This window comes from Ambystoma mexicanum, chromosome 12 (genome assembly GCF_040938575.1).
Source record: "Ambystoma mexicanum isolate Mex_15411 chromosome 12, UKY_AmexF1_1, whole genome shotgun sequence".
Taxonomy (NCBI): domain Eukaryota; kingdom Metazoa; phylum Chordata; class Amphibia; order Caudata; family Ambystomatidae; genus Ambystoma; species Ambystoma mexicanum.
In genome coordinates, this window is record NC_090936.1 from 1,212,686,136 (window position 1) to 1,212,758,224 (window position 72,089).

The window sequence follows — 72,089 nt, forward strand, 5'->3', positions numbered from 1 at the left end:
GGAAGTGGAGGAGGAGACGTCATCTAAGGTGAGCATCCATACCCACAGTCAGTCCCTCACCCTGGGCCCTTGCGGTCAGCCAGCTGGTAACCCTGTATCAGCTCAACAGGGAGACCATAGGTGAGCTGCTCATCATAATCAGGGGAACATTGAGAGCAAGATTAACATCGGGACAGCTGCGGCCCCCACTGCTAAAGCTAGTGCCCATCCCACAATTCCTGGGAACTGGCAGCTTTCAGTAATCCATGGCCATGCTGCACAGCATGGCACAGCCAACATTTTCTCTAATGCTTGGCCAGGGGCTGGAAGCCCTCCTGCCCATGTTTCACGGTATATCACTCTGCCCACCACCCCGGCACAGGTGCATGTCAGCAAGGCACGGTTCCGTGCTGTGGCACACATGACAAATGCCATTGCAGCCCTGGACTGCACCCATGTGGAATGGGTGGTCCCCCAGACACATGAAGCGATGTACCTCAACAGGAAGTACTGTCATGACTGTTGTGGTGTAAAGGAATGTGGAATACAGCTCGTGGAACTGGGGAGCCTCGGGGAGTTCAGTTGGAGTTGGAGATTAAATGAAGAGAGAGCTACCTGGTGTCTTGGAGTGGTTATTAATGTAATAACTAATATGTGCGTGTGAACTGAAACACAACATTTGGCGACGAGGAGAATGACCCACAGCACCAGCTGAATGAAGGAGGTCCATAGATACTAGCAGCCTGAGGAGAGGGCTTGAGAAGGGGCAGCCTGTGGAGGTGGCTGACGCGGCAGCAAGCAATCAGAGATCAGATTAAGGGCAAACAAGTGACCTGAGGAGGAGTGTGTGGTCTGAAATCAGGTGAGAAGCTCAAGAAATAAGAAAGGAAGAGGCAACGTGCAAAAGCTGCAAAGAGGGGAAAGCAGAAATCGTGGAGACGGTAAGACAAGCAGCGCAGCTGTCTCATATGAATATTAAAAATCCTAAAACGCTGTGTAGTATTCTTAATGAACACAATTTTTGTTGCCGTACATGCAACCATAAACAGAGTCAACAAGCTGCCGTGCAAGGAAAGCATGTTTCAAAAGATTCAAAGCTGCGCTACTTAAAGCGCGAGGTCTGAGATTCCAAAGCCGGCCATAAAGCCACTGCGCAGCCTCGGAATTTAGAGGAAAGGACCTAGAAGCGTAAGAAAACGTGTGGCCATATTTGTTTTGAGTAACAGAAACCACGAAGGTTGCCATAACAACGCGACAAGTGCAAGTGAAACAATGTCTAATCCCCCACACTAGCGTGAGATGGGGGTTTAGATTCTATAAAAGACAAGGAGGCGAGTATTATGCATTTCAATCTTTACTCTGAACCACAGCAGCAAAGAATAAAAAACTTTGTAAAACGAAATTTTTTCAATAAACATAACGTTATAACAATGCAATGGGAAACATCCCAGTCCAACATGGTGGGCAGGTCATGCCCTGGGGGTAGCCAATAGGGAGCGAGCCAGTCCCAATATAGGTCCATTCCTTTAATAACTCCCCCTCTTTCTGACGCTGATCTGTCTCACACGACCACCGAACACCTTCTCCACGTAGAACGAAGAACAAACTCCCATGGAGACGCCGGGGCTGAAACCTTCTGCAACCTGGAGCTCAATCTCCCACTTCCTCCTGCATCGAAGTCATCAACTGCCCTCTGAAACAACAACCGACACCAGTAAGGGTGGGTGGGTGGGTTAATACTCGCCTCCTTGTCTTTTATAGAATCTAAACCCCCATCTCACGCTAGTGTGGGGGATTAGACATTCTATGGCAAGACAGGAGGCTCCTATTATGCAAGTTCAAAGCCCTTGCATTACATTCACCGCTACATGGGCAATACGCTTATGGTAAAATGTCTTAAAAGTTGATTCCCTTGACCAGTCAGCTGCTTTTAGGATCTGTTCCAAACTACCCCCCAGAAAGGCTGCTTTAGAGGCCATAGCGCCTCGGACTGAGTGGGGACCGAAAGAGGATGTGTCAACCCCCGCCTCCCGCATAACCCATTTGATCCATCTGGCCAAAGTAGAAGGGGAGACCGGCTTATGGGGTTTCCTGTAGGAAATCAGCAGCTGAGAGGTATTGGGAGGTCTAAAACCGTCAGTTATAATCTCAAAACATTTCAAACAGTTGACCACACATAGTTTACAATCTTCAGGAAAAGCTGGATAGGATATCGATGAAGTCATGCATTTAGTCCTTCGTGAGATAAAGAAAGTAACCCCCTGAGGGGTGAACATCTTATTATCCACATCAAGAGCTCTGATATCAGAGACCCTTTTAATAGACACCAGACATAGTAACATAGCAAGTTTGGCAAATAACTGCTGCAGGGACAGTTCTTCATTAAGAGGCCAGGACCTGAAGAGCTGCAGCACCACATTAACATCCCAAAGAACCGAATACTTCGGCTGTGGCGGAATCTTAATACGGATAGATTTGAGGGCCCTTCGCACTAAAAAGTGCCTACCCACTGGTTCCCCTTTAACCAAAAGGTGACCGGCTGAAATAGCTGAACGAAAACCATTAACAGTCCTGTAGGCTTTCCCTTCCTTAAACAATTCTACAAGAAAATTAACCACCTCTACAGGAGGGGCAGAAACGGGATTGAGGTGCCTAGCCACACACCAGCTAACCCATCTGTTCCATGCTGTGGAATACCCTGCCTTAGTAGAGGGCGCCCAGGAGTCCCTGATGACCGCCATAGAGTCTTGCGAAAGTCCTCTGAAGCACCAGGAAGAGCTGAAATCTTCCAGGCCATAAGTGCAAGGTGTCCCTGCAAGACCAACTCGTGTGGGAGACCCTCCGGATCCACTAGCAACAGGGGATCGCGAGGGAGAAGACGGGGAATATCTATTGCCAATTCTAGAAGGGCCGGGAACCAAACTTGAGAAGGCCAAAAGGGGGTAACCAGAACCAGAGACACCGCCTGAGTGCGAACCTGGACCAGAACCCTGGCTATCATTGCAAAGGGAGGAAAGGCATACCCCAACTGACCCGACCAATCCTGGAGGAAAGCGTCGGTGGCTAGAGCTAACGGATCTGGTCTCCAACTGTAAAACCTGGGAACTTGACAATTCAGTCTGGAGGCAAACAAGTCTATCATCAGAGGACCCCAGAGGGACTCTATGCGGGCGAAAAGAGACCTGTTCAGCATCCAATCGCTCCTGTCCTGCAGGTGCCTGGAGTTCCAATCTGCAACCTCGTTGCTGACCCCTGGGAGGTATTCCGCTTTCAAGAGAATATCCCTGTCGAGGCAAAAATGCCAAAACTCTCTCGCCAAATCCGCCAAGACTTTGGACCTGGTACCCCCCAGGTGATTGATGTACCTCACCGCAGATATGTTGTCCATGCGGAGGAGAACACAACAATTCCCCTGATCCTTGAGGAGACTCCGAACAGCAAAAGACCCCGCTAACAACTCTAGGCAATTGATATGGAGTAGTTTCTCTGACTCCGACCATTTCCCTCCTGTGGAGACCTGACCCAATCTGGCTCCCCAACCCGATCTGCTCGCATCTGACTCCAGAACGACATCCGGCAATGGGCCAAATATTGCCTTGCCATTCCAGGCTTCCATGTGCCTGAGCCACCACAGAAGTTCCAACCTGGCCTCTGGCGGCAATTCCACCATTTGGGAGTAAGAGAGACACTTGCGCAAATGCTTGGCTTTTAAGCGTTGCAGTGCTCTGTAATGTAGGGGAGCAGGGAAGATAGCCTGAATGGATGCCGACAACATCCCTACATCTCTGGCCAACTGCCTGAGGGAGATCCTCCCTCTCCTGAGGAGTAGACGAATTTCCTTCTTTATCTTGGACGGTCTGCTGTCTGGGAGAAGAAGGATGCAAAGCTTTGAATCTATATTGAAGCCCAGAAATTGGATACATTGCGTAGGCTTCAATATGGATTTTTTTACATTTATCACAAAACCTAGATCCTGTAAGAGGGTCACAGTAAATTTCAGATGAGAACACAGAGTTTGATAATTCTGGGCTAGGAGCAACATGTCGTCCAGATAAACTATGATCCGAATCCCCCTGGATCTGAGAAGAGCCATCACAGGGCGCATGAGCTTGGTGAAACACCATGGGGCCGAGGACAGGCCAAACGGAAGGGATGCAAACTGCCACACCCGACCCCCCCACTGAAACTGAAGATACTCCTGATGTGGGGGAAGGACGGGAACCACTAGGTAAGCGTCTTTGAGGTCCAATTTGACCATCCAGTCTGCAGGGAGAAGAGTATCCCTGAGTAAATGAATTCCCTCCATCTTGAAGTGGTGATAAACCACAAAAGAGTTGAGAGCTTTCAGGTTGATTAGTGGGCGAAACCCCTGGTCCGGTTTCGGAACTAGAAAAATGGTACTCAGGAACTGAGAGGCCCTGTAAGAGGCCGGGACTACCGCCCCTTTGGAGATGAGATCCCGTACCTCCCCATCTATAAGGGATTGTTTGACTTCGTCGAACACCAAAGGAAGGGGAAAGGACAACTGGCAAGGAGGGGCATAGAACTCTATCTGATAACCCTGAATCGTTTGTAGCACCCAAGGATCCGAAGTGAGAGCCTCCCACTGTGGAAGGAACCTGGCTAGTCTGCCACCTAAACTTTTGAGGGAAAAAACTTTTAGCACCTCGGAAATTACCTGATGGCCCTCTTGATCTTCCGGATCCCCTGCCGGCACGTCCTCTCCAACTGGAGTTTTGTTGCGGGTAGAACTGATTATGTGCTCCTCGAGCAGAGGAGGTATGGTATGCGCCACGGGGCGCAAACTGACAGGGGCGGGAGGAGCCCTGGGAAAAACGGCCGGAGGAGCGGGCCCTACCTCGTCCAGCCTTGTTAAAAACCTTTGGGGCAAAAACCTTTTATATATTAACCTGCGCTTTGTCCAGCGCTGTAAATGTGTGAACATAAGCTGACAAATCTTTCAGGAAAGAATCCCCAAACAAATTACCCTGAGCTGCAGGGCCACCTTCCCTCTCTGACATGTCTGCCAGTTTGGAATCCAACCTCATTAATAATGATTTTCTCCTCTCCCTACATATAGAGGCATTAGCATTGCCGAGCAGGCATACCGTACGTTGGATCCAACCCCTTAATGCGTCAACATCTATCGGGGTATTAGAGGACGCCGCCTCTTCTGCCATTTCAAAAATCTGCGTGACTGGACCCAGGATGTCCAACAGTCTGTCTTGACAACTACGCCACGCTTTATCGACCCCCTTCTTGGGGTCCTTCCCTTTCTGGGAAAGAAAATCCGCCATAGACTGGTCTATTTCTGGCGCTAAAGCTACCTTGTCGGCGAGCAACGGTCTAGGACATTCCGCCCGTAATTTATTACGATCCTCCTTGGCCATAGGGCGCCTGATCCAGAACTTGAGGAAAGAGGAAACCTCTTCAGAGGGTTGCCACTCAGCAGACCTGGGGTGTTGTATCAGGGCAGGATCAAAGAAAGGTACACCACTACCATCCAGCAGGGGACCCCCTTGAGGGGCTACTGAGGTCACCTTCCTTTTTTGCCTCTTAGGGGGCGAATCAGAATCATCTGCACTGTCAGAGGATGAGACATCAATAGGGGGCTCTACCGACGCTAAAGGCGCGGGGGCCGGCCAGGGGGTGGAAGAGATAGGCCGAGATTCTTCCCACCCACGCTTTAAATTACCCTTAGGGGAAGCAATAGGAGATATGGCCACTAGGGGACTGAGTTGTCCCTGGGTATGTTTAGTTTTAACCTTACATTTTCTGGGTGCCTGGGACGCCACAGATGCGACAGCATCCTGGGAGGGATGAAAATCCGCAATGCGGGTAATTAATCTGTCAAAGGCTGACGCCAAAGTGTTATTCAAATCAGTTAAAGCGGAGTCCAAAGAGGACTGAATAGCTTGTGCCACTAAAGGCTGGGAATGACAGGCTTGATCCCTAATGTTTTCAACAACCTTCTCACTTTTTTTGGCAGTGCGCACTTGAGTGCTGGCATCTGCAGAGGAGGGAAGCACTCCTTTGTCCATGACAGCACCAATTTCTTTGGTAAAATATATATATATATATATATACCGTTATTTAAACACAGCCGGGTCAAAGCTTCACTCACACAAGCCGAGCAGGCCGTAAGGTCTCAAGTCAATAGTGTGCCACAAACCTTAGGTAAGGGCCACCAAGGCAGAACATGGGCAGTGTCTGAATTCCCACAGACAAACACGCGAGCAGCGTGTGAGGGCAAAGAAGCAAAATTTTTAACATACAAAACACTGTAACACTATTACCAAATTATAAGAGGAAATGGAACATATTACGAAAAAAATATAAATTTTTGTGGTGGAGAGCAGGCACGAACTGCTAAACCTGCCCTTCACTAGCAGCACGCTTACCGCGTGTGCCACAGAGCTCCCTAGCCTACGTGCGTCGTCCGTCAGAATGTAACTGTTCTGAGCCGGTCGACGGGCGCAACAAACAAAGCAAATGCTCGCGGCCTTGCCACAGGCGCGCGAGTAAATAGAACGCTGCAGCGCTCCCCAAGGAAAGGTCACGAAGAGTGCAACAACAATGCGAGCGAACGCCACGCTCGAATAAATCACCTCAGGCGAACGCGGGCGAGATAAACAAACGCTCCGTTGCCTGCTTGAGGAAAGTCACAACATATACACAATGTAACAAGAAAAAAGAAACGCGTTCTCCCAAACGCTGCTTCCTGAAACCAAGTGATACAAGTAACACCTTGAACACACAGTCTAAGAGAAAACCAGAGGTGTGACTTAGCTGTGGGTCAGCAGCAAAGAAAGAGGGGGAGTTATTAAAGGAATGGACCTATATTGGGACTGGCTCGCTCCCTATTGGCTACCCCCAGGGCATGACCTGCCCACCATGTTGGACTGGGATGTTTCCCATTGCATTGTTATAACGTTATGTTTATTGAAAAAATTTCGTTTTACAAAGTTTTTTATTCTTTGCTGCTGTGGTTCAGAGTAAAGATTGAAATGCATAATAGGAGCCTCCTGTCTTGCCATAGAATTTCTATTGCTGCTTCACGAACGTTACGAAATAAACAAAATGGGAAATTGAACATATGACATTTTGTGATATGAATAAAACAAACACAGATCAATCAGCCAAGCGCTATGAACAGGGAAATCTTTGAGTGCATGTTAACATTAAACCAGGAAACAACAATGCAGTGCAATGGTACACATGATCATACCTCTCAACCTTTTTTGATACCAAGGCGGGTGAAAACCCAGAAAGGCCATAAACATAAAAGTAGGACTGCCGTAAAAACATGAAACGACAGTCCTACTTCTATGTCGCTGACCTTTTACGGGAGGGGGGTGGGGAGGAATGCTCCCAGGCACAATCCTCTCATTGGAGGAGAGCGCCAGGGAGGGGAAGGGGGAGGAAATGGGGGCGTGAAAAGCATGACACTTGCTTTTCACGCCTCCATTCGCGCAGGAAGAGTCGCGACGGGACCCGATTTCGGGATCTCGAAATCGGGTCCCGGCAAAAATATGAATTGTAGCTCCCACCTTTGCCAAGGCGGGTGAAACAGATGAGCTGGCGGATGGGCAGGTGTGTAGATGCTTTGGCGGGTGACACCCGCCAAAAGCGGGTGAGTTGAGAGCTATGCATGATTAACAGAAACTACAGTACGTTGATACTCCCTTAACAGAGCATTTCTTTGGTTAACACTGTGGGCAATAAACCGTGCCACCACATAACAGAGTAGTTAAAGCCTACAAAGCCAATAAATTCTGCATAAGCTGAAGATATAATTAAAGACAGAAACAAAATACAACAACATAACAAATAAAGACGTAAAGATTATACATAAAAAGTAGCTGAACTGCTGCATCTGCACAATAAAATCAATAAGACATCACAACAGAATAACCAATTCTGAAACAATATTCGAGCAAACAGTGATATTCAACATACCACATTCAAAACAGTGAAACATTCATGTCCCAGGAACAAGCAAAGATGTCCTTTGACAATGCAAGTGGAGATATAAATCCAACTCGGAACATTTCTGGGATGTCTACATCCGCGAAACCCAGTCTGTTACCGACGCTGTCCAAACCCATTCAGCCTTCAGCCACAAGATAAACAGGGACAGCGTTGGCAAACATGGGTCGACGAATCTGAGGAGTTTCTATGGGCAGTGGCATAGCTCTCAACCATTTGTGTCGCATAGGCGGGTGAAAACACCCAATTTTTTTTTGGCGGGTGAGACGCCCATTGAAATGAATGGGCGTGCAGGAGGTTTGGCGGGTGAGTCAGCGCTTTACAAGGCGGGTGACACCCGCCAAAAGCGTGTGAGTTGAGAGCTATGGCAGTGGGAAATCAAGATGCCCCAAATAAATTGGATATTTTTCTAAATCTGGTGGGAAAGGAGATGAAAAGTGTCATCAAGACCATATCAACTGAAGAGAAAACAGCATACCAACTTCCGGTCAATGCCATTAATGGACGATTAATAATTCCTCCAAATAGACATTATGAACACTAAACATTTAATCAATGCATGCAAGTCCTACATGAAACAATTGCACTGTTTGTGCTACGACTGCAAAGAAAAGCAACATATTGTGAATTTGCAAACTTTAGTGACAATGAGGCAATAAGATTGAGAGTTATTGAAGGATGCATATCATCACAATTTCAGAAGCATCTACTAAAGAAGCCTCTCCCTCTAAAAGATGTACTGGAACTAGCAAGAGTATACGAGAGATTTGATACTCAGGCGGCAAATATTGAAAATCCAAGTAGATGCCATTGGTGCCCTAGGACCAAACATGCAAGGACAAACACGATATTCAGGCATATCACCTTGACAGTAATGGTGGAATAACAACAGCCATAGAAACCCACCAGAGAGACAATGCTATCAGTGTGGATTTGAGTTCCCACATAAAGGCCAATGCCCAGCCTTTGGTCAGATGTGAATGCGGTGTGGCCAAGAGAATCACTTTCCGGTAATGTGCAGGGAGAGAAAGACATTATATGGCCTAACACTACTAGAACAACATATCAAACACAGCCGGGATTCATCAGGGCAATAAAGAACATGATCGAAACTTACAGTCATACCAAAGTCAAGATGAAGAGAGGGAAACACAATTGGGGGACCCTTATGAAAATCCGCCAATTGAGGAAGAACATTTGAATGCAGACCAGTATCAAGAGTATGACAGATACAGCAGGCATTATGTTAGACTGATATATGACACATCCGATGACAGGGTTGTCATAAAAGTAACAGTACATATAGGTGAACACTGCATACCATTTCTGATTGACACAGGAGCCACTGTGAACGTGGTGAATGAAAAAGCAAATGAAGGCATAGCGCGCATGAATCCTTAACAACCAGCAGCAGGAGCTCACATTTTTCAATGGGGTGCAGCACAACACTTAACCTCCAAGGGTCAATTTCAATGTGACTTAATTCACAAAGGCCACTGTGTGTCTGTCCACATGCATGTCATAAGCAGCCCGGCAGTGGGACGGTGCCGCCTCAGCTGTAAGACATGTTTCAGATGATAACAGCCTTTTTCAAATTAGGGCATAGTCGTAATCGTGGTTCTTATATTTCAAATGATTGTTAGATACTTGTTGTATCAAGGGATAGATCACATTTGTTTCCGTGATTGTAAATCAAAGTCTCAGTGTTAAGAACCGACGCGTATGAGACTTTGAATTACAATCACGGAAACAAAGGGGATCTATACCTTCATACAAGTATCTAACAATCCTTTGAAATATAAGAACCACGATTACGACTATGCCATAATTCGAAAAAGGCTGTTTTCAGCCGAAACACGTGTCAGCGCAAGGGCACTATACAGTGAATAAAATTGTTTTATTTAAATTAATGAAGACCTTGTGGTACAATATTTTTGGCGCAGTCTAGAAGAGCCTTCTTTTTCCCGTTACTTTTAGCGGTTTCTGGCTACATCCGCTTCCTCTATCGAGATGCGACAAATTATCAGCTTTTATTAGAGACTAAATAAGAATTCGGTAGCTACTCAGTGCAAAAGGTTTACCAAGGAGTCACCGCTTGCCCAGCTTCCACCAAAGCCAGCCTCTACTTTATTCCCCTTGTCAAAGAAAGACTTAGACATTGAAGAGCTAAAGGACACATTTCCGAAGCTATTCCAAGGAGTCGGTAAGCTGAAAGACAATGTCATACATCTACGTATTGATCATTCCATTCGTCCTGTACCACAACATCCCCAACAGATAGGATTTCACCTTCAAGCAAAAGTATACTAGAAATTGCAGCAGTTACTTAATAATAATATCATCGAGAGAGTTGACGGTCCCACACCATGGGTGTCTCCTTTGGTGGTGGTGCCCAAGGCAGATGGTCATCTCCGTCTTTGTGTGGACATGTGAATTCCTAACACTGCTATACAAAGAAAAAGGCATTCTGGGGCCAATATTGAGGATACGATAATTTGACTGAACCAAGCTACCAGATTTTCAAAACTTGACCTAAATCAAGGTTAACATCAATTAGAAATCGATCCTGTGTCCAGGCCTATCACTACCTTTACCACTCATGAAGGTCTTTTCCGGTACAAGTGCCACAATTTTGGCATTTCTTCAGTGGCAGAAATATTCCAGGAAACGATAAGGCGACTCATTGCACCTGTCAGAAATGCCTTTAATTATAGTGATGACATTCTAATATTGGGTGTTACTCAAGATCAACATGATGAGGCACTGAGACAGGTTTGTAACATTCTACAGGACAATGGTCTAACTCTAAATGGGCCAAAGTGTGACATCAATAGACACAGCCTATGGTTTTTTGATGACATATTTTCTGAAAAAGGGATCAAAGCGGACCCAGATAAAGTTAATGTGGTCTTCAATCTAAAGGCCCCGCAAAATGTAACAGAATTATGGTCTTTCTTAGGTAGAGATGACAGGTTACTGTGCCCGCTATCTCCCTAATTATGCGATGTTAACTGATCAGCTCAGGCAATTGCTTAAAAAGGAAGTTGCATTTACTTGGGATGAGAACTGTCAATACTGCTTTTGAAATGGTCTGGGGTGAACTAACTAGTGATCGGCAACTTGCATACTTTAACCCTATGTGGGATACTGGAATTACGGTGGATGCTAGTCCAGTTGGCCTGGGTGCCATTTTGGCTTAGACAGACCCAAGAGGGGGTCTGGAAGACACATCGTAGCATACGCCAGTAGAGCTTTGAACGCCATTGAACAGGCATATTTGCAAGCTGAGTGAGAAAGCCTTGCCGCAGTCTGGGAATGTGAGAAGTTTAACTACTTTGTCATCGGTAAGCCCTTTGTTCTCATCACGGATCATCAAGCTCTTCTATCACTATTTGGAAATCCTAAAGTCAAAATGCCTCCACGCGTAGAGAGATGGGGTATACGTTTGCAAGAATATGACTATACTATTCTCCATAAGCCGGCGAAGGAGGCCAACCCTGCATATTATTTGTCTCGACATCCTGAGTGGACACCTGAGAATGAGATGCAAAATGAGGCTGAAGTATACTTAGCATACTTGTCCCTCAATGCCCTTCTCCCTGCCATCACAAATGGGATGTTTATAGAAAAAAGCAAAGCTGATTCCACAATTCAGGCAGCCATCCAGCTCACCAAAGCTAACAGGTGGAGGTGTCTGGACACAGAACGATTTGGAGAGGAAGAGGTGGATAGAAGAGACTTGCAGAGGTTAGCAAGAGTACACAGTTAGGTGACCGCAACTGATCAAGGGATGTTGCTCAGGGGAAATCGATTGGTGGCTCCAAAAAGCTTGAGAAAAGCTCTTGTGATTATAGCACATGAGGGGCATTGGGGAATTGCAAACACGAAGAAGATATTAAGAAATCAGGTGTGGTTTCCGCACATGGATATGATTGTGGAAGATGCTTTGCAACATTTTTAGCTTGTGAAGTGACTGCATCCAGCAAGACTCCGTACCCACTTCAAATAGTTCCAATGCCTGATGGACCCTGGTAGCGAGTTGCAATTGACTTTTATGGCCCACTGGAAGAAGGAGGACTATTGTTGGTAGCCATTGATGAATACTCATGGTTCCCATTATGAAAACACCTAGCATCCACAGCCTTTCATTATGTAGTGATAGTATTGGATGAGTTGTTTAGTGAATGGGGTGTTCCCAACATAATCAAGACTGTTAACAGCCCGCCTTTCCAGGGAGAAGAGTTCAGAAGGTTTGCAGTACACTTGGGTTTCACACATCAGAAGATTACTCCTTCAAGGCCCCAAGCTAATGGCCTGGTGGAAAGGTTCATGGCCACAATCAAGCGAACCCAACAGAAAGCTGTCACAGATTTTATGTCCATGCCACAAGCAATATCACAGATGCTGAGAAGTTATCGCAACACGCCACACGAAGCAACGGACCGTTCTCCTGTGGAACCGATCATACAGTAAAAGCCAATAACTAGTCCTCCACAACTTGAGGACTGTACCCCTGTTGAAGACGAAGAGATCAGAGAAAGAGAAAATGAGAAGAGGAATAGAGTCAAGGAATGGACGGATCGCAAGAGAAGGGCCAAGAAAACCAGATGTCAATGGGTGAGACCGTACTAGTCCAACAGAGACAACGAAGGAAGGTGGATCCGAGATACAGGCCAGTGCCCCTGGTAGTCAAAGCGGTCAAAGCACCTATGATTATAGCTGTAGGGGATGACGGTGCGATAACCAGGAATGCCTCGTTTTTGAAAAGGATGTTTCAGGGTGACTCAGAGGAAGAATCACATGCTGAGGATAAAGAGGAAGAGCCTCATTTTAGCATTCCTGGAAACTCTGGATCTTCCTCATCGTTATGTTTACAGGGTCCAGAATCTCAGGGAACATCTGTGCATGATCGGCCCCAAAGAGCTATTCGCAAGCCTTCACACCTGATTGAGCAAATTTAGATGTGGACTTAATGGGCATGTGGATTATGAACTTAAATGATAAGTAAGGGAGGTTGTTGTGGTGTAAAGGAATGTGGAATGCAGCTGGTGGAACTGGAACTTGGAGGATGGGGAGGCTCGGGGAGGTCAGTTGGAGTTGGATATTAAATGAAGGGAGAGCTACCTGGTGTCTTGGAGCGGTTATTAATGTAATAATTAATAAGTGTGTGTGAACTGAAACACAACAATGACCACTACAGGAGGCTCACACCCAAGCATGAATGCCACGCTCACTCACATTCCTCATGGGGCTAGTAGAGCACAAGGAAAGGAAGACTGCACCACTTTGTGGCATGCTTGGTGCTCATTGGGCCATAAACCTGGCATACAAAGATGGCTGCCCCTATAACCCACTCAGATCCCACCAATATGGCCAACAGTTAGGCCATTGCAACCCATTGAAGGAAGCAGGCTAGTGTGCATGGGTGGGTGAGTATTTATCTGTGCTTCACGTTATTCTGCCTCAGAAGCGTAACGCTTGTCGGAGGTCTCCCGAACCTGCAAAAGAAATGAACATTGTTAAACACGGATTACCGCACGGATTAAAAGCAAGAGCAAAGACTTACCTCTTGGGTCAATTCAGCCTGCAGTACCGGAGATGCCCAACCATACTGGCCCTCTGAATCTTCTGCTCCGCTCTCCTTCGATCGGCTCCATTGATCCTGGCATACCTGCAAAGGAAGAAGTAATCAGTGAGGTTGCGCATTCATCAGTGCCTTGGTGTAAGGCGCTCTATAAATAAACAAATCAATCAATCAATCAATCATTACACGCAGCGCTACCAGCATATCGTCCTCATTCGCTCATTGCGCACAGTGCAAACAGCTGATTTCTCAACAGCTGACTTGTAACACGCTCTGCTCAACGCGCAGCATTTCAACCCTAACTAAATGCAAGCACACGGAAGAATGCTACCAACCCACGAGAAAGTTACTAGAACAGCAGAAAAAGCATGTGCAGCAAGAGAGCGAGAGAAGTTTGAAACAAGAGATGGAGTACTAGGCTTTCAGAATCAAAACAAGAGCTAGACAAGAGCTTGGACAGTGAAACAGACACGCAACAGAGAAGCAAGAAGGGAGGGGAAACAACACAAAAGGATACTTGTGCTACGCGCAAGCCACAGCAGGTCTAGGCACAATCCAGTGAAGTAACTGGAGCAAAGTTGCTAAGTGTCATGCCGCCGTCCTTTGGTGGCCGCTGGCGGTTATGGAAGGCTTGGCGTTGGCGGCGCCATTAGTTGTTCCGTGTGTTTTTTCTTTTCACTTCCTGGTTTGGCGGTCTAGTCTTTTTCTTCTGTGTTACTTTTCCTTCCGCTTCCTGGTTTATCGGTCTAGCCTTTTTTCTTGTTTCCGTATTTAACCACGCCCCTCTCTGGGCTCTGTGCGTTGCAACTTGTTTCTTTCGCTTTGTTGCCGTGCTACTGTGTTTCCAGTACTTCCTCTATTACCTAGTTGACTCAGTAACTATAGCAGAGATTCTTTCTTCTGCTTCTTCCCTTCCTTTTTTGCCTGTTTACTCCATTCTATTGATTTCCCGTGCCTTTCGGGGCTCCTCTATTCCTTCCTGTTTTCCGGATCTCGTTCCGGTATCTGGCAGTGGTGTGTTTTCCTCCATCCCGGGTTTCCCGGGCTTCTCATGCTACAACTCCAAAGACTACAGCTTTACAGCTTCGGAAAGACTTTCTTGCCTTTCACCTGCACTCCGGACTCTCCAGTCAACTCCTCCAGCACGCATTTGTTATCAACAACATCCGGCGAGAGGTTTTTTTAAGCGGCTGCTTTTTTCCTCTCTTCCTGGCTTCTTCGGGACGGGGCCGGCTGTTTTCCTGTTTATCAGGGAATCAGGGTGGCTTCTTCCCGCGGACGACCTTATCTCTTCACAAAGAAGAAAAGACCAAGAGGCAAGTCCTACAGACGAGGGAATCTTCTGGAAGAAACAGGTGAGGAGAAAGGGGAGGAGGACATAGACTTATCTGATTTGGAGGAATCTCCGTTATATCCCAGCACTTGTGACAGTTTGCAACGACCAGAAGAGAACACAATGTCTATCCCGGAACAGGTCCAAGAATTGCTCGCTGCAATGCAGAATGTGACGTTAGAATTACAGGCTGTGAAAGCCGAAAACACTGCTTTGAGGCAGCGTGTCGATCACTTTGAACAGTCCCGGAGTGATTTGCCTCCCATGCCCTTAGCCTGCGGTAAATACGATGGCTCTCCGGCTAGTTTCAAAGAGTTCATGGAGGCATGCATAATCTATTTCACTTTCAGACCACAAGCTTATGCCTCAGACTCAGCCCGTATAGGTTTTCTAATTTCTAACCTTACGGGTAACGCCCTTTCTTGGGCTACCCCTCTGGTGACCGGTGCCAGCCCTTTACTCCAAGATTATGCCGGTTTCACCGCCCAATTCAAAACGGCTTTTGAAAGGCAAGAGTCTGCGGCAGTCGCCAGCGAACAGCTACTGGATATCCGACAAGGAAGTATGGATCTGCTGACATACATCTCCCGTTTTAAACGGGTGGCTGCTGACGCAGGTTGGCAAGAGAACGCTCAGTACACCATCTTTCGGAGAGGATTAAGGGAGGAACTCAAAGATGAATTAGCAAGGGTTAACCGACCAGCTACTTTAACCGATCTGTGGTCTACTGTTATTCAACTGGACTACCGCATCTCTGAACGACGGTCCGAACGTCGTAAACAACGTGGATTTCCTGCTACACTTGATCCTGGATTACCCCCCCCTTCTTCCACCTGTATGTCAAAAGAGGAACCAATGCAGATTGGAACTACCCGAGGGCCACTCACCCCGGAAGAAAGAAGAAGACGCAGAGATAACAACCTGTGTATGTATTGTGGATCCAATCAACATATACTTAGAGACTGTCCTAACGTACCTCCCAGACGTTCGGGAAACGCCAATCCTCGGAACTAGTTGGGACAAGTTACCGAGGGGGATTACCTGGTCCCTTCGTCTCTTTATCGGTCACACCCACGCCATCCACAGTAGAAGACAACCGTCTGATGGTAGTTGGAGTGGAGTTAAGCCTCTCTCAGCAGTCCTATGAGGTTTTGGCACTGCTGGACTGTGGTGCTGCCGGTTGCTTTATGGATTTGGTTTGGGCGGAAAAGGTTGGCATTCACCGTTTGCAAAAGGACGAGGATCAAAAGGTGGAGGGCGTAGACGGCAGACCACTCAGCTCGGGCCTTATCACTCATACTACACCTCCTATGCAGATGAAAATCCTACATCACAACGAGACCATTCAATTTGACCTCATCCGAGCTGCACATTTCCCATTGATCCTGGGAGTCTCGTGGCTTCGGAAGCATAATCCGACCATAGATTGGACAAAGAATCAACTGTCCTTTACATCAGCCTTTTGTCGTAGTTCATGTTCCTCACAGACCCAACATACTACGGTTCATGTTTGTCCGGAATTAGACTCTAGTTCAGAGGCACTTAAGGTAAACAGTATTCCCAGAGAATACCTCCGCTACCAGGAGGTATTTACGGACGATGGTCCTCAGAAGTTACCACCTCATAGACCAGAGGACTGTCAGATCGTTCTCCAGCCCAATGCTGTTGTACCTTTTGGAAGGATGTTTTCTCTTTCTCTTAAGGAAAAGAAAGCACTTAAAGAATACCTGGATGCAAATACACATCATGGCCTGATCCGACCTTCGTTTTCTCCTGCTGGGGCTTCGCTTTTCTTTGTTCCAAAGAAAGGTTCCGATGAACTTCGCCCTTGCATTGACTATAGGGGTCTTAACCAAGTTACTCTCAGAGATAGGTATCCCATGCCACTTATCGGAGACATCCTAGAAGCTGTTCAAGGGGCGAAGATCTTCTCTAAGATCGATTTAAGAAGAGCCTACCACCTTTTGAGGATACGATCCGGTGACGAATGGAAGACGGCTTTTCGCACTCCCTTCGGTCACTATGAATATTGTGTTATGCCGTTTGGTCTTGTCAATGCTCCATCTGTATTTCAGAGATTCATGGATCGCATTTTCTCCGATCTACTTTTCCATTCTGCTGTCGTCTACCTCGACGACATTTTGGTGTATTCTAAAGACGCTCAACTTCATGCTAAACATCTCCACCAAGTCCTTCAAAGATTGCAAGACAATCTACTCAAGGCCAATGCTGACAAGTGCATTTTTCAAGTCTCCGAGGTCAACTATCTTGGCTTTATCCTGTCTTCAGAAGGTATTCGCATGGATTCCGCTAAGACCGACGCCATCTTGCAATGGCCAACACCCCATACCATCAAAGACGTCCAAAGGTTTTTAGATCTAGCCAATTTTTATCGCAAATTCATCCAAGGATTCTCGGATCGAGTTCTTCCCATTACAAGGTTGCTAAAGAAGTCATCCATGCCCTTCTCCTGGTCTTCTGAGGCAAACCGGGCTTTCCAACTTCTCAAGAAGGAATTCTGCTCTGCCCCGGTACTTCATCAACCAGATCAGAATCTAAGATTCATTGTGGAGACTGACGCCTCTTCTGCAGCAATTGGAGCAGCTCTCCTACAGGAACACGGGGAGCTAGAACATCCCGTTGCCTACATGTCCAAAACACTGAACGACAGTCAAACACATTATTCGGTGATTGAAAAAGAACTTCTGGCCATGAAATCCGCATGCGAAGAATGGCGACATCTCCTACAGGGAGCTACTCATCCTTTTGAGATCAGAACAGATCATAAAAATCTTAAGATCCTGCAGAAGATGGAATGCGTCAACTCGCGTCAAGCTCGCTGGGCACATTTTTTCTCCCAATATGATTTCGTACTGACTTACTTACCAGGTTCCAAGAACATACTTGCTGATGCCCTTTCCAGAAGACCAGTACCAGACAGGGTTCTGAAGGAATTTCCCAGCCTCATGCTACCAGACGTTAAAGTGATCTGTTTTGTGGATTCGTTTCTGGACAGAGTCCGTGAGGTCACACGGTCCACTAACCCTCTTCCGAAGGATCTATCCATGCAAGGTGGTTTATGTTTTCAACAACAACGACTATTTCTACCAGACAGCATCTCCCGTCAGTCGGCATTAAAATGGTGCCATGATGATCCAACAGCGGGACACAGAGGTGTAAAGAACACCTTGGAGTTGCTTCTTCGCAGGTTCTGGTGGCCTGGGATGGCCAAAGAAGTTACAACCTACGTCGAGTCATGCCCTGTATGTTGTCGATCAAAGTACAGCACTCAAAAGGCAATAGGGCTTCTCCAACAACAGGACCTTCCGAAGAGACCCTGGTGCGTTATTTCTACGGATTTCATCGTGGATCTGCCACCTTCAGAAGGTTGTTCATGCATCATGGTAACGGTCGATTGCTTCACCAAGATGGCACATTTCACTCCTTTGGCGGGTCTTCCTACTGCAGCCGAGATGGCGGCAGTGTTTGCCAGGGAAATATTCCGCTTACATGGTACCCCGGACAAGATTATTTCTGACAGGGGATCTCAGTACACCTCGAAGTTCTGGAAGGAACTTTGTGAAAGACTGGGTATGGAACGAGCTTTGTCATCCGGTTTCCACCCACAGACCAATGGACAGACAGAAAGAACGAACGCCACTCTGGAGCAATATCTTCGGTGTTTCGCTAATGCCCAACAGGACAATTGGGTTAGTCTGTTGGTTACTGCAGAATTTGCCTATAACAATGCAGAGCACAGTGCCACTGGTCTCAGTCCTTTCTTTTGTTCCTATGGTTTCCATCCTAGCTTTATTCCTTCTCTCTCTTTTCCTCCTTCTACAACTCCATCTGTTGATGCCCTCCTTACCAGTATCTCGGATGCTCACAAGTCTGCCACGAGTTGCTTGCGAGCTAGCAGTCTCCGGTACCGATCTTACTGCAACCTTAAGCGCCAGCCGGTTCCGGCATGGCGTAAGGGCACCAAGGTCTGGTTGTCTACTAGGTTTCTACCTCGTTGGCTACACCCCTCTAAACTTTCACCCCGCTATCTGGGTCCTTTCCCAATTCTACGACAGATCAATCCTGTGGCCTTTCGTCTCCAGTTGCCGAAACATATGCACCGTCTCCATCCGGTGTTTCATTCCTCCCTCCTTAGGGAATACAAGAGTGATCCCTACCTTCGCACTTTGCCGCATGATCCGGTTCCCAAAGTGGTTCCTTCTGATGAGTATGAGGTGGCCTCCATCAGGGACTCCCGCTATCATCAGGGTCGCTTGGAGTATCTCATCCACTGGAAAGGATATCCGCACTCAGAGGACTCCTGGGAACCGGTGTCTCATGTTCACGCTCCGGCATTGATTCAGCGGTTTCACCGTCTGTTCCCGGGTAAACCGGGGGGGTGCCGTTTGGGAGGGGGCATACTGTCATGCCGCCGTCCTTTGGTGGCCGCTGGCGGTTATGGAAGGCTTGGCGTTGGCGGCGCCATTAGTTGTTCCGTGTGTTTTTTCTTTTCACTTCCTGGTTTGGCGGTCTAGTCTTTTTCTTCTGTGTTACTTTTCCTTCCGCTTCCTGGTTTATCGGTCTAGCCTTTTTTCTTGTTTCCGTATTTAACCACGCCCCTCTCTGGGCTCTGTGCGTTGCAACTTGTTTCTTTCGCTTTGTTGCCGTGCTACTGTGTTTCCAGTACTTCCTCTATTACCTAGTTGACTCAGTAACTATAGCAGAGATTCTTTCTTCTGCTTCTTCCCTTCCTTTTTTGCCTGTTTACTCCATTCTATTGATTTCCCGTGCCTTTCGGGGCTCCTCTATTCCTTCCTGTTTTCCGGATCTCGTTCCGGTATCTGGCAGTGGTGTGTTTTCCTCCATCCCGGGTTTCCCGGGCTTCTCATGCTACAACTCCAAAGACTACAGCTTTACAGCTTCGGAAAGACTTTCTTGCCTTTCACCTGCACTCCGGACTCTCCAGTCAACTCCTCCAGCACGCATTTGTTATCAACAACATCCGGCGAGAGGTTTTTTTAAGCGGCTGCTTTTTTCCTCTCTTCCTGGCTTCTTCGGGACGGGGCCGGCTGTTTTCCTGTTTATCAGGGAATCAGGGTGGCCTCTTCCCGCGGACGACCTTATCTCTTCACAAAGAAGAAAAGACCAAGAGGCAAGTCCTACAGACGTAAGAATCTTCTGGAAGAAACAGGTGAGGAGAAAGGGGAGGAGGACATAGACTTATCTGATTTGGAGGAATCTCCGTTATATCCCAGCACTTGTGACACTAAGCAGAAGAGGAAGTGAGAATGAAGTGCCCCTGCGTCAGTCTGCAGGACGGAGAACATCATAGAGCAAACCAGCAGGTGAGCTCAGCCTACCATGGGAAGGGGAATCGGGGGAAGGGGAGTATACACTGTCAGGTACATGCATGACACATGTGTTCTTGTTTAGGAGGGAGCCCTGAGACCACGACCTGCAGCTCTTCCCCACCCCAACCCCAGCTTGCAGAGAGGGATACCTTCCAGCGCTCCACAGGGCGAGACAAGGTTGGAGAGTTTGGATGCTCCCGCAAGGTCAAGGTAAGCGTTGCAAGTACTACCAGTCACTTAACATCCAGACCTGTACAAAACACTCTGCTGTGCCAGCTTCCCTGGTTCCACCCACAATGCTATGCTCCTACGCAATAGTATACTGCCTGTATACATGGAGAGGCACAGAGGACAACGGACATGGATAGTGGGTGAGTACAAGTGCTATCACAAAATGTCAATGTTCTGCAATGCAGACAAGCATATTTGGTGAGGTGGGGGTGTTTCATGGGCAGTACAGCAACACGCATGCCCTGACAAGGCGATTACATGTAGGACCTGCCCTCTTACCACACAAGTTCCAGTCTACACACCACAGGACAAGTACATGCTGGACAAATCGGTATGAATACACATATGCACATTGACACAATGGACTACCAATACACACACATGAATACAGGTATCACAATGCCACATGATAGATCCTTAATCATTGTATCACAAAGTGTGACATGACAACAATACCAGTAGCCCTGGCAGTTCCTCAGCCAAGAACTCATGTACATGACACTATCAAATAAGAGACGCTGATACCAGAAACCCACTGAGGCACAAAGGTAACCAACCATCAGGGCACATGCGCAAGAGCAACAGACAGGCCCAACACAGGCACCACATCATCTTGCCATGACAACCATAGACCTTGGAAATGACAACTGCTGCAAGTGTGTTGGGTAACACAACTATGCAAATACTGCTTAATAGAACATGCACATACTGTGACAAAATGACATGTGGTGCAATGAAGCCCCTAGCGCATGCCCCGAATGCCCATCGACATGATGCAGTGAATGGCAACACCTACAGAATGCACTGTGGCTTATACCTTTCTGCTTGCAGGTGATTCTGGATACCTATAGCTGCCATGGCTCATGAGTTGGCCTACAATGATGCACACAGCAGGACCAGGCTCTGTATTGAGCAGACCTTCAGTCTTCTGAAGGCCATTTCCACTACCTGGACCGTACTGGAGGGGCACTTATGTATAGGCCTAAAAAGGTAGGACAAATTGTGCTGGTCTGTGCCATGCTGCACAAAATATGCCTCAAGAGGAATGTCCCTCTACCCCCTGATGTGGACATGCCACCCCCTGAGGATGCGGATAGGCTGCCTGTGGCTGAGGCATTCAGACACATTGGCCGAGATGACGTCAGAGCAGGATGAATGGCTTGCCCATGGACATTTTTCTTTTAGCACATTTCTTTCCACATGCCACCCACCACTGTATATAGTTTCTCATTAATGATTAATCACATGGGCACAATAAGGAATGTCCTGGCATTGCTTTGGGTGAACTAAGGTTTAATGTGAAAATGATCATGCACAGCCTCCCCCACCACCCAACACCACCCCCAACACACCCTCCCTCCACCCCCTTCACATAACACCATCCAAAACACACCCTTCATCTACTCTTCCCCACAACACCACCCCAACACATGGTCCCTCCACCCCTTCCCCACAACACCATATCCAACACACCATCACCCTTCTCCCTCCCCACAACACCAGCCCCAACACACCCTGCCTCCGCCCCCTCCCCACAACACCATCCCCAAAACACCCTCCCTCCACCCACTCCCAACACCATCCCCAACACACCCTCCCTCCACCCCTCCCCACAACACCAACCCAAACACACCCTCCACCCCCTCCACACAACACCATCCCCAACACAACCTTCCCTCACCCCCTCCACACGACACCATCCCCAACACATCCGCCCTCCACCCCCTCCCCACAACACCATCTGCAACACACGCTCCATCCACCCGCTCCCCACAACACCATCCCCAACACACACACCTCTACACCCTCCCCACCACACCATCGCCAACACGCCCTCATTCTACCCCCTCCCCACAACACCATCCCCAACACACCCTCCCTCCACCCCCTCCCAACACCATCCCCAACACAACCCCCGTCTACCCCCTCCCAACAACACCATCCCCAACACACCCTCCCCCACTTCCTCCTCACCACAACACCATCCCCAACACACCCTCCCTCCACCTCCTCCACACAACACCACCCCCAACACATGGTCCCTCCACCCCTTCCCCAAAACACCATCTCCAACACACCATCACCCTTCTCCCTCCCCACAACACCAGCCCCAACACACCCTCCCTCCACCCCCTCCCCACAACATCATCCCCAAAACACCCTCCCTCCACCCACTCCCAACACCATCCCCAACACACCCTCCCTCCACCCCTCCCCACAACACCAACCCCAACACACCCTCCACCCCCTCCACACAACACCATCCCCAACACAACCTCCCCTCACCCGCTCCACACAACACCATCCCCAACACACCCGCCTTCCACCCTCCCCACAACACCCTCCGCAACACACGCTCCATCCACCCCCTCCCCACTACAGCATCCCCAACATACACACCTCTACACCCTCCCCACAACACCATCTCCAACACACCATCACCCTTCTCCCTCCCCACAACACCAGCCCCAACACACCCTGCCTCCGCCCCCTCCCCACAACACCATCCCCAAAACACCCTCCCTCCACCCACTCCCAACACCATCCCCAACACACCCTCCCTCCACCCCTCCCCACAACACCAACCCAAACACACCCTCCACCCCCTCCACACAACACCATCCCCAACACAACCTTCCCTCACCCCCTCCACACGACACCATCCCCAACACACCCGCCCTCCACCCCCCCCACAACACCATCTGCAACACACGCTCCATCCACCCGCTCCCCACAACACCATCCCCAACACACACACCTCTACACCCTCCCCACCACACCATCGCCAACACGCCCTCATTCTACCCCCTCCCCACAACACCATCCCCAACACACCCTCCCTCCACCCCCTCCCAACACCATCCCCAGCACAACCCCGTCTACCCCCTCCCAACAACACCATCCCCAACACACCCTCCCCCACTTCCTCCTCACCACAACACCATCCCCAACACACCCTCCCTCCACCTCCTCCACACAACACCACCCCCAACACATGGTCCCTCCACCCCTTCCCCAAAACACCATCTCCAACACACCATCACCCTTCTCCCTCCCCACAACACCAGCCCCAACACACCCTCCCTCCACCCCCTCCCCACAACATCATCCCCAAAACACCCTCCCTCCACCCACTCCCAACACCATCCCCAACACACCCTCCCTCCACCCCTCCCCACAACACCAACCCCAACACACCCTCCACCCCCTCCACACAACACCATCCCCAACACAACCTCCCCTCACCCCCTCCACACAACACCATCCCCAACACACCCGCCTTCCACCCCCTCCCCACAACACCCTCCGCAACACATGCTCCATCCACCCCCTCCCCACTACAGCATCCCCAACATACACACCTCTACACCCTCCCCACCACACCATCGCCAACACATCCTCATTCTACCCCCTCCCCACAACACCATCCCCAACACATCCTCCCTCCACCCCCTCCCAACAACATCATCCCCAACATACCCTCCCGTCCCCCTCCCCACAACACCATCCACAACACCCTCTCCCTCAAGCCCCTCCCTACAAAACCATTCCCATCACCCCCCTCACAGTCCCCTCACCACAACACCATCCCCAACACACCCTCCTGCAACCCCCTTCCCAACAAAACTATCCCCAACATCCCCTCGCCCCACCCCCTCCCCACAACACCATCCCCAACAAACCCTCTCCCAATGTCCCCCTCCCAATAACACCATCCCCAACACACTCTCCATCCAGCCCTCCCTTGTGCCTATTATATACAAATGTACATTCACTTTCGTGGCATCTTGCCCCTCCATGTGTCCACCAGCACCTTTCGAGCCACACTGTGCACAGTGTAGTGCCTTGAGGTACTAGGCAGTGATCCCTCTCTGGGGGTGACAGAGGTGGATGGATTTGAATCAGACTCCAGGTTACTTAGCATGTCGGCCAGCTAAGCATCTGCAAAGACTGAGATGCCCCTGTCAACTCCCTCACCATCTGCCCGACAACAGTCAGGGCAGCAGATGTTGTGGCTGACTGCCGTCAATCTCAATCATTGACCCTCACTTTCCTCCCTGAGGCCCCCTGTATGCAGCCACAGATGGCCTGTAAATGTTGGACCTGTGAATCTGCAATAGTCTCTAAGCACACCTGGCGCTGCTCCATGTCATCCAGCCACCTCCATATGGCTTTCTGTGATGGATGGATGATGGGCTGAGGACTATGGCCAGGGCTGGGGCTGAAACAGGGTGACCCATATGAACGGCCATCGATGTCACCCTGTGAGTCCTGGGCTTGCTGGCCAGGTTTCTGGGTGTCCCGCTCAGGTGCCATGGGGGTATCATGTGCCAGTTGTGCCTGCCAGGATCTGGCTCCCCACTCACACCCTCAGTGGCCCGCTGTTTGGGTGCAGTTGTAGGTTCTGGGGGGGCGCAGCGCCTGCAGCAGTATCATCCGATGACATGCCAGCTCAGGGCATGTTTGGTGCAGTTGGACCCTGGTGTTGATTTCCCTACCCTCTGCATATCCTTCTCGTTGCTGGCCGGGGCTGGGGTGGTGGCCGAGTGTGTGGTCCCAGAGGCCTGGCCATGGGAGGTGGATGTCCCTTCACCCTCCTCCTCATGAGTTGTCTGCGACACTGCTGGGTGAACAATAACATGCTCTCGGATCAACATGCATGATGGTACATTGCCTTGCCAGTTACACATGCTATATGGTGGAGGGATATCCCACACATGTTTTATTTGTTAACAATCATAAAGCGCGCAACAGCCCAAGGGCATCATGGGGCTGTTACAAGCAATCATACTTAGTTACATGAAAACGAACAAAAACAGAAAAAGGTAAGAACAAGAGGGGGTTGAAAACATGACCCTAAGAGTGGTCAGTGTAAATGGAAGACCGAGACGGTAATTTAACAGAGAGCATGCTAATGTGACCTACATCTAGGACAGTTCCAGTGAGCAGGTGGGAGAGGTTTTAGTTGAAGCGCCTAGTTTTTAGCATTTTCCGAAATGCGTTAAGGGAAGACTCAGCTCTGAGTGGGTTCAGTAAGGCATTCCATAATTTGGGGGCGATGTAGGGGAAGACGATGCCACCTGCTTAAACCCTCTTGATTGAGAGGATGAGAAATTGGTTGGCGTGGCAGGTTCTCTTGGTTTTCTCTGATAGGTATGGGGGGCTGTAAGTGCTAGGCACTTGTGGGTGAGGGTAAGCTTCTTGAAGGTGATCCGTTCCTTGACAGGGAGCCAGTGGGCTGCGCGCCTGGCATGTGAGATGTGGTCTCTTTTGGGGATGTTTAATGCTGCTCTGAGAGCGTCGTTTTGAGTGACTTGAAGCCTATTCATATTTTTGGCTGAAGTACCTGCTAGAAGAAAATTGCAGTAATCTAGTTTGGCCCCAATGGTGGCTCTAGGCATTGATAGGCAGTCTTTCTTAGACAGATAGAGTGTTACTGCATTTATTAGTTTGCTAGTGAGTGTGGAGGCAGAGGAAATTGAGCTTACTTGGCGTGATATGGAGAATGTGAAGTATAGGTGCATACCTAGTGTCTTCACTGATGGAGAGACAGGGATAAAGGTATTGTCAATGGTGACATGTGGATTATGGTGCATGGCCATTAGCAGGCCATTGCCTCCGGCCACAGCAAGGTGGGCGTGGTGGCTGCTGAAGGCGTACATCCCTTTGACAGGTGCTCTCTGGTGGATGTTACCCAAATTAACCTTTTACAATTGACCTTTTGTCCTAATTGACCTTTACCTTTATTTTACTTGTATATATATGTGTGGGTTGGGTTTGGGGTAATAAATAATATAATGGGATTGGGTAAAGGGTTGCGGGGGTTTTTGGATTGAGTGGGAGGTTGCGGGGTTTCACCCCATAAATATGTCCTAATTGACCTTCATTTCACAATCAATTGTGCAGAAGGTCAATTCTCCGCGCATCAATTGTGAAAAGGCCAATAAGTAAACATCCCCATGTACTAGTGGATTTAACCAACATATTAATTCCTACATTTTGTTTTGATTTTATCACGATTAGCTTTATCCGGCTCATTGCACTTTTATGACTGATATATTTTAACTGAACCTTGTAACGAATATCCTTTGTAATGTATCTGTAGGGGGACATTTTATCTCACGTTGTTGTATTTTATTTGTCCTTAAAGTTTTATGAGTGAATGGATGTTTCATGGGGTGGCCTGTGGGGGGAGGTCAGCTGTGCAACCTGGCCTTACTCAGCACATATGGGCACTGGACTGCACAGGGCAGGTCATGTCTGTGATGCTGCCTGAGGTGGGGTTACAGTGATTCCCCCTCCCCCCCCCACCTAGTGTCGGAGGGGGGATGACTTTGTGCCTGGCATCAGCTATCCATGTTGGTGTTTGACCTGCCCGTTCAACACTCCCGTAGGGTGCTGTTACTACACCAGCCTGGGCAGCTGTGCCATGCTGGTCTGACATTAGCATCCTTTTGTAATGACATGCCCCCTGCTGCTGTGCTTGTACGCCCCGCTCAAGCATGTCAGTGGGGCACATTTACTTCGTCCACAAACGTTAGCTGGGAGGGGCCCCTGGATGATGCACCTGAGCTGCGGTGGCACGGGGTCTATGGGGGCTGATGTCACAACCTGGCCCTGATTCCAGCCCTGGTGGTTCACATGGCTTGATGCACCCATGCACATGCATTCTGCTGTGCATGGTTGCATGCACAGTTGCTCGCCTACCCCTGCAAGCACACAGGGGATGCTGATGCACTGCGCTCAAACAAACCCCCCCAGACAGTGCATTGAGGGGCAAGGGGGGGCCTTCAGACTCACTAGATTGTTCTTGGCTGCACGCTCCTGCCTCGGCTCCACCGACTCCCTATATCTCCTCCATGCCCAAGATGGAGGAGGCCTTTTCCTCCCACGTGGTCGGGACAAGAAGCTCTGTGGTGCCACCTCCAGTGGCCAGTGCCTCCTGCCGGTGTTGTGACAGGAGGCTGTGCACCCTCACCTTGAGGTCATACACCATCTTCCTACAGTTCAACCCATCCCGGGGGCCTGTACCGACTGCAGTGACTTTCTGAGCAATGGAGGCCCAGATGGCTGAGGTACGCTGGCCGCAGTTTTTCCTGTTCCAGCTTCCATACAGCTCATTGGCATGTGACACCACTTCTTCTGTGAGTACCGCCAGCTCTCGCTCACTAAATTTGGGCTTTCTGACCCTGGGTTCCAACACCTTTGATTTGGCGCTGTCCTGGGACATGATTCCTTTCTCCTGTTGCTGTGGATGGCTACAGGAAGTGGTAGATTGAGGATGGATTGAGTTATTCAAAATGGCCGATGCCATGCTGCCCGTTCCGCCGATGATACTATTTCCGCAAGCGATGAGTCCACTGGTGAAATTAGCGCTGATTTATTTACGTATTTATTGGATATTTATAAGGCACATATACAAGACAGTGTTTCAAAGCTCCACAAGACATAAGGGAAGGGAACAAGGGAGCAAATATGCAATGAAAGTGACAATGAATAAACATAAAATAAACAGCGGTCCTACTAGGCCTTGTGACATTCGGTGCGTTCAAGTGCAGTGAAAAGAAAAAGAAAAGAGGGGGGTGGGGTGGTAGTCAGTGCAATTAGGGTCCCCCCAGGGGGGGGAAGTGCCAGAGGTGCCCATTGGGGAGGCAACAGGTGAGTGCATGGCCGGAGACATCCCAGGCGAAGAGGGGGGGGGGCGTCTACTGGCTAACAGTTAAGTGCAGGGTGGAGGAAAACCATTCGACAGGCAGGTATGGGCCCGGAGGGCAGTGCAGGTGTGGGTGCTGGTGGTGATTGGGCAGAAGGCTAGGTCTCCTTTGGACTCTTGAGGGACCAGACTGCCAATCACAGTGACAGAGGGGATGTTTATCATGGGAGGGGGAGGGGGAGAGGGAAGGAGGAGAAGACAAAGGTCTAGAGTTGTTTGTGGAGGTGGTCTGGTTCAAGTTGGAGAGAGAGAGGGAGACTGTTTCATAGGAGTGAGCCAGCTGAGGAGAGAGTCCCGCCCTCTGTTTGGAGAAACGTTTGATTAGCAGAGTTGGAGCCAGAAGATCGAAGGGATCTGGAAGGAGAGTATTTAGCGAGAGAATGCTGCAGATAGGGTGGTTCCAGGCCTCAGGAAGCCTTTTGTATGATGCAGAGGGTCTTGATTCTTGCACCCACTGGGAGACAGTGGAGATATTTTAGAGCTGGGGAGATACCGTCCCATGGGCTTGAGGCCAAGCATAAGTCTTGCAGCCCTGTTCTGGATAAGTTGAAGGGGGTAAAGGGAGGAAAGGGAAAGGTTGAGGAAGAGGCTGTTGCAGTTATCCAGCAATCCATTGGCCGGCGTTGATGGTTATTTCCGGGTGAATAATGGTGGAATTACAGCCAGAAGAACCCTGTTTCAGCAGCAATTCCACCAGTGGAATTACCGTTACCATTGAGGGTGTGTGCTTGCTCCCCACAGGTTGTAATGTGGCGGTGACTCCTCCACATATCACTGTAGTAACTATAGTTATGCTGTGTGGAATTACTGTCGTATTACTGCCACACTCATAATGACCCACTGTGCCTTTATTTCTATGGCCACTTAGGGGATGATCATGTACCCCCCACTGGCCAGGCCAGTGGGTGCCACGGGCTACACATTCGTAAACACTGTCCTAAAGCTTAATTTGCAGGCAGCATTTAATTTTTCACAAGAAAGAGAGACAAATAAAAGCGTAAAAGAGAGTTTGCCTCACTTTATTATTATTATTAATTTATTCTTCTTATTATTATTGTATTTATTGATGGTCGACCTAGCTTCGAGGCTTTACAATCATAGAGAAAGAAAAAGGTTATGGAGCAGAGAAACAAGGGAGTGGGCAACTAACAACAGAGGATGGAGGGCAATAGTCACTGACCACGACCAACCAGGAGAGGAAACAGTGGGGAGGAGCAGATCACCCAGTCTCAGGTAGGGTGGGGGGTGGAGGGTGTATGGACCTAATAACCAGGGGAGGGAACAGCGGGGATCAGAACTGCCCGGTCTCAGGTATGGTGAGGAGTGGATGGTGTAACGACCTAGGTGTTGGGGAGGAGCCATTCCTTGAAGAGGAGGGTCTTGAGCTCCTTCTTGCACTGAAAAAGTGAGGGGTGAGTTCGATGTTGACGGGAGGAAGTTCCAGAGTAGTGTGGCATAGACAGAGAAGGCCGGTCTTCTGGTTTTCCCTTCCTGCACCGGCAGAGTCAAGGCTGCAAGTCTTTTCAAATTTGTCCTTTTCCCCGGCGCCTTCTGAATGATTTACATGCATGGCACCCAAAAAAGAATGTGAGTGCAGACGTTGGTGGCCCCCTGCCTGCAACTACCCTCTTTGTCTTGGCAAATCCGACCTGTGCTTGACATGCACAGTTCTTACTGGTAAATGTGCATATACACTGAACTATTCAATTAAGATTTTACACCACAGATAGCAACATTTAAGGCATATCTTTAAACAATATATGACATAGGCTCATTAAAGGGGATAGGAGGAGTCAAAATAAAGTTGAAGCCAGGAACGATTTTACCTCGAGCAAGAAAGTACTCCATTTCTTGAGAGGCATATGAGGGTATATTCAAGACCATTTTAGCACTAATGAAACAAGGCATTCTGGTACCATCAGAATCATTGTGCAACACTGCGTGTATCCTATCAAAAAATCGAAGGGAGGGTTGTGTAGATTTATGCAAGATATGAGACCGATTAATCAGAGTTTCCTTTAGTTCTTAACCCGGCGACAATACTATGCAGTATCCAGTAGAAACTTGATATTTCACAGTGATTGATTTGAAGAAGGCGTTTTTCTCAATCCCGTTGCACAAGGACTCACAAGACTTGACTTCCTTTATGTTCCGCCAAACTCGACTGAAACATACTAGGCTGCCTCAAGGGTACTGCATGTCTCCATCGATCTTTAACAGGGTCCTACAAATGGACATAGGCAATTTTTATTTGAAAAGTACGGTGATACAGTACGTAGATGACATTTTAGAAGATGAGTGCAGACAAGACTGGATTCAGCTGATTACTATCCTAGCAGACACGGTAAAACAGATACAACAGTTTTTGGGACTATGTAATTATGTTAGAGCCTGGGTGGTTGGTTACAGTTCATATACAATACCCCTTTTGCAGGCTTTAAAAAAGGAACAAGTGGACAAAGTTACAATAGAATGGACTGAGGAGATGGAGGAAGGATTTGAGGAGTTGAAAAAAGCAATTTGTACAGTGCCTGTTTGGGGATACACAATTATACTGAGGACTTTTATTTATTCTCACATATGAATGGGACAGCCATGACTGCAGTGCTTATAAAGAGGACCACATTGGGGTATAAACCTTTAGCATATTATAGTGGGATTTTAGACCCAGTTCTGAAAGGACACTTTCCTTGCGAACAGTCATTGGCAGCTGACGTGTTCGCAATTGAGAAGTCTAGAAGCGTTGTGATGGGCTGCTCTATGACTCTCTTTGTGGAGAATGCTCTGTTTCCCATTTTAGAGAAACCTAAGGGCACATTGACATCTAAGAGAGCATCTGCCTATGAAGTAATGATTTCGAACCCAATGAACAATAGTGTCAGGTGTAAAATAGTGAATCCTGACACGTTTATAGCTGAGCCAGTGACAGAAGGTGACCATGTGCATGATTCTGCAAATTATATTGAATTTTATGATGATATCTTGTGTAAAAGAAAATGCTTTGCCAGGAGGGGAAATTCTCTTTATTGATGGTTCTTCGAAAATAGATCAGACACGTGGAGAAAGGTATCCTGGTGCAGCTATAATAATGCATAGACTGAATGGGAAATTTGAAGTGCCAGCAGCAGAATTGGTAGCGCTCATCGTCTTGCTTGAGAAACACAAAGGGCAGGTTGTGATGGTGTACAGTGACTCTGCCTATGTGACGTCAACTGTACATGCATGGGGTTAGCGTGTTGGTACACTCCAGTGTAGCGCGCATCTTTATTGGACTGTCTTATTAAACCACTACAACTCCCAGTAGCCATAGCAGTCATTAAATGCACAGCTTACACTAAGTGAACAGACTCTATTGCTTGCGGGAATGAAGCTGCAGATGAAGAAGCAAGAGGGTTGCATACTCTCCAGATATTTTAAGTTTTCATAGACCGAATATCAAAGAGAAAGTAGTCACAGTTATGGTGGTGCAATAAGGGTTTGATAAATTATTGATGACCCAATTAATGCAGATTCAAAGAAGTGCAACACAGGAAGAGCAGGAATTATTGAAGTGAAGGGGGTGTTCCTTATCCCCCACATAACTGTTATGGCGACAGGAAAGCACTGGAAAGCTAGTGATGCCAGTAGCATTATTAAAGGATGCACTTGAACAGCCGCATTACCCCTGCGTATGTAACTAGGGAAAGTCTTGCTGCAACAATTGCGGAAGACTGGTTTATTCCAAATTTGTTAGAACACGTTGCATTTTATGTAGTAAACTGCATCGTATGTCAAAAGTTTACCGGTGGGCATACACTGAGAGCGATTAGAGGAGTGATTCCTCGACTGAATGGTCCTTTTCAGCATTTACATATTGACTATGTTGATATGCTTCAGGTGTGTAGTGGATACAGGTATCTGACAGTGGTGGTGTGTCCCTTCTCCAGGTGGATCAAGGCAGATCCATGTACACACCCTGATGCCACTTGCGCCGCAAGGTTTCTAGTACGCAAAGCCTTTCAAAGATGGGGAGTGTGTGAAGTGCTGAGATCGGATTATGGGCCACATTTTGTCAATGAAGTATTTGAACAGGTAGGGGTTTTATTGAACATTAAGCATATGTTTTCTTCTGGTTATCACCCGCAAGGGAACGGGATATGTGAGACTCAATGGCCTCCTTAAAGAAAGGATAACCAAGATAAAACTGACACTGAAAAAGTGTTGGCTATACTGCCTACCCTTAGCTTTATATGCCCTACAGAATCAGCCTGGTACGGACCACCACCTGACCTCCCACGAACTAGTAACAGGGAGACGAATGGGAACGCCGCTTACACCTCCATCGAGGAAGAGCACAGCAAAAATGTTAGTAAATGAATTAAATGAATATTTGACATGTATGACGTCTAGCATCTCTCTCATTGCAGATCAACTCAAGCGCCAAGGGGGTAGGTCTCAGAACCCAGATGAAAACCATTCAGCAACCGGATAAACTGAACTATTATCGACACCTAAACTATTTATTGGCGACGCTGTGTTAATTAGAATTTTCACCCCTAGGTGGCACGACCCACTTTTCGATGGCCCTTTTAGCGTTGAAAACATAACCTCATTAGCAGTAAAAGTTCAAGGCAGGTGAGCTTGGCTTCATTTAAGTGACACTAAACCGTAGAGAGGCGAGAGTGAACCTCCCACCATTGCCAATCCAGAAGCAAGACAAGAAGAATGTCAGCGTGTGCAGACTCGATCCATGACAAGGAAGAAGGACGATAAAGCTACTAGCTGATAAATGCAGATTTGCATTTGGACTGTGACTCACTTTGGACACTCCTTGGGCTTATGATATGATATGATATGATAAGGCATTTGTAACGCGCCTATACACAAGTGTTTCAAGGCGCGACGAGGCAGGGGGGGGAACAAGGGGAGACAGACAACGATCTTACTAGGCCAGGTGTCATTCAGATCGCGCAAGTGCAAGGGTAGAGGGGAAGGGAAAAGTGCGAACCAATGTCTTGCAAATGTTTTGTTGAGAGTCACAGGAATTTTGAAAATAAACATTAGAAAAATATTGATGTATCACTAATATGCCTGATTTTGATTTCGAGTTTGAAGATTGGAAACAAGAGCAATACACTGACTCGTTTCTCACTGAGTATATATTTGGTTAACCCTATGGTTCCAACTGACAGGGATGTGCATCGTCTTGTGCTTGCTGTTTTTGTGTTTATCCTTTAAGCTTATCCTGTTCTTGTCAGAAGAGACATTGATATTCAAACTTCTTTACAGGGTCCTAAAAATGGGCCAGTTATTACAAGATTGCTAATCGCAATTATTGAACAAGAACTACAACTGCAGGAGTAAAAGTGCTTTTTTTTGTGATTGATTACAGAAGAAATGAGAAATGATGAGGTAGATATAATTTTAGGGAATGAACAAGCTCAACCAATTTCAAAATGCCACGAAAGGTGGATATTGGTATTCTGGTGTATGATATATGCATGCTTCAATTTCTATATTTGTCTTTCCGTTTCTCCTGGTTCACACTCTCTATTTCATTGGTACAATAAGGCAGATATCCCTTTGATCCTCCCTACTCCAGGAACTATTGTTTATTTGTATTTGTATTTTTTTTGCTGTATTTGTATTGATTTGCCCATTACCGATGAGCCAAAACCCCTGTTTTGTCTTCCCGTAGTAAAGCTGCTTTAGAGTTGTTTCCATGGGCTGCAACCATTCTGTTAGGGAGACACAGGAAATGTGCAGGAGAAGATATTGAGGGATACATACATACTTGGATAATGCAGCACACTTGGGTCATAATATGTGGTATCATCACATGAGAAGTGTAGGGAAGAGAATGTCTAAGGAGAGTTGTTACGTTTGCGCTCTCATGCCTTTTGCCGTGAATGCTGCCTGAACTTTAATTTCCAGGGAAGTCCCAGAACACAATGACAGATGTCTTATTCACCTGGCTGTATGCATGACTCAAGGACAGTTCCAAGGAAATTGGGCCACCCTGTGATGGAGATCGAAATGGGCATTTCCATTACAGGAGGATTATATCAATACTACACAGATGGAAAAGGAGCCTGCATGGAAGAGCAAGATGCTCACGTATCCTAGGGCAGGACAGGATGAAGTGGTAATAGAAGAAATGAAGAGAATTGACTGTCCAGATAGAACAGAAATAGCTTGGATGCCTGGATGCTGGGAACGATCTCAGCTACTAGTCTATGGAAGAAAGAATAGGAAGAAGGACTGATGTCATTTGCAGCTCATCTATTGAAGCCAGTATATGTGCAAGAAGTGCAAAGAGTAAATGATGGTTGTTTGAAGTCATAGATCGAACATGCCAAGCTGCCGACATGGGTAGAAGAGTAATCAGGTCCAATAGTTGTGATTCCACTGGCAAATGCGACCTTGTGCTTTTGAAAAGAAGGAAAGAAGCATGTGGGCAATAACATGAGTTGCAAGACTACAGTTGATGTCTCCAGAATGGGGGCAGGGACAGCCGTCCTGATGGATCGATATTGGGCTTGTGGTTCCAGAGCCTACATGAAGCTGCCCAAGGATTGGAGAGGAACGTGTTCCTTAGTGCTTATACATGTTCCAGTGTTAGTGATTCCTCAGAGTGACCTGAACATTGGAGAATTTCCAAAAGCAGATGCCCATTTGAGAAGGAGAAGATCGCTTGAATTTCTCAATCGAACCAGGAGAGAAAATTACTGCTCAGTAAAATCGATAGATGCATATGAGGCTATCCCATATGAGCATAGGTTGTTCAGCAAAACTGCTTCAATCTTCATGACTATCTTTATGCCTGGGATCCAGATGATGGCCAATGCCAACTGGTTACAAATCACCACATGGGAGCTTCTGCAGGCAATCAACACTACCATTAAAGGATTCAATGCTATCAAGGAAGAATTGAGGGCCATACGATTAAAGACCCTCCAGAACAAATATGTTCTAGATATGATCAGAGCGATGGAAGCAAGAGTTTGCGCCAAAATCGGGCCATCATGTTGCACGTTCATATCTTCTCACGATGACGAGATTGGGACCTTGACAGAGGCCATTACGTTGCTGATGAACTTGCATAACAAGATGGAAGACGAGACAGAGGATGTTGCAGACAACAGTTGGTTTGCATCTATCTTCTCATGGGTTTCACAATGGATGGCCAACATCTTCAAGCTTCTTGGAGCAATATTGGTGATGGTGATGTTTGGATTTTGTGTGATCAGGATCATAATTGCAGAGTGCAAGTAGACAGCCAAGAATGCAGTGGGAATGAGAATCATGATTGATGTTGAATCACAATTTGGAACCAAAGAATTGACTTATGAAGAAATCAGAGGATACATAAAGTCCAGCATCGTAGCACCTGAGGGAATGAAAGTTCCTGTATCCAAAAAATCGCAAGAAGTATGTGGCACGATGGGTCTATTGTAATCCAAATGGACAGTGCAGTGACATAAACTGGAGTTTGGATGAACATGTCAAATCAGCCGGTTCCCTGAAGGGAGTTATGAAGATCTGGACTCCAAAGGAGCACTTCTTCAAGAGAAAGTATCAAGATGTGGAGACTAATGAAGGTGTGGTTGATGACTCGACCAGAGGGGGGAGTGTGGAGGAGCAGCCAAATGCCTATATGTTGGAAGCCTGAAACTGCACCATGCTTGACACCAGTAGTTGTGACCATACAGCGACGAGTGTTCAAAAAAGGGATCCATTAAGAAAGCCATACCAGATGTATGCCCGAAGAGATGACAATCTCTTGGAAGAGGTCCCCAAAGGAATAGGAAATGAGAGATAGAGAAACTGGTGACATCACAAGAAGTGAGATTGACGCACTAAGAAGATAAGAAGAAAAAGATGTATGGACCTTATAGAAACTGAAAACGAAATAAGGAATCTAGTGAACGTTCTTATGTGGAAAAGAAGATTGCATGTGTGTATGATGCACTGCAGAAAATGCAAGTCGTTCAATGAATGTAAAGACACAGCAACACAAGTAGGTTAAGTGATCATAGAAGCTAGCTATACGTAGTGAATAGACTGCAGGTGAAGACATTGTATAGTGTCTGGACATCGGTGTCACAAATTTTAGTAAGTTCAAACCCACGGAGAAAGAATGATCGAGAGCTGTGTATCACAGCAAAGAATTAGCTGGAGATCGCAGACTTGAAGGCTGAAGCTGTTTGGGCTGGTACCAAAGTTGGAGCAAGCCAAGGCCGGTTATCTATCCTTGAAGAACAGAGACTATGAAACGCTGAATCATCCTGTGTTAAGGTGCAAAGAAAGAACCATGGAATGCCAAGTTTATTAATTCAAGACGATTAATTTCTGTAAAATGGACTGAATTGCGGTCTCCTGTCACGTGAGCCAAGGATGGAAAGAGGAGTTGGGCATGCAGACCAGAACTGTGATAAGTGTGTGCCTGTACTCCCTTATATTCCCAGAGACGAGAAAACATTGCAAGGCAAAGTTCAAAGGCAAATCTTCATGGCAGAAGGCATGGGCGATGAGAGATGTTGGGCTAATTGGGTGGAAAAGCAAAGTCATGTACACCTCCCGGCACCTGGGAATGAGCTAATGTGCTGCTAAAGAGCCGAATGTTCCAGGCATGGCACAAGTGTGCAAACCAATTGTAGAGGGCCATATAATTAAGGGCCTTATACTTTAAGACCAATAGTATTCTGTGTATTTAATAAGTGTTGAGGATGACTTGCACTAGAGACAGGCTTAAATTGTCCGCCTGATAGTAGCTGTCCTATCACAACCCGTCCCCGTATAGAAAGTATATTTAGATGTTCCCCTTGAGCCAACCACAATCCCACGTAGGTTTTTCTCATTTGCCATATGGTATACATTTTTAGTATGTAAGTGTGTTCATATGTAAAATAGTTTGAGAGCTTGAGCAAACGTCTATCGAAGTCTGTTGTAACTCCCTGCTTCATAGAATTGATATTAAAACAGTCAATTGAACTTTGCCAACTTCCTGAGTCGGTCTGATTATTTGGTGTTAAAGTTACTCTGCACCCCATCCTTTGCATGACATGTTACTGATTAAGGACGTTATGTTCAACAGGTTGAGTTTTTCGAAGTGATTGTTTATCCTGAAAAATGATCCCATTGTCATTCTTTATTTATAAAACACATGTTCCGAGACGGGGCACAACACGTAGCTGAAAGTTGATACCTCATCGGAACAACACGCGCTCTCGAAGCGGGTAAGATTATACCCTCCATTCACACACATTAGAGATAACAGTAGATGCATACACAGTATGTTGTTTGTATTAATGTGTTTTTACAGTTCGGTAATGAGGAAGCGTTCCATGATTCTGGCGAGGTATAGCAGGATAGTGATAGGGTGGCCATATCCGTGGAGTGTAGGGTCGAGAGAGGTTTTTTTAAGGTAGGGTGAGATTTGTCCAGTTTTGAGAGCAGACTGGATAGTACCATGTGAGAGACAGGAGTTGATGATACTAAGCCAGTGAGGAGCGAGGGTAGTGATGCAATTGGATCCAGCTTCAGGTGAGCCTGCAACATCCAGAAATTGTGCACATTTTGCTTTGGTAATGGGGGTAATGAGGGTGTCTGATTCATTGGGGTGGAAGGTGTGCCATGTGTTGGAATGTTTGGCAATAGGGTGTGGGTGTGGGAAAGCAGAGGGGAAGGTTTGCCTGATGTATATTTTGTAGTTGAAAAAGTCCATGACGGAGTTACATACTGCAGTGTAGGGGGTTGTGGAAGGCGTGGACGGTGGTTTAGAGAGGGACTTGATGATGTTGAAGAGTTTCTCGGTACAATTGGTGGTAGATTGGAGCTCTTGGAGGTAATGGGTGGCCTTAGCTTTGCGTATGGTTTTGTAATTGTTGTAGCAGTGTCTGAGGGGTGTCCTGATTGCGGGGCATGGGTTATTTTGCCAGGCTCTTTCTATGTGTCTGATTTCCTGCTTGATAGAGAGAAGGGAACTGCTCAACCATGGTTTACTGTGATGGTTGCAGGTTTTTGTGATTTGAGGGGTGACATTTTGTTGAGTGCCTGTGTGATGATGGTACTGTAATTGTTGAGGAGAGTGGAGGAATTTACATGTGGGGAGAAATAGGGAGGTATGAGTGGTGATAAGGCTGTGTCTTTATTGTGTTTGGTTTGTCTGGCTGGGAGGCCAGGAGGATGGGTGGCAGGTGGAGGGATCTTGTACGGCCGAGTGAGCATGAAGGGGATAGCAAAGTGGTCAGACCACAACACCCAGATTGGATCTTCCACAGGCACATGATTTCTGCTTTAAATCAAAGGGTCCAGGGTGTTCCCAGCTGTGTGTGTGGGGGCGGGGGTGTAGCTGATGAGCAATGTAACTTCGTAGGGGTGAGTGGAGTGAATATACTCTTTAGTACAGGGTTGCTGTCTGGATGGGAACTACCGGGGTTAAAGTAGTCAAGACAGATATTGGTGCAGGGGGAGCTGTGGTTGTTAGTTGTGAAGTAAGTCCAGTCAGTGTGGAAGTTGGGATTGTGTATTGGGGCAGTAAAAGAGATGCAGAGAATGAATGGGGTGTGGGTGTGATGGAGGGGAGCAACTGATAGCGAGTGCATCCAAGGCTGTGCATGGTGTGTGTGTGTGCTAATGAGTTAATTGATGATGTGTGTGAACAGGTGCAGAGTGGCAGTTGAGAAGAATGCAGGTGTATGCAATTAGAATGCCATTTGTGTGCTTTGTATGTGGCATGCTTTGTGTCAAACAAGGGCTAATAGGGAACAAGAATAAAAAAGCGGAAAGGTAATAGCAAGAACCCTTAGCTCTGTCATCCCTTTGTGAGTGGATACCCTAAGGAAATCGCTTACATTCCCAAAGTAACACGGACGTACTTCAGCAGGAAAGAGATATAAACAGGAAACAGGAAGCCAGTCCTCTCTTGAAAATGAAAGCAGCAGCTGTAGGATCACATGATGCTGGTACGGAGGTGACTGAAGGACTGCAATTGGATCCTCAGACTGCAAAATGTCACCCCTAAGAAGTGGGCGGGGGTGGTGGGACCTACCCTACCTTCAGCCCTTAACTGGATGCCCTGGGGCAGGAGTCCTGTAAGGGAGTTTCTCTATGAAGCTTGTCAGGGTCATGTGAGCAGCCCATAGAGAGGCCCTGGGCGGTTCATGTAGGTCTCCTGACCTCTGCAGGTAACCTCAGGCAGCTGTATTGTGTGCCTCTGGTGGTGTTGTGCTGAGCTCGATGTTCCTCTCAGCCCAGTTGAAGCCCCTGTGAGGATGGAAAGAGCTTTCCAAGATAGCGCATTACTTGTAGGCATTCATCACATCAAAGAGCTTCTCTTGTTTATAAACAAATAAATAAAACTCTTCTTTTCTCTCTAGGTTCCTCCCCCCTTCTCTCCTTATTCTCTGGGTCAGGAGCTATTGTGAACTTTGCAATGACGCGCCTTCAGGTTGGTGGTGTCTACCCTAATATTAACAATGACAAGGATCCCTCATGATTGCCTTTGCTGGCTAGGGCTGATGGGACTTGTAGTTCAAAACATCTGTAGAGCCAAAGTTTTCATTGCACTGTTCTTGAATTTATAGCGCTGTCTTGGATTCAGCCGTTCCATCCAATTATTCATTCACAAAATTAATTGAGAACTGCCCGCCACTGACTCCGATCACAAACAAACTAGACCTGTCTCTGTTCTACGATGCCACGCTCTGCCACGTTAGCTCACTGACACCACTAATTACTCCTTCACTTTTAAATCTGTAAACATGGTAATGTCCCACTACAAAGCACCCTGCAACCAGAAAGTGAGTCTGATTCACAGACACCTTTACTTTACTTTACTAAGACAGACTCACAGAAGACTATGACTGAGACCACTCATCGACCCTTCAAACCTCAAGCACAATGTATTTACTTTATCTTGTTTTCTGTGCTGTTTTTGTAAAGCGCATACCTAGCCAAAGTTGGGTTCAAAGCTCTATGCGGCTGATGGTGAGAGGCAAAGACAGACGTTCTAGGTTCCCTCTGACTGGAAGAAGAGGTTAGCTCTCTTCAGAACCTCATACTATCGAGTTTGAGGCAGTGAGGCACTAGGCTTCTGTTCCTTAGAGAGGAGCATTGACTTTGAAGATATAGACCTCCGAAACAGGTGTCCTTTAGGAAACAGAAGGAGAGCCGGCACATTTTCTGGCTGGCTACTCACGAGGAAGCCCTTTGGAAAAGTAAAGGGCTACACGGCCATGGGTAGCTTCGAGGTTCTAAAGATCTTGAATTAAAGCCTTTGTCTAATCAGTAGTCACTGGAGGGATTTCATGGCCTTTGTGATAAGGTCAGACTTTTTCATAATGAAATTAATGTGGACAGCATGCCTTTCTGCCCTGTGCATATTGAGCAGTTTTGAATCAGAGAACCCATGTTTAAATGCCATTAGAATAATCATAACTGCTAATATGACCATTTACATTTTTGGTGCACCTAAGGAAGATGGATGGATGGATCCAAGACTAGAGTGTCATGTGATAGAAGGCCAATTTGGAAACCTCATGTATCTGAGTAGTAAAGAGCAAAGCGGGATTGGAAGTTAGGCCTCAGTCGTGAATTGGACATTTGGTTTAAGGCAGCCAAGATGCTGGCACCAGGTCCAGATTTACTGGCCCCGTCAGTAGGATTTCTGCCTCGAAAGCATTTAGAGTAGCTATAGAAAATGCGCAATCTCTTCCCACTGTTACCACCTGTGGAGCGCCGTGGGGCTCATGTATATCACCCACCTTGTTCAATATACGCATCAGGCCACTACTTATCATCTTGGATAATCTGGGTGTACAATATACGAACTATGCGGATGACACCCAGGTCCTCCTCGTGTTGTCAGGTAAGTACGTACTAGATTCTGAGGACCAATACGTGGTGTATAGTGCCATCCAATCTCTGACACTCAACAATGAAAAAAACAAGCTGCTCATCGTGGCATCAGGTCCCCGGCTGAAGAAACTGGATCCATCCTACGAGTGCTTCCATATATGGGCATTAAGATTACTGTAGCCAGATGTGTAAAGACTCTGGGGGTGTATTTGGATGCAGAACTATCCATAAAGCCCTAGGTCTCCCACATCCATTCCACATGTGGGTGTATCACACAACTGTTGAACCAAATAAGGCCTTACCTGTCCATCAGTAACAGATCTCTCCTCGCCACTGCCTGGGTTAACACTAGGCTTGACTACTGTAACTACCTCCTTATCGGAATGTCGCAAGCCAACCTCCACTCCCTACAAATCAGGTAAAATGGCACGGTACATGCCATTCAGGGGCTCTCCACATGTGATCACGTGATGTCAGCTAGAAGGGCCTTACATTGACCCCAGGAACCATAGGATCACATACCAATTGCTGTCACTCTGTTACAAACGTTGGATATCTGCTGATCCTCAATACCTAATGGATCATCTGATTGTCAACCAGCTCAAGCACAACCTGCGTTCCAACGACAATCACAAACAGGCGCAACCACGTTTCAATCTGCCCAAATTCTGCAGAGCCAGCTTTGAAGTAGAATGCCCTTCCCCTCCATCTGAGAGCATCGCCGTCTCTGACACAGTTCAAGAGATCCATGAAAACCTATTGGTTTAACCTAAAACCAGGTTGAGGAGAATTCCAACTACTGTCCGCTCACCCCCTACTGTGATGACCACCTGAACCCGGCCTTGTCATTGTTCTGTCTCTTGTTTAAGTTGTTATCTGGGCATCCTGAAGACTAGGGGCATATGGCACGTTGTAAAAAGTAAATAATAATAATAATAATTTAGATAAACCCGAGTGGAAGCCATCCAGCTTTGGATGTGAAGTAGACTTCCTGCCGCTGTTTGATGATATCCAAGACTGTGCTGAATTCTGTAATACTGTTGAGTATCCCCAGTGCACGTCTGGAAGAAAATCCAATAAATGCAGAGAATTCGGGCAAGGGGAGCCCTTCAAAAATGACACAGATATTCTGAGAGAAGCCATCCCTGGGGTAATAGTTGGGGGCATAGAGGGACCCATTTGAACCTGAGGAGTGTGTCCTGTTGGGGGGAGGTTAAAGAGGTAAAGATGGAACTTTCATTAGCCATGATCTCTTACATCTGTTCTGGTAGGGTGCTATGGTCCAAGGAGGCCATGTGTCGAAGGCAGCAGACAGGTCAGGGCACAGGGGCTTCTTTAACATAGTTTCTGTTCCTTGGTGTGAGTGAAAGAACAATTCAAACTCATGGAGTGACCCATTTCTCTCTATGTGGACAGAGAGTTTCACTGAGAGGACAGTTTTAAGGACTTTGAAATTGTCGATAATTTGGCAGAACGAGATTGACGATCCTTTGACAGAACATCATGATAAGGCATTAGGTTTTTGAGCGTTTACTTGCAGAGGAAAACGTTCGTTTTTGTGCCTGACTTCGATCCAGCTACACGCTTCCTGGAGGAGGCGTGTCACTCAGCACGTGACTGTATCACGTGACCTGGCGCCACCTTAAAACCCGGAGGCTGCCACCCGCTCAGTGTGAGCGTTTACTTGCAGAGGAAAACGTTCGTTTTTGTGCCTGACTTCGATCCAGCTACACGCTTCCTGGAGGAGGCGTGTCACTCAGCACGTGACTGTATCACGTGACCTGGCGCCACCTTAAAACCCGGAGGCTACCACCCTTGTGGCTGTAAGCCCGGTGGAAAGAAGCCGCTGTTGTACGCAGTGGACGCAAATAAGCCGTATGATGGGCCCCCAAACACGCCAAAAACAGAAAACACGAACACAGTCCGAACGAGCGGATCATCCCTTGCAGGCATCGGTATACATCGCTGAGGAAAATACCTCGAGGGTCAATGATGTAAATGAGGTAAGAACTGTTACATTAAATGTGCCTACATTGTCTCAAATCACACAAACTGAAAATGGCGGACACATAACGCCACTATATACAGTAAGCTCCTTGCTTACTTTGACAGAAAATCTTATTATTAATGTCAATTTACTAACTCACTGCCGACTGAAATTGACGCCAAATGCAACACGCGAACAAATACTTCTACTGCCCTGCGCTCTATGCTTAACGAGGCAAGCAAGAAAGAGTTCTCTAAGTGCTGCATACACAAAATTTGCCCAAGTACACGAAAGTGTAGATGTTCTGGATAAAACAGCATTAGCGGAGAACTGCGATAAATGTGAAATCTTTACAATCCGGTCCGTGACTTTATCTACTGGCTCTACGACCCGAGTTGCGGAACTGAGAACGCAGGATAATGTGTGCGAGATAAATACCTCCTTGATCCAGTCTCCTTTCGATGTAACGGATTCAGAACTATTGTCAATCCAAGTGTCTGCAAACACCTTATCCATGTCCCCCCTAAACCAATCAAATGGTCAGGTAGACAAAAATACTGTACAGAATAAATCTCAAACTAAAGAAGGAGCTATGACGCCCATGATGGTAGCAACTGCAAAACTGCATGAAGCTGAATCTAACGTGCTAATGTCATCATATGCCTCCCGAGGTTCCATAAAAACTGGACTTGTAAACCGCAAACAGAGCTCAACTAAGTTTAACCTGTTACACTCTCGTCTACCTATAACAGCAAATAGCACCGGAGAAGTACATGAAGTGGAAACTTGGAACCCACATGAAATTTCTACAACACCTCAATCACATCTGCTTAACATAGAAACAAATCCAATACCAACTTTAGAGACCTCATTAAAAGCTCTAGATCCAGTAGGACGAGAGGCACGTCTGACAGAGAGGCTAACTGCTGATTACAATGCCATCAAAGAAAAACTGATACAGAGTTTCGGAGAAAAGTCCAACTCTAAGCATGTAAATCGTATAATAAGCAGAGATAGCCCCAATAACATCTGCCGTCACTCTAAATTTGGTTTTTTTGATCAGAATCCTCCAAACCACAATTCAACAATTGATTACACAATCATCGGTGATAAAAATGTTGTAAAGACAGTTGAGATGGAGAATCTAATCCAAATGAATGAAGACGAGGTAGAAAATGAGTCTCTACAGCAACGTAGGAAGAGACGAGATTCCATGGCCAAACAAACACATGAAACGGCGCCAAAACTTACAGCTGCTACTTCTGCACAGGATCAAATGAATAAATCCAACCTGTCAGTAGCAGCTGGCATTCAAATCCACAATAATGTATTGGCCGCCACTTCTTTGGCGCTAATCCCGTTCGTAAAACTGTACGAGAGTCTAAATGAGGCTATAAAAGAGCAGAGTACGCAAATTACTCAGCTTATCTCAAAAGTTGACAAGATGGAACATATGAATAATGCCTTGCTGCAAAGAATGGACAGAGAGGCGGAGACGTCCTCACAATGGCAATATCGCCTTGGAGATCTTCTAGCAAGTACCCACGTGGATAATTCCACCTTAATGGCCGCAACGCTTGAATGTATGAAATGGGCAAGGCACAATATTCCAATAAATACGGAACAATTACCAGAGCACCTAAATGGAGCTGTCACGCTGAATAAAACAACTCCTGCTCCTAAAATCACAAACTCCGCTTCAGCTGCGGCCCATCCCTCAAAGAACAATCCTCAAGTGGAGTCATCTAGTTCTAACAGGAATAATAGACAACTCCAGGAAATTCCTGCTCAAGCAGTCAAAACTAAACCAAATACCGAAGCCCCGCCGACCTGCTCAACTACAAATACTAGTAGGGCACTTGCAGACAGAAGAACAACCTCAACGGTACAAATACAAGAAACCCAGACCTCCTCTGATGCTGCAGAAATAACAGATCCGACCCATTTGGCTATAGAGATCGGAGAACCAATACAATCACTGGAAACTCACAGTGCGACTGGAATTCAAACATTACCGTCTACATCGAGGCTCATAAACTCGTTTGACATCTTTAAGGGTGGAGCAAAAAATTTTCACGTGGACAGCTTAAAGATACCAACACTGTCTGCAAAGAAGGTACGATTGGCTCCAAAAAAGCAAGCAACCAATCAAGCAAAAAAACGTAATACTAATGTAAAACAGTTTGTAAGAAATATAGTAACTCCACAAAAGCTTGCGCTGTTCGAACGACCTACAAAAGAGGCTGCTGTAGATAATGTCATCATTGTGCAATCAAAGGAGAGACGGAATAAATTGAATGATGCAAAATCATCGTCAATACAAAAACAAAATCCAAATAAGCGTGCTCGTCTAGATTCGATTTCTGCACAAGATGAGGACTCAATAGACCTATGTGACCTCTCAACTTACTCAATTGACTCTGACAGTTCTTCTTCGACCTTATCTACAGAGACATTGAGTAAAAGACAACCAATTGGACCAAGCAAAGTACTCTCTAGGAAACTTATAGGTGATGAGGATAAAGGGCATAGAAAGGTCACCATGTTTCCTCCTACCTTTGATACGAACTCCTCGGAACCTAATCAACCTAGAACACACCAAGTTACAAACAGAAAAATGGTATCTGAATCATTACAAAATTTCAATCCGAAAATGACTGCTGCTCAGCGAAATAAACAAATTTCATTAAGAATAAGTGAAAGCGATGGACGTCAATCTAGCTCCAAACATCATTCTTGGAGAATTAGAGTGGAAAATGTGATGTCTGATGATAAAGATGTTAACTTAAACAGAAGAAACATTATGAAACTATTGCATATCATCCCTTCACTCCGTACAATTACATCAGAAGACATTCAAATTGTTGAATACATTTCAGAGGAATCCGCTGACAAAGTTTTCTTACATATTAACTCATCAGCAGTGGAAAAAACTCTTTTTGCTGCACAAGATGAACTGCTGGCCTTTGGTTTTGAAATACACTCAGAGAGAAATATGTTAAATTATGGGAAAAGTGATGAAATAAAATCAAGAAATGATTGTCGTCGCGAAAAATTGAGGAACCAATTGTCATTGCGAAAATGTGGAGTAGAAACAAAACCTACATGGAAAAATTATGATGAAACCATAAAACGAGCTACATCACAGAAAGATCAACAAACATAACCATCACCAAAAACGGATATGGAAAAATGCGGGATCCTCTCTTGGAACACCAGAGGATTCCTTCATCTATTCAATGAGTTCCCTAAGGCCTTAATAAATAATTTTGCCATTTGTCTCCAAGAAACATGGCTTCGAGAAGTTCCATCGAAAGACGGTTATTCCATCATTCTAAATAAAGCAGGAAAACATCAACGTGGGAGACCTTTCTCTGGTTTAATCACAATGGTTAATAATGCCTATGGATGGGAGGTCATTCAAACATTCATGCCAAACCTCTTTGTACTAGGAACTCTACTACAGCTGAGCCAGAAGGAAAATATACCCTCCCCACAACTGCTAATTATCAATCTTTATTGGAACCCAGCCATGATCTCTACTGCAAGTTTCATCAAATCAGTAACGGCAATTATTGATCCCTATTTAACATCAGATTTGGAGACCATTATAATAATATGTGGAGACTTTAACTTCTCATGGCTCGAACTACCTCCCAAAAATAAGACTGAACAAACTGTAATACGAACTAGAGGAGATAAATGGTTAGAAGCGATGCAATCGAGAAACTGCGAGATGGTCAATGGTTCAATTAAAGGTGACATTCCCCCAAACTCTACCTGGAACAAAGATAAAAGCCAAAAAATATTAGATTATTTTTGGATCTCTGCTTCTTTCTGGTCAAAAGTTACAAAAATGTCAATAACTAAAACAGCAGCGAGTGATCATAGTATATTGGAATTAATCTGTATTCTAGAACAGTGCATAACATCAGCACAGTATGATTTACCTCTGGAAGCGAATGAGGGGCTGAGTAGGCTACGAATCAAAAACCATCACATCCGTCAGCTGAGAGATGGCCTTAAGGATGACATAACAATAACTTCTGACAAAATAAACTATGCACCTTTGCTAATCCAATTTGGCACTACAAAAAAACAAACTCACAAAACCTCGCAAACTCAGAAAAAATATATATATAGTGCACAGGTAAATTTGCAAAAGAAACAAATGACCAAAAGCATCAGGCAAATCAACAAGAAAGATATTAAGTCTTTTGAGAAAAAAAGGGAAATCCAAAACTGTAAAACGAAATACCGAAACTGGTTAAAATCTTTCAAGATAATCAGAGATCAAGAACGAGCTGAAACAATGGTAGGCCTAATTATTCAGCGGAACTCACGAGACATCTGGAAAATTTTAAATAACAACAACACTCAAGATTCTGGTTTCATTAATGGAATATCAAAGCTTACCTGGGAACAACATTTTAGGAAAGTATTTGTAAGCACTTCAATTTTAAGCAGCCCAATACAACAGATAAATCCGGTCACATGGGATGTATGTGAATCTAGAGAAAAAATTCTTACTCAAATAACACAATTGAAGAATTCTCGTGCAGCGGGCCCTGATGGGCTAACAAATGTTCTATTAAAAGAAAAAAAGGAGCTTTGGGCCGACTTTATTGTAGACCTGTTTGAGCTAATTTCAGAAGCTAGGATGATACCGTGCTCATGGAGGACTGCAATTATAGTACCAATCTTCAAGAAAGGCAATAGGGAGAACCCGGCCAACTACCGCCCAATTGCCCTCTTGGATATAATAGGGAAAATCTTTGCTACTTGCTTACAACAAAAACTCTCCAAATGGGCATCTTGTAACAACTTATTGGATAAGCGACAAACAGGTTTCACAAAGGAGGTCGGAACTGAAATCAATCTCTTCATCTTAAACATACTTAAACTTGAATCATTGAAGAACAAAGGGAGCATCTTCATAGCATTCATAGATATGCGGCAGGCATTTGACCAAATCAATCGCACAAATCTATGGGAAAAATTAACATCATGGTCATGCCCTCCAAATATTCTCCATCCACTTATGGCCCTACACACAGGTACCTCAATAAAAGTCCGCATCGATAATAAAGGCACCGTGACAAATGAAATTCCAACCACCAAAGGAGTGAAACAGGGATGCCCCTTGGCAGCCCTACTGTTTAAGTTATACATTGCTGATCTACCAAAGGCCTTCACGAATATTCGCTGCTTTCCACCGAAAATAAATAACCAACCTATTAGTTATGCGACATATGCCGATGACATTGTATTATTTGATCAAACTAAAATAGGACTCCAACGTCTAATACAAGCATTGGTTATATATCTGCAGACAAACGGTTTGGAAATAAATGCTGGGAAATCAAAGATCATGTCCTTTGGACCAGCAAAGAAAAGATTGGCTGAGAATTTCAGTTGGTATGCGGCTGGAGAAAAGATCGAGACTGTACACACCATACGTTATCTAGGGATACAAATAAACAAATCCATCAGAGAACAAGAATGGAGTTTAGATTTGAAGCATCGTATGACTTCTTTCACCCTACAAGGAAAACGCCTACATAATGAATTTGGCAAATTTACCCTGATTCCAGTCTTAACCTTCTATCGACAAAAAGTCATTCCTACTCTGACCTATGGGGCGGAGGCCGGACTAAACATCGATAATCGTATTTGGGCAGTTTTGGAAGGGCAATTTTGGAGAGGAGTTTTAGCTCTGCCAAGCAGTGTGTCTATTGTTGCAATAAGACATGAACTAGGCCTTGATCCCTTAGACGGCCTGATTCTTTGGAAGTCCATCGTTTTGTTACGAAAAATGAACCTAAAAATAGTCGCTCCAGCCTATGAGATCTTAAAACAAAAAGAAGATAAACAATATTCAGGGATGATACATATTTGGGCTACGAAAATTAGGAAATCTCTAGCGGTCATGGATATCTCTTGGGAGTCTATATGTAACACACCACAGATTGCAAAAAGAAAACTGAGATCCTGGTACTGGATAAAAAACGAAGAACGTCGAATGGCAATGTCATCTTCGCTTAATTTAGGCTTGACATGTAATACTCTTGACAAGCTGCCCAAATACTTAACAAGATTTCCGTCAAGATACCATCGCAACAAATTTTTAAGATTTCGGCTAAATTTATATGAAACTAAAGAGATAATGTACCTGAGACACTACAAAGAGATAGATGATAATAAATGTAGGTTCTGTAAAAACGAAGTAGAATCACTTAAACATCTAGTCTCTGATTGTGACCAGGTGGCGACTCAGCGTGCATTTTTCTTTAAACATCTAACAACTGTCCAACCAACGGACCATCTGTGGTGCATGCTGGTAGCTGGAAATAATGTTAAATCAATTTGTGCAGTGGTAGATTTTCTCGATAACATCTTGGAGAAAGCCTTGAGCTGAAAACAAACTTTCCATCTGAAAGAGCCAGAAGAAAACAATGAACCTATAAGAGAGCTAAATTGATGACAAAGAAAGATGATGAAATTTTGTATGAATTTTTGTAATTGAAGTTGTGTAAATAACTAATTGTTACAAGTAAAATAAAAAAAAAAAAAAAATTAGGTTTTTGGAGAACTGGGGGTGAGAAGGCGTGCCTGAATTTCCGAGGGACTTCACTTGTTGCAGATTTCTAACCAGGAGAAGAAAGTAGATGAGATTAAACATTGATTTTACTCTATGCGACCTAATTGAGGGTGGATTGCTAGATGGAATTGTGTATCTCAATTAATTGGGGAACTCTTATCACACAGCATCTTAGAATCCAGAAGACAACAATTACCTAAGAAGTCCATGAGGCAATCTTCAAAGCAAATTATCCTTCGCTAGCCCCCAACAATACACACAGCCATATACCACCTTTCAAAATGTTTAATGTTCTCACCAAGATTAGGAATTCCACTTGAACTACACGTTCCATATGAAAATTGCACTTACTGTTCAACCTCTCCCATTTCCATATTAGGGAAATCACCAAAATCTTTGACTTATTAGCCAAATATATCCTTATACGTGCCATGACACAGCCTTACCATGTAGATCCACCTTGGAATGAGCCAAGTCCAATCCTTAGATTTTGCTCCACAGCCATGTTTGTCCCCACTGTTCAAGCCCTACTCAAAGCGTTCAAGTGGACACCCGGCCAGCAACCTCGTCCCCACATTGTGCAGATGTCTAAGTGTCACATGTGGCATAACGCCACTGGCTAATCATTAAACAAAGGAACTACCTTGCTCCCTCCTTAACAAAGCCATTTCCAGATGCTTCTCTTAAAACCTGAAGCACATCCACCCAATGGCCAGCAACTACAGACCTGTTATATCTCAAAATTCATAAAGCTAGTTAGAGTTGCGAAATCGAAACCGCAAAACCCATACACTGTTTGGCCCATTTTAATGTGCCTTTCACGGAAGAGCAACCTCTAATTTTGAATCTTAAAAATCACCCTGGAATCAGCAATTGAAGAAGCGGGAGACCGACTGGAAACCTCTATGCCTGTGTGCAATGTTTGGCACAATGGACCGCACCACACTGCTCAGCTTTGTGCCACAGATAAACAGAGGCTTTCCTGTGATTTGACTCCTTGTTGCACAACCACATGTGCCTCAGGCAGCACCCTTCCTCTCTGACTCCCATGAATTGTACATTATTCCTTGAGGAACCCACTTGTCTTCTTCAGACTACTCCCACCCACCTCTTCAGGTCCAACTATTTAGCACTGACTCCCACCCTGACACAGCCCTCTTTAAATATCACCACTCAATTTACAACACTCTTGACATTCTTGCCCCTACCATGAGGGTCCATCTGAAGCCTTCCAAAAAGTGCAACTCTTGATATGACTCCGATCTGGCTGCCCTTAAATGAAAGGGCAGAGCAGCAAAGCGGAAATGGGGATCTTCAGGTGCACCATCTGACAAACTGTCCTGTCGCCTTCCTCAAAGGCAATATAGACTCTGCATCTGTTCCAAGAAAAGAGTCTATATTCAAGCCCACACCTCAGCGGCATCTAAGACCACAGCTTAACTCTTCAAAGTCTGCAAGGAACTGGCCAATCCAACTGCAGCCTATTCCTCTAATGCAACCACCCAGGCCCTTTGCTCAGCCCTGGTGCGCATTTCACTGCCAAAACACAGGACATTCTATCCTCTCTCTCCCCCGCACCTCGCCTGTACCCACATCTCTTGGGCCCCTCCCCTCTTCTCTCACCCTGGGTCTCTCCCTCCCCTATTCTCTCCACCTGAGGAGGTCTTCAGACAAGTTTCACCACCAGAGTTTTCCCCACTTCTCTCAAGCACTCTCTTGTGCACACTCTGCTCAAATAAACCTTTGCTGACCCTTCTATCCCAGCAAACTATTGCCCAATCTCTATCATTCCTTTCCTGGGCGAACTGCTGAAAAACATAAGCTATCTCACACTGAATCTGTTGGTTGTCTCCATGACCATCAGTCTGGCTTTAGAGTATCCAGAGGCATGGAAACTGCTCTTCTGAACACCTCTGAAGACCTGCTACCAAATCCTGACTCTAACTCTTCTTCTGTCCTCATTCTTCTGGATCTCTCTTCTGCCTTCGACATTGGTAAACCACAACATCATGATCTCCAATCTCTGTGATACCCTGGGCATCACAGATCTGGCCCTGGCGTGGCTTGTCTCTGTTCTCTCTGCCCGTCCTTCCCAGGTGGAATTTGGGTCCTTTCTCTTCTGTATCACTCTCTCTACTTGTGGTGTCCCCCAGGAATCTAACCTATCCCCTTGGTTCTTCAATGTCTACATGGCCCCTCTGGCCCACAGGATCTCTACCTTCACCTCTAACTTTCAGTGTTATGCGGATGACACACAGCTCTTTTTCAGGTTATCCTCTGCTCCTTCCTCCTCCTTGCGTATTCCTGACTGTCTGTCTGCAATTTCGTCTTGTTATGCTGCTAATGATCTCTGCCTCAATGCCAGTAAGACAGAGATCATACTCATTGGGACCCCTGCTCCTGCTTTCCCAATTTCTCTCTGGCTGCCACCCTTGGTCCTCCACCCTCACCCACCATTGAGGCAACAAATCTGGGGGTCACCTTTGACTCCCCTCTCTCTTTCTCTTCTCACATCTCAGACATCTCCAAAAAGTCCCACTACCAGCTGCACCTCCTCATAGGTATTCTACCCTTTCTCTCTTTCCTCTAAAGGCTCACCATCTCTAGAGCCCTGGTTCTCTCTAAGCTGGACTACTGTAACAGACTCTATCTAAATCTGGCTGTCTCTACTCTCCGCCCTCTGCAACTCATCCAGAACAGGACTGCAAGACTTGTCCTTGGCCTCAAGCCCAGGGATCGTATCTCTCCAGGTCTGAAATCCCTCCACTGGCTCCCGGTGGCTGCTTGCATCAAGTTGAAAACCCTCTGCATAATCCACAAAGCTTTTTGGGGCTGGGGCCTGCACTATCTACAACACTCTCTTCCTAAATACTTTCCTCCTAGAGCCCTGTGCTCATCCTCCTCCAACTCTTTGCGGGTGAGACTTTTTTCCAAGCAGAGATTTAGGCGTAGATCTTCATCCTCTGCAGGTGTCTCCCTCTGGAACAGCCTTCCTGGCTCTCTCTGCCTTGAGCCAGAGTCCCTTAAGTTCCAGAAACTGCCCAAGACCTTCCTCTTCTCTCCCTCTTTCTCTCTCACTCTCCTCTGCTAACCACCTCTCTTTCTCTCTCCTGCCTCACTCCTACTTCTCTTCCATAACTCTGTTCAGTTTTTGCTGACTGCCCTTTCAGCATATATTCCATGAGAGGGGTAACCTCACTGCACTTAACCCAGGGTCCTGCTGGACTGGACGCACGTGTTCCCTCCTCCCCTCTCACACTTCTGTCTTTCACTTGATGACTGTATTCCCTTGCTCCCTTCCTCCCTTGAAGGGCTTTGAAGCACTTTGCTTGTGTATAAGTGTGTACAAATAAACAATTACAATTACAAACAAGAGTATGCAGTAGCACACCATTAAAAGATACCATTCCTCAAAAGAAGCATGTTATGCCACACATATCCTCAAGTTCAACACAACTACTTTAATTAAAACAAATCCTAACAGGCAAATGAATGAAAACACCTAGGGATCCAGGAGATCTCAGTGAGCTCCGCTTCAAGGAATCTCTCAGAAATCCCTGTAGTCTCTGTTGGTTGATCCAGGATAACTCAGTGGGCTACCCTTCAAGGAATCCCTCAGAAATCCCTTTAGTCTCTGTTGGTTGATCCAGGATATCTCAGTGAGCTACCCTTCAATGAATCTCTCAGAACCCCCTGTAGTCTCTGTTGGTTGATCCAGGATATCTCAGTGAGCTTCCTTTCAATGATTCTCTCAGAAATCCCTGTAGACTCTGTGGGTTGATCCAGGATATCTCAGTGAGCTACCCTTCAATGAATCTCTCAGAACCCCCTGTAGTCTCTGTTGGTTGATCCAGGATATCTCAGTGAGCTTCCCTTCAATGATTCTCTCAGAAATCCCTGTATACTCTGTGCGTTGATCCAGGATATATCAGTGAGCTACCCTTCAATGAATCTCTCAGAAATCCTTTCAGTCTCTGTTGTTTGATCCATGATATCTCAGTGAGCTACCCTTCAAGGAATCCATCAGAAATCCTTGTAGTCTCTGTTGGTTGATCCAGGATATCGCAGTGAGCTACTCTTCAATGAATCTCTCAGAAATCCCTGTAGTCTCTGCCAGTTGATCCAGGATACCTCAGTGACCTACCCTTCAATGAATCTCTCAGAACCCCCTGTAGTCTCTGTCGGTCGATACAGAATATCTCAGTGAGCTACCCTTCAATGAATCTCTCAGAACCCCCTGCAGTCTCTGTCGGTCGATCCAGGATATATCAGTGAGCTACCCTTCAAGGAATCTCTCAGAAATCCCTGTAGACTCTGTGGGTTGAGAGATAATGAGGTTTGCCCCCCCACATAGTCTCTGCCGGTTGATCCAGGATATCTCAGTGAGCTACCCTTCAATGTATCTCTCAGAAATCCCTGTAGTTTCTGATGTTTGATTCAGGATATCTCAGTGAGCTACCCTTCAATGAATCTCTCAGAACCCCCTGTGATCTCTGTTGGTTGATCCAGGATATCTCAGTGAGCTTCCCTTCAATGAATCTCTCAGAAATCCCTGTATACTCTGTGGTCTGATCCAGGATATCTCAGTGAGCTACCCTTCAATTAATCTCTCAGAAATCCCTGCTGTCTCTGTTGTTTAATCCAGGATATCTCAGTGAGCTAACCTTCAAGGAATCCCTTAGAAATCCCTGTAGTCTCTGTTGGTTGATCCATGATATCTCAGTGAGCTACCCTTCAATGAATCTCTCAGAAATCCCTGTAGTCTCTGCCAGTTGATCCAGGATATCTCAGTGAGCTTCCCTTCAATGAATCTCTCAGAAATCCCTGTAGATTCTGTGGGTTGATCCAGGATATCTCAGTGAGCTACCCTTCAATGAATCTCTCAGTAATCCCTGCAGTCTCTGTTGTTTAATCCAGGATATCTCAGTGAGCTACCCTTCAAGGAATCTCTCAGAAATCCCTGCAGTCTCTGTTGTTTAATCCAGGATATCTCAGTGAGCTACCCTTCAAGGAATCCCTCAGAAATCCCCGTAGTCTCTGTTGGTTGATCCATATCTCAGTGAGCTACCCTTCAATGAATCTCTCAGAAATCCCTGTAGTCTCTGCCAGTTGATCCAGGATATCTCGGTGAGCTACCCTTCAATGAATCTCTCAGAACCTCCTGTAGTCTCTGTCGGTCGATCAAGGATATCTCAGTGAGCTACCCTTCAAGGAATCTCTCAGAAATCCCTGAAGACTCTGTGGGTTGAGACGTACATGAGGTTTGGCCCCCCACATCAGCATCCTACGTGGTTCAAACATCAAGTTCAAAATGCTGACCAAATACCTGCTCCATTTTGAGCATTGTAACTTTCTATGTGCTTCAATTTCCAGTAAGTAACAAACTAATTTGTCACCTCTAATACTATAGTCTCATAATTAATGGCACCCAGTGGTGCAAGCCTGCTAGGGGTGTAAGGTCCTTTGTTACCATTGTCCTTGTGTTTTTTTCAGGCTAATACAAAGCCGTTTTTCTTAATGTGGGGATTTCTCCATGCGTCCCCATGCCGGCCCTCCCTCATACCCCACCTTACTTTCCTCAACACATCCCTCTTGCCCCAACCCGTGGCACCCTCCTTTAAACCCTTGCATTCCTTAGCTTGCCTTCGAACCCTTGACTCCAGCAGCTGTCCTCCTATGTCTACTCTCCCCAGACCAACACACACCCTCTCTCCCACATTGCATTGTGTGCCAGCACTAATGTGAGGGTGCAAGTTGGAAAAGATGCCTCACAGGATTCTGTAGGGGGTGGCGGGAGTAGGAGGGGAAGCCGGCAACATTACCCATGCTAACGTCCATTTTGGAAGTCAGCACAGGTGACTCCCAGTCTTCTATAAGAGGAAAGGGGCAGATCCAGTGACGAGTGGATTTCTTCGTTGGGCTTTTAAACAGACTCACTTCATCATATGGGCAGACTTTTATTTGCACAATGAAACAGGTGACTTTTATTTTTCATACAACAAAACAAGTGAAACCCCCCTATCAGGTGGCAAAATAAACACTCTCCATTGTCTGGATACTTACCTGCCGACATCAGTGCCTCGTCCCTCAACAGATGAATCATGAGGCTGACAGTCACCTACCGTTTTTCTGCAGTTATCATGACATGGTGCCTCCATAGAGATGAAAGAAAGACTATGGCTGAGTGTCATAGTGTTTCTTTCATCTACTTGGAGGCACCATGTCAGTGTTGGCAAGGAGAGACTTCTGAAGTGCCGAGGCTACCAGTGCATGCGCGGAATAGTACATTTCCTGTATTAGATGGTTTATGGGTACATAAAACAGAACCCTGTGTTGGGATGTGTTGTCATTGTTCTAGTCAGACATGGCAGTGGCTCAAGCAAAGTCTTTAACAAGTTACATAGAAATGTAAGCAATACAATGGGAGATAGCACCTCGTAAAGAATCACTGGATAGTTTTGGTGCCTAAAAGTCCACCATGCTTCTTTCTGGGCAGTATCTCCTAAGTGTTCTGTTATATATTGGACTGGCGCATCGTGTGAGTGTATCAAGAGTGCTGTTCAGCTGGAGGGACTCTGTCGCATGCTCCTGTGTCTAAGAAGCCTTAACCGGACTGCCTTTCAACGTATGCTGTGGACTGTTTGGGTTATTGTCCTAACTCAGTGTGGCAACAAACAAACTGTTCTCACTATTATATAGTGAAAGAAAGACCTTCAACAGGCGTTTGAACAAGTTTCTCTCTTTCCTTGTAGATCAGAGAAGCCAATTTCCCAGCACCACTACAAACACACATGCACTGGCTGTTCAGCTGAGCAGCCGCCAGCCTCCTGCTTCACCTTCCCTATTGATAGTGTTGGCATTTGCCTTTGCAGTAAGATATTTGTATTTACATATCAGTGGGCCTCAGTACGAGGTGGGCGGTAAGGGATTACCGGCACCGGTAAGGGCACCGGTGCCGGTAATCCCTTACCGCCCTACTACGAGTTCCCTTTGCGGGCCTGCTTTTAGCAGGCATTAAGGACAGGACCCGCAAAGGGACTTTAGAGCTAATAACAGTACCGCAATTTGCAGTACCGTTATTAGCACCTTGTGAATGGGGAATTATCGGTCCCGCCAACCTTGGAATGGGCCGGTAATTGTTCCATTCACCAGGGCGGAGTCGGTAAGGTTTTGGAGGCAGCCATGGCGCTAATAGCGCCATGGTTACCTCCAAACTCGTAATGAGGCCCAGTGACTGAGAATGGAGATTTTCACTTTGAAAATGGGCATGCCTGCAAGTTATTCATATCGGCATTACCATCGTGCCCCAATGAGCACACCAGCCGCCAAGCCCCCCTCCCCATTAGAGCAGGCGAGGTGGGACTTGGAGATTTCATTAGTGGCCACAAGAAATTGACACGTTCTAAGTCCCTAGTCATGGGCATACGATCATATTATGCCCCAGTGATAACGCCTAAACAATCGCACAGTAATGGAGACATTGTTACGCTGAACGCGCAGAGCCAGGATTGTGAACGCTCCGCTGCTGTCCCCGCGTCTATTTCAGATTCTGAAATGATTGTGCAAATATCTAGCCTTGTGGCCATGGATGGCGTAACAGCTGAGAGAGCTGTAAATGGCAAGCCCTATGCTAAATACAATACAGCCACATGTCATCGAGTACAGATACATAAAGAACATGACTTGAATGTACCCATATTGTATTCACAAATTCAGGGTCGGACTGGGACAAGAAATAGGCCCGGACACCCAAAAAAAAGTGGCCCACCCCTCGCTTCAAAAAAGTGGCCCACCCTGCGCCTCAAAAAAAGTGGCCCACCCCGCGCCTCAAAAAAAGTGGCCCAGCCCACGCCTCAAAAAAAGTGGCCCTCAAACCATCATCCGTGAATCGCCTACCACACTTCTCACTGCGCAAACACGGACCTTTCTACAGTATCAGTGCCATTAATGAAACACAACCTTTCACCCCTTCACAAAACAGGAAGTGGCATCAAAAGCAGACTAATATGGTTATGATTTCACTAATGTGATATGCATTTCATACAAGAATGGATCACCATATGTATCATTAATATCTGTGTGTTTAGATCCATATTGTCAAATTACTGTGAATGCAAGCAGACGTCCAAGGCCAAATGATAATATGTTATTGTAAAGCACTTACGCTTAAGCCATTTTTTATAGAACAAATATGCATACAATATCACCCAACCTGTCTTGGTACTCATTTATCGACCTCAGAAGAATGAAAGGCTGAGATGGCCTTGCTGGGATTCGAACCTGCAGATCACACACACATCACAGCAGCGAGCGATCAACCCACTAAGCTATCATATCGGCTATAGTAAAATGAGCATCTGCAGGTCTGGTGCAAATGTGGCCGCATTTCAAGCCTGTGTGCAATGCATCTACTTTTCAGGCTCTGTCCACGGTAGTGCTTGTGTGATGAGGGCCTCAGCAAATACAAGTGCATGACACAAGGCAATGGCGCCTGACCGTTGAGGGTAGTTTCTAAGATCCCAACGTGCAGTCTCTAGTAAATCATGTCCATGACAAGCTGTCAGCCAATCCCCCAGGGCCACTAGCACCTGATGGTAGGCTGATGTCAGCTGGATGTCAAAGCCAGCTTGAAAACAACAAAGTCACATCAGTAAAACACTGTCAGTAAAGGCCCTGTTTCTGGAACACCACCACCAAGGCATGGTGCTTCAGGCAGTCACGGCCGTTTCCTCTGCTTATTAGGACGTGGGGGGCCCGAGAAGCATGTGAATGAAAGAAGGGACATGCATAGCGCAGCACTGTTAACTGAATCGCCTCAAGGCGCTTCCTGGCCACACGCCCACAGGGATTCTGGGAAATCGACATACCAAAGGAGGTCGAAATTGTAATGCAAAGATCCCTCTTAAGCAGGATAGATTTAGCACCGACAAAGCAAAAGTAAGATTCTAACAACAAAATGTCAAAAGAGAAAACAAAATTAGCTTTGATGAAGGAAGGATGACTGCTTTGTGGGATGGAAAGGACATCACACCCCTCCTGAGATTTGTTTTAGCGAGTAGGCCCTCTGTAAATGCCATGTACGCGTACATGTTCCAGATATCATTGATATGACCAAATTAAAAGACTAATTGGAGCATTGTTCACTATTAGTTGCATTTCCATATTTAATTTGGTGACATAAAATGGAGGCTCGTATGCAGGCATAACGTTGCCCACAACTACCTCATGCAAATAAAAGGTACCAAAGGACGTGGGAATCATATTGAAACCACAACACAGTGTGGCTAGTGAAATGTGCGTTCGCCTCCAGCTATACAAGGTTGACAGGCTCAGTAACAAAAATCAAATTTAAAGTTATAGGGGCAGATTTTCAAAACCTTTTTGGTACAAGTGATGAAACGTCATGTGCTAGCTGGGAGCATACAGGCCTGCGGTCAGAGGTGTGCTCGCTCGGTGGTCGTGGACACGGCATAGGCAGTAAAACTGTCCATAAGCCGGAAATGGTTGAAAAGGCTCCTTATTGCTATGTGCCTAATTTAAACTGCAAGTGCTATTTTCAATAAGCAAAATGCAGAAGTACATCTATGTATCAATTCCTATATTATGAACAAACCAACTTTGCCCCCCAGACAGGAGAGTCCTGCGTGTGTTATACCTACCAGTTCAGTCTTCGGGCGCCGTCAAAGCGAGCAAAAGGACATCAGCAGTTTAGATGTTCTCCAATCAGAAATGACAGAAAAGATTCTAGTTTAAAGTGCAAATACTACTTTTAAAATTAAAATAAAAGTAGGCAATGCAGCCACCTACATTAAGAACAAACCAACGTTACCGCAATGCAGGCGATTCCCGCCTGTGTCCCAATTTCTCCCTTTTCCTTCTCTCCAACCTCTCCCTCACGGATGTCATTGGGCATTGCTGAGCGAGATGCTGGCATGTCAGGCAGTTATCCTCTGCTGACTGCTGAACCTGGTCCTCAGTGTGCCTGTGCTGTACCTTCCTGCCTAGCAGGTAATGCCCCATTGCAGCTCCACAAATCTGCGACCGCCAGGGTGTGCTCATGAGAAAGTCATCTGTAGCGATCAGATCCTGCCTCTGACTCTATCACAGGGCCCTTCAAACCAGCATAAACAGCTCTCCACGCTCTTCTGGATCCGGGCCAACAGACCTAGAACCATCACTCAATGTTTACGCATCGACCTGGTGCTGTGCTGACCAACACACATTTCTTGTGACCAGGGGTGGACTAGAAAGCAAAAGAGGCCCTGGAAATAATTTTCAAAGTGGCCCCATGTTACAGATTTTCAGCAAGCCCATCCCTTTCCTATGGGAAAATTTGAAAATACCACAAAAGAGGCCCAGGGTGCAGAGGCCTACCGGAAAATTTCCAGAGTTCCATATGGGCCAGTCCACCCCTGCTTGAGAACCTCAAAAGCCACAATTCTGATGCCTAAGGGCTCACCACAGGCAACCAATGATAGCCAAGAGTAAAGCCTTCAAGAAGCTTGCAGGCAGAGCATGTCTTTCCGAAAGTCGCTTCTGTCCGAAAACCCAGAACTGTTTTTTGAACAATTCCTGCAAAATGAAACTAGCAAGAAAGGGACACGCCACCCGCTGCAGTGGGCAGGAGTGCCAGTCATGTGGCATTGTCAGAAGTGTGTGTATGAGAATCCTTGTTCAGGTTTAAGCAGCTTCACCATGCAGCAAGCAGGCTTCTCAGTACACACTTTATAAAGATTCTCAACGTGTAATGCATCTATTTCAGCATTTACTACATATTCCAGGGTATAGCATATTCATTTTAATGTGCGCCTGTTTTCTCGTTTCTACGTTATTAGAACAAAGTACATTACTTAGCGGTAATTGACTTAGTTGCAATCACTTTGTTTTTGTTTTATTTAATTGTGTTATTTAATTTTTATTTGGGGGGTCTCTCATCCCCCTTCACTACCACCCCTACACCAAGCCCTCAACCCACATTACCCATCGCCCCCACCACCCATTTTACCCCTTAACCCTCAAATATATGTACCACATTCGAAGTAATTCGAAGTGTTTGCAACAAAGTAAATTACTTCCTCGAAACAATGGGAGACCGCCCTGGGAATTGCTTACATTACAAACAATGTGAATCCGGCTCATTAAGCAAACACATGTATTCCTAATGCCTTCCCATTATCCAGCACTTTGCCCAAATAGTCTAGCAACAGAGTTTAGATTAGTAAAGGAACCCAGTCTTCCAATATGTGGGGAGTGCTTTTTGGCACCGGGAAATAAACATTATTTGATATTGGTATGTAACTCCCATATCACTGCTTTCGCTTCCATGCCAGAGGTTTGAAACCCGGGAGCCAATCATCCTTTCAGGATGATAACATGATGATTACCATTACCTAGGACAACAACAACACACATAATTCCAGTGCTTAGAAGTAGGATGAATCTGGCGTGAACTGCTATATAAAAAGGCGGCAGCTTTATAATTCTAGAGTGGCTACTACCGACCACCTGCACAACTGTGAAGAATGGGACTCGACAGTGGGGCAGACACGGGCCAGGGGCTGGTGGAAGTGGCTCCCATATGTGTTTTAAGCGTCAGACCCTTCCTAACAACTTCTGCCTCCCACCCTCCGCCTTAATAGGTCCAAGAAAACAATCCGAAGTTGTTCTGGCTCTGTTGGCTACGAGAATAGTACACAAGTCACACTCCTTACCTCAGGCTCAGTGACTGACTGACTGGCTGGCTGTTGGCTGGCTGCTGTCTGTGGCCGGCACTGGCACTGGGCACTGTCTGCACTGCTGACCGCCTCAGTGCTGCCTGGTGGGTCCTCCTGTGTGGGCACTGGCACTGTCGGCCTCCAAGTGGTCCACTGGTGTGTGCTTGCACTGGGGCTAGCAGCATAATGGCGGGAGTATTGGGTGGGCAGGGGCAGCCTGCCCACCAGCCGAATTTTCATTGGGTTATTCCTTTGTCCACGGCGCCGGCGGCCCCGGGGCCCAGCCCAGCCCCCAGGCACAAGTTGAAGACAGTTGCTTTCAACTTTGCAAAGAAGTGTTACTTACTTCCTGCAAAGTTGAAAGCAAGTGTGAAATGTGTCACTGTGTTGTGTTCTGACAGTGCCAGGCCCGGCCCCAGCTCAGCGCTGCGGAGCCCTCAGCCCTGCAGGCTGCACGGGGTCAGGACTCGGAGGGAGGCAGGTGTTACAATTGCTTTGCAATTGCTTCAGCCTGCCTCCCCCATAGATCAAACAAGTAACGTTCTCTCTGGCCGCCACAGGCCAGAGGCTCGTGAGCCGGCGAGCACACACACGGCACGGCAGGCGCACCGGCCCCCTGCAGTGGCTGCACGGCCGCCCCCCGCCGGCCTGGTGGCCCAGGCCCATCGACGCCGTGACGTGAATGAATCATGCACATACATCTGCATGCATCATAAATTATGATGCATGCATGATGCAATCATCAAAGCAAGGTAACATCTAGTGTTACCTTGCTGCTATGATGATTGTGCTGCAGACTCAGACAGTGCCACCGGTGCGGCGCCTCCCCCTCCTGGGCTGGCTCTCTGCCATGCCCTGCTGCGCAGCCCAGCCCTGATCCCAGGCGGCTGAACACCCCCCGCAGAATACTCGCGACGCGAGCTCCGCACATCGCGGCTCGGCGGCGCACTCACACTAGGCCGGCATTCCAATAACAAAAAAAAAAAAAATCTTTTAAAAAGAAAACCGGCCCAGAGGTGGCTGCCGGAAAACCGGCCCTGGGGACCCCAAAGTCGATCGGCCACGGGCCGAAAGACCGAAAGGGCCAGTCCGACCCTGCACAAATTGTAAAAGCGCTTATTGCAAAAAGATTAGAGGTACCACAGTGGAGCCTTCATCAGACTGATGAAGTTGACATGAGTAATGGGATTGGAGAGTCTAAGTTGCCCTGAGTTGATGACAATTGCAATCTTACCAACTAAGAATTGAGCCAGCAGGCAAGCTTATCTTTGCTTGTAAATGACATCTTGAGTATTATTTCATCATTAAGTGTAAGGGACATGGTAGCTAACCATCATGATAACCTCAATCATGTTCCTGTTATGGCTGAGGGCATCATCCCAGAGACCCAAACTTGTGATATCCGGAAGGCAACTAGTCTTAATCTTTCACACTCACCAATTCTGTACCCTGACTCAGTGAATATGGGCCTCATTACGAGAATGGAGGTAATGAAAATAGGAAAGCGGAATGGTATTACCAGCATCATTAACGGGTCCGGGCCATTACGACCCGACAACCCGCCACGGCCCGTACCGTGCCCCTTCATACCGGCTTGTGTGCGTACACGCGCCCCTTCGAGGATGGAATACCGGGATGCCAGTAATAGGAGGACATTACAAGTTACGCAGGTATGCACTTACCAGCATCCCGAAGGTGGTAAATAGGGCCTGCACGATGGCGGCCATACAGGCATCGCGGACCACCCGTAAACAGCAACCTGCAGTTAAGGCAAATGCCACAGGTGCACACAATCACCAGGTGGAGTCAATGGAGCCTGTCCCAGTATAAAAAATAGTACACCCACACACCACACCCCTTCCTACACCAAAATTATACCACTAGCTGTTGCTATCATAGGGCAGAGGACATGCCTATACTGCTATAACCACAGCAACAACACCAACTACAACAATAACTACAGCCACAGCCACAGGCAGCTCAGAGGAGATGCAGGAGGAGAAGGAGGGTGAGACAGGCCCAGCAATTACCATCAGTGTAGCCAGTAGTACCACGTAGGCAGACACCAATCCCTCGCATCAGACCCAGTCCATTCAATCTAACCCCTGAGCAGATCCACACCCTGTACCGGTTCGACCGGGACACCATCACCACCATAGTGGAGATGATACACGACGACATTGTTAGCCTGATAGAAATACGCACTGCCATCCCCCCGCTACTAAAGGTGGTGTCTGTGCTCCACTTCCTGGCCACAGGCACCTACAAGCACACAGTGGGCCAGCTGCATGCTATATCACAACCACTCTTTTCACGCATGCTTTCCCAAGTGCTGGATGCCCTCCTGAAGCACGCTAGCAGCCACATATCCCTACCACGGACTGCCCAGGAGATTGCCGACACCACACTAGGCTTCCATGCACTGGCAGGCATGCCCAATTGATCGGTGCCCTCGACTGCACCCATGTCGAATTGGTAGTCCCTCATGCCATAGAGGCTGTGTACGACAATCGCAAGCAATACCACTACATCAATGTGCAAATGGTATGTGTCTCCAGCAAGATCATCACACATTGTTGTGCCCGATTTCCCGGATCGACACATGATGACATGGTGATGTGTAACTCCACGCTACCCCTTCACATGGAGCGGCATGCAGGGCGACATGCCTGGCTGCTTGGTGAGTTGCCTGACTGGCCCATGTCAGTGCATCGGGGTTGTGATGTGGGGGGATGCATACGCTACCTGGGTGGGAATGGGGGGGATGCAAACTCCACCTGGGTGGGAATGGGCGGTGAGTGGACAATGCACTCAGAGCCAAACACTTCTGACCTGAACCTCCCAAACCGAACATGACACATCACTGCCACACATTGGACCAATGCCATACATCAGTGACAACATGTAAGACGCCCAACCAGGCCACCATGGGTATGTCAAGCAATGCATGACTAAACATGATTACAACTGTGCCAATGTCGCTAGTGTGATTAGGCACAGAGTAGCATACACTGCAATTATGGGAGGCAAGGCATTGTTCCGCATCCACAGTACATCCACATCAGCATGTAAGTCAACACCCTGCATCATCTGTACAACGCCATCCAGACTAGCAGACCATATTGCAGTACACAATGCATCTGAAAAATATTTGTGCATACGTACAGGGACATGTGCATGTCAACAGCAAATAGCTGCGGCCATGGCTGTGAATCCTGAAGGTGGCAATCAGAATGACTCACACAGACTTTGTACTCTTTGTACTCCCATGCAGCTGATGGAGGATATCCCTTGAAGCCGTGGCCACTAACCCCTGTGCGGAACCAGCGGAACAGCCATGAAGAGGAGTAAAATCGGGTTCATACCCGTACCCGTGTCGTGACTGAGCAGGCCTTTGGCCTGTTGAAGGCGCGGTTCCGCTGCCTAAGCAGGTCTGGTGGAGCACTCCTTTATAGGCCTCAGAAGATGGCAAAGATCACCATTGCCTGTGTCATGCTGCACAACATGTGCATCCGTAGAAATGTACCACTGCTACATGAAATTGACATGCATGCACCGGGTGAGGATGGTGAGGATGAAGATGGAGAAGCTGCACCCCTGCCAGTACGTGATGCCCAAGATGGCTGTGCTGTACGCCAATCACATATTGACGAATACTTCTGAACCACAGGGACGTTGCTGGATATGTGTCAGTGCTACACTGAACACTGGGTCCATGTGGACAGGCACATAGGGTATGTGGGGAGTTGGGCACTGTGCACTGTCATGAATCAAATTAATTCACACGAAATGAACAATGTCCAGGCATTAAATTATTTTTTACACAACACTTGTATTAATGTAAACTACAGAAAAGTGCCTCACCCCTCCACCACTCACATGCCCTTCCCCCTTCCACCTCCCCCCAACACATCAAAACTCCCCATACCCCCAACGAACTCCCCATACCCCCAATGAACTCCCCCTTATTCACCTATACACCACAAACACCATCTCCCCCACTCCCATTGTTGACCCACACTAGCATTTCAGACTGCCTCGCACTCCGCCTTCTCAGTCGTACAGGGCTGGAGGGTGCAGAGGATGTGGGTGTGGTGGATGGGGTGGATGCCGTAGTGATTGGCATGGCTGGCGCTGGTTGTTGCTGCTGCATGTGTTGCAGTATGGCGTTCAGGACCTGCGTGACGGCCCCCAGAATGTCATGCCTCATGACCGCAGAGGCATTTATGTCGGCAGTGTTCCCTGCAATGGCCTGCGCAATTTTTTGCCTTGTGTCCTCTCCGTCAGCCACATAATGGCAAACAAGTTCCAGCATGGAGTCCTGCCTTGCCTCCACCCTTGATATCCGTGCCTCAAAGTCAGTGGGAGCAGCAGAGGTTGAGGGAGCTGCGGCTGGGCGTGCTATTGCAGGGCTGGCCTCGGGGGTGGCGCTGAGGTCAGAACTGTGCAGTGCAGGATCTGCAATAGGGCTGGAGAGTGTGGCCTGAGTGTGGGGTTGGGGGGTGGATGGGGGTTTGGGATGTGTGGACATGCCACATGTATTGCGCCTTCTTGGTCCACGTACTCCTCTGCTCCGATGTCAATGTCACTCAGTGGGGCTGTGGCTGCTGCCTCACCCACTGAACTTGTTGCAGCAGAATGGGTGCCACTGGCCTCCCCGTCCACTGTTGTTGGCAGCTCTTTGCTTCCAGTCCCATCCGTAGCTATGGGGCCCTCATGTGCCGGCATGACCTGTGCACTCGCCCTGGCTTGTACTGTGGGCCGCGATGCTGCCCCGGAGGTGGTTTTGCCAGTGCAAGCTGGTTTGGCCCGGGCGTGGATGGCCTTGTGGCTGGGTCTTCACTGCCATCTTCTCCATCGGTGCCTTGGGGGGGAAGAAGAGATGCAGGGCATCAGTGATGGTGTTACAGGCAAGAGCCATGAGATGGCGCTGTGGAGTTTTTCATTTCTCATGCATTCATATCTTACAGGTGTGTCACACAGGGTAGTTTGAGGGGCGAGGGGCATTTTGGCATTAGCCGCGACGTCTCAATTCGGCAATGCTGTATGCCAAGTGGCATGCCGTTGTATTGGGGTTTGTGTGATGTATGACATGGGAATGGTCCCTGTGTATTGGCTGTCTGTTGGTAATGGGATGATTGGCAATCAGCATGCATTTCAGTGTGGCAGGGTTTGGCCCTCCATCTGGACATGGATATGTTAATGTGTGTGTGATGGGACATGCATTGCCTTGCCTAGGCTCTATTCCAGAACACTTGTGCTATGTCATGGTTTCCCCTACTGGGGTCTGCAGGGTCACTCACCTCCATCTCCAGATGTTGCGGCACCCGTCTTCATCTCCCCGAAGCCCTCAATAGACTCCACCTGGATGAAGGTACTACACGTCTCCTCCCAGCGCATTAGTTTGATCAGGGATTGGGCACCCCCACCTGTGGCCATGGCCTCCCTTCGATTGCTGGCCAGGATGTTGCGGACCATAAGGCGGAGGTAATCCCACCTTTTCTTGCAGTCTTTGACTGTCCGTGGGGTGGTGCCGACTGCAGTCACCTTGCGAGCTACCTCCTCCCATATCTCCTTCTTCCTCTGCTGCACGTCCCTTTTGAGGTTATGGGTGTTGATCTCCTCAGCATGGGCAGCACGGGTGTCCACCAACATGTTAAGTTCCTCATCGGAGAAACGCTTCTTGCGCAGGCGGGGGTTGGATTTTCGGGTTGCCTTAGACATTTTGTTTTCAAAGGCCCTGGTCTCTCCTGTGGAACACTGGTGGTTTGGGAGGATTGCAATGGATTGTGTTTTTAAAGATGGCCACCGGCGTATTTCCCGTTCAGATGCAATGACGTTACTCCCGGGTCCGGTATTACGAGCCCGGTATTAGCATGATGTTATTACTGGGTCGGTATTAAGGGGTGCCTCCTAGGCGGAGGTGGTATCAGCGGGTCCCTTGTTGCCGCTATCGGGGGGTTGGAGGGCCTTTAGTGGCATGGCGGTATGGCCATTACCGGCGTGGGGGTTCGCACGTGCTCGTGCACTCGTAATCAGCTGCTATTAGCGGCATCAAATGAGCATAGACCCGCTACTTACTCCATGCCAGTAATGGGCCCGTTTTTAGTGGGATTCTCGTTATGAGGCCCTATCTCTCATGTAACCAGGCTGTTATTTGTGAGTCCCACCCCTCGACCATCCTTTGGCTTTGTTCAACCAGAATCTATAAATAATGGCCCAATACTAAACATCAGTGTACATACACTGATCATGCTTTATGAGTCTCTATTGAAAAAAACTGTAAATCATCAGAAGCTATTAGCGAATATTGATAACAAGCAGGAATTATTAGCCTCTGCTGGTAACCTTTTGCCGCTTAAGGAGAAGCTAGATTCATTAATTATATCTGTCACAGATCAACCACCTCAGTTGAGTTTGGCTGATGGAGCAGCTCAATCACTTATCAGAACCACTGCACTTCACCACCTCAGTTGAGTGTGGCTGATGGAGAAGCTCAATCACTTATCAGAACCACTGCACTTCACCACCTCAGTTGAGTTTGGCTGATGGAGCAGCTCAATCATTTATCAGAACCACTGCACTTCACCACCTCAGTTGAGTTTGGCTGATGGAGCAGCTCAATCACTTATCAGAACCACTGCACTTCACCACCTCAGTTGAGTGTGGCTGATGGAGAAGCTCAATCACTTATCAGAACCACTGCACTTCACCACCTCAGTTGAGTTTGGCTGATGGAGCAGCTCAATCACTTATACCATCCCAGCAGGAGATCATTCGAGTGGGCGTCGCAAGTGATGACGCTGTGCCTGTGTGCGTCAATACTGATATGGTTATTGACTGTAATATCTCTGGCAGTATCTCAATGGTGAATGTTTCTAACACCCAAGAGGTTGTAATGGCGGAAAATCTTTATGAGGTTTTGCAACCTACCCGTAGGAAAAAAAACAACTGTAAAGCCCATCAAATTTATGAAATCAAAATACTGAATAAGAGCAAACAAAAGAAAAATTCAAAAAATCAACATCCGACTGGGAAAATACTGAAAAGTCATACTATCACTTTTATTAATGCACTTCCAGCCCCACCTAAAGTGAAAGAGTTGTAAAATAAGGCTGGTAATGCAACTAAAAAGGGCTTTGCAATCTGGGACAGGAATTAAGTGTAATTAATGTTACCGATATACCTGATGTGCCCCCTTGATTGGATTGATTGTCTGGATTGTTCAACGTATTCAGTATCTACTCCAGCTGATATTGGGGCGAGACAAGGTCTGGTGTATTGAGTACCGATGTTGATGGTGGTATGCATGTAATGGATAGGAAGGAGGCCAAAGGGAGGATTTCTGACCATGGAACAAAAAAGATTGAGACCTGTGAATAGCAGTAAGTGAGACCTAGTAGCCACAATTATACTAAAACATGAGATAGCCAAAGAATTAGACAAAGTCTTGTCATCAGGTCTTAAAATGAATACATGTGCTGAATCGCGTCTATTAGCAAAGAGTGGGAAAACTGCGAATGAGATCGCAAAGCGAAAATCAGAGCTATCGAGTGCAGATGAAATCCCCGAAACTGGAGACCAAGAATATATGACATTTCAAACGAAAGACAGAAAAGGAGGGGATCCTTACCCCAGTAGAACAATCTTGACTGTTTTTAATCAAATAAAGATGTTGAAAAAGGTGAAATCAAGAGACATCATAGCTATTCAGTTTTTACAAACACGACAATTAGACACAGGGGGCCTCATTACGACCCTGGTGGTACGGGGTTAACGGCGCCGTAAAAGGTGCTGGTGCCGTTAACCCTGTGCCGCCTCATTACGATGTCCCCTCGCGGGACCCGGTAAGTAACGCCTGGTCAAACCAGGCATGCTTACCGGGTCCCGTGAGGGGAAGAGGGAGCAAACAACGGGCCAACTCATAATGGCCCGTTCTTTGCTCCCTCTCCCATTCCCATTCCACGCCACCTGTCACAGTATGACATATTGAAACCTGGCAATGTCATTATCCTACATGGGCACACTATGATGGTGGGTGGATACCTGCAATCACGCAGGCGAGAGGGTGACCCATGGTTGGGTTGCTGATTGATGCCAAAAAGAGTTAAAAGCAGATCTTTCACCGTGGGCCTCTCCCCATCCTTGTCTACATTTGGTGAAATTACATCTGTGTGACTCAGGAAATGAGATTGTCAAACATCTAGCAATATTGAACATATATTGGAACCCTGTACTGTTGGATGATGATGTATTCTTTAGGAACGTAATGCAATTATTGGATTTGATTACTAACGATGCAGAGCGCTATACATTCATCATTGCTGGTGACTTAAATATATCATGTTTTGCACAAAAGGTTGGGGAAAATTGAAGAAAGATCCCAATATATTTATACGGAATGGTAGTTGCAAAGCTGATGACCCTCCAAGACCAACTTGGAAAAGGGGTATCGCCAATGCCATATTGGATTATGCGTTTATTTCAGAACCAGCATTGCCTTGTGTGTGAAATTTCAGTTAATTGTACTCACCTTAGTGACCATAATATGTTGGAAATAGACCTAGCAAGAGTATCTCCAATCCCACAACAGTTCAACAAGCAGCAGGTAGCCCTTACGCAGGGGCAACATAGAATCAGATGGGCTCCATCTATGTTAAAGTCTCTATTAGAACATTTTAACGATGATGAAAACAAATCAGGGATCTACCTGACTATACACATCTTATCAAAGGCAAAAATAAAGTTGCGGAAGAACATCAGACAATTAAAAGTAAAGTCGTGTAAAGATATTCGGAAAATAGATGCAAATCTACGCACGACATACAGAAACTTTGTCCTACAGTGTGAAGCCATGAAAACTCAGGCAAATAATGAAAGTATGTTAACAGCTTTGGTGACAAAATCTAGTAACTCCATATGGAGACTATTAAATGATGCTCAAAATAATAAACAGATACTGATCACATACCTATTACCTTGTCCTTGAAGAATGAACAAAATCTCCCAAAAGATTGATCAGCTGGACATAAAAATGCTCAAACAGAAACTAAGTTCATTGAGAGCTGGATGGGCTCTCTAATGCATCATTAAAGGTGAACCCCGATGAATGGTCCAACATTTTATACATCGTATTTCATAGGATCAAAACAACAGGTAGGCTCCCAGATTCATGGAAACTTGCAATTATTGTACCGGCATACAAAAAAGGAGACGGAAGGTTACTTGTAAACTACCATACACTGGCACTTATGGACATATGGAGAAAGCTTTATGCAAGGATTGTCTTAAAATATCTAAATAAATGGCTTGTGACTGCTAAGTTAACCGAGCCACACCAATCTGGTTTTGTTGCGCGCCTTGGTACATTAATAAACCACGTTACCTTATCTACCTTAAAAAAAAAAAACTCGGATTGCCAACTACCCTATCTTTTTAGCGTTCATAGCCTTTAAGAGTCGCATTTGACTCGATATCCCACAAAAAATTGTGGGAAAAGCTGTCAGAAGCGGGGTGTCCAAGTTACATCTTATATACATTACAGCAGTATTACTCGGATACATCAGTCCAGGTAAAATTGACACAACAAGGACTCCTTTCACAGCCAATTCCAACAAATCGTGGGCTTAAGCAAGGCTGCATATTCTCTGCCACGCTTTTCAATTTTTACATCAAGGATATGAATGAAATGTTTAATAACTGCCACACTTTTCCACCTAAATTGGGTTTACACCCGCCTAGACATCTGTTTTACGCAGATGATCTGGTTATCATTGATCGCACACTGATAGGCCTGCAAAGGCAACTTCAACAGCTATCTAAATATGCAGAAATTAACATGCTAGAAATTAATATAAGCAAATCAAACATCTTGAGATGGCAATGTAAGAACTCAAAATCCAACATTGCTTTCAATAGGATGGTTAGTGGGTGTAAAATGGAGAGAACTCATGAGTATAAGTACGTAGGCCAAATAGTTAACAATACAAAAAATGAAATACCCTATAACAATGACTTAAGACATACAATACAAGCCTTGGACTCACAAGTGAAATTGGTACAAGCCAAATATGGGAAATACTATTTTATACCAGTGATTACATTCTATAAAGGTAAGGTTGTACCTGTGATGACGTACAGGGCGCATACCAAGTTCCCGGCGTCCCAGCCCGATTGGAATCTCCTTCAGGGTTATTTTTGGAAAGCCATATTGCCAATTCCAAGATCTTTCCCAATAAAGGCAGTAAGATTTGAATTGGGTATTCTATCATTACGAGCAATGGTAAATTGCAATGCCCTGATATTATATGCAAAATGCAAAGCTAAAGAGCGTCACCAAATATCATTGCTGATAGCTATTGAATCTGGATTGGACAATAAAAATTCCTTGGCTGCCTGTCTCAAAAACTGTTGTGAGCTAATGAAATCATCTGATATAAAACTAGAATTGTTAATAAGTAATTCAGTGAGAGCAAAATTCAAGTGGAGTGATTATGGCCAGATTCATACCAGAGAGGAGTTGCATGAAGTGCAAGACATTTAACACTGGAAATTTTGCTGACAACAATTTGAATACTACCCCTCTTTACTTGATGAGCTTTCCGGATCAGTCCTCTAGAGCAGACACAATGAGACTCAGATTTTAACTGTGGCCACCTAGGTCTCTTTATTAGCTTTGCGATCTCGTACACCGATTGATGCCTCATGTAGATTTTATAATGAAAAAGAGCAAAGAGAAACACTCAAACATCTACCGGTGGAATGTG